The following is a 72,089-nucleotide window of genomic DNA, read 5'->3' as shown; positions in this document are numbered from 1 at the left end:
TGCAGAGGGAGCTTTACTCTGTATCTAACCCCGTGTTGTATCTGTCCTGTGTGTGTTTGATGGGGACAGTGTGCAGGGAGCTTTATTCTGTAACCCCATGCTGAACATGTCCTGTGAGTGTTTGATGGGGACAGTGTAGAGGGGGTTTTACTCTCCATCTAATCCCGTGCTGTACCTGTCCTGGGAGTGTTTGATGGGGACAGTGTGGAGGGAGCTTGACTCTGTATCTAACCCCGTGCTGTACCTGTCCTGGGAGTGTTTGATGGGGACTGTGTGGAGGGAGCTTGACTCTGTATCTAACCCCGTACTGTACCTGTCCTGGGAGTGTTTAATGGGGACAGTGTAGAGGGAGCTTTACTCTGTATCTAACCCCGTGCTGTACCTGTCCTGGGAGTGTTTGATGGGGACAGTGTGGAGGGAGCGTTAATCTATATCTAGCCCCGTGCTGTACCTGTCCTGGGAGTGTTTGATGGGGACAGTGTAGAGGGAGCTTTACTCTGCATCAAACCCCGTGCTCTATCTGTCCTGGGACTATTTGATGGGGACAGTGTAGAGGGAACTTTACTTTGTATCTAAACCCGTGCTGTGTCTGTCCTGGTTGTGTTTTAGGGGGACCGTGTAGAGGGAGTTTTACTCTCTATCTAACCCCGTGCTCCACATGTCCTGGGAGTGTTTGATGGGGACAGTGTAGAGGGAGCTTTACTCTGTATCTAACCCCGTGCTGTATCCATCCTGGGTGTGTTTGATGGGGACAGTGTAGAGGAAGCTTTACTCTGTATCTAACCCCGTGCTGTACCTGCCCTGGGAGTGTTTGATGGGGACAGTGTGCAGGGAGCTTTATTCTGTATCTAACCCCATGCTGTATCTGTCCTATGTGTGTTTGATGAGGACAGTGTGAAGGGAGCTTTACTCTGTAACCCCATGCTGAACATGTCCTGTGAGTGTTTGATGGGGACAGTGTAGAGGGAGTTTTACTCTCTATCTCACCCCGTGCTCCACCTGTCCTGGGAGTGTTTGATGGGGACAGTGTAGTGGGAGCTTTACTCTGTATCTAACCCCATGCTGTACCTGTCCTGGGAGTGTTTGATGGGGACAGTGTAGTGGGAGTTTTACTCTCTATCTGACCCCGTGCTCCACCTGTCCTGGGAGTGTTTGATGGGGACAGTGTAGAGGGAACTTTACTTTGCATCTAACCCCGTACTGTACCTGTCCAGGGAGTGTGTGATGCGGACAGTGCAGAGGGAGCTTTACTCTGTATCTCACCCTGTGCTGTACCTGTCCTGGGAGTGTTTGATGGGGGACAGTGTAGAGGGAGCTTTACTCTGTATCTAACCCCGTGATGTACCTGTCCTGGGAGTGTTTGATGGGGGACAGTGTAGAGGGAGCTTTACTCTGTATCTAACCCCGTGCTGTACCTGTCCTGGGAGTGTTTGATGCGGACAGTGTAGAGGGAACTTTACTTTGCATGTAACCCCGTACTGTACCTGTCCTGGGAGTGTTTGATGCGGACAGTGCAGAGGGAGCATTACTCTGTATCTCACCCTGTGCTGTACCTGTCCTGAGAGTGTTTGATGGGGACAATGTAGAGGGTGCTTTACCCTGCATCAAACCGCGTGCTCTATCCGTCCTGGGACTATTTGATGGGGACAGTCTCGAGGGGGCTTTACTGGGTATGTAACCACGTGCTGTTCCTGTCCTGGATGTGTTTGATGGGGACAGTGTAGAGGGAACTTTACCCTGTACCTAGCCCATGCTGTGGTTGTCCTGGGAGTGATTGATGGGGACAGTAGAGAGGGAGCTTTACTTTGTTTCTAACCCCGTGCTCTATCTTTCCTGGGAGTGTTTGATGTGGACAGTGCACAGGGAGCTTTACTCTGTATCTAGCTCCGAGTAGTACCTGTCCAGGGAGTGTTTGATGGGGGACGATGTAGAGGGAGCTTTACTCTCTATCGAGACCCGTCCTGTCCCTGTCCTGGGTGATTTGGTGTGGACAGTGGGGAAGCAGCTTTTCCCTGCATCCATCCCTATGCTGTATCTATCATTGGATCGTTTGATAGTGACAGTGTGGAGGGAGCTTGACTCTGTATCTAACCCCGTGCTGTACCTGTCCTGGGAGTGTTTGATGGGGACAGTGTAGAGGGAGCTTCACTCTGTATCTAACCCCGTGCTGTACCTGTCCTGGGAGTGTTTGATGGGGACAGTGTAGAGGGAGCTTTATTCTGCATCTAACCCCGTGCTGTATCTATCCTGGGTGTGTTTGATGAGGACAGTGTCGAGGAAGCTTTGCTCTGTATCTCACCCTGTGCTGTACCTGTCCTGGGTGTGTTTGATGGGGACAGTGCAGAGGGAGCTTTACTCTGGATCTAATCCCATGCTCTATCTGCCCTGTGTGTGTTTGATGGGGAAAGTGTGCAGGGAGCTTTATTCTGTAACCCCATGCTGAACATGTCCTGGGGGTTTTTGATGGGGACAGTGCAGAGGGAGCTTTATTCTGTAACCCCATGCTGAACATGTCCTGTGTGTGTTTGATGGGGACAGTGTGCAGGGAGCTTTATTCTGTAACCCCATGCTGAACATGTCCTGGGGGTTTTTGATGGGGACAGTGTCGAGGGAGCTTTTCTCTGTATCTAACCCCGTGCTGTACCTGTCCTGGGAGTGTTTGATGGGGAGAGTGCAGAGGGAGCTTTACTCTGTATCTAACCCCGTGCTGTACCTGTCCTGGGAGTGTTTGATGGGAACAGTGCAGAGGGAGCTTTACTCTGTATCTAACCCCGTGCTGTACCTGTCCTGGGAGTGTTTGATGGGGACAGTGCAGAGGGAGCTTTACTCTGTATCTAACCCCGTGCTGTACCTGTCCTGGGAGTGTTTGATGGGGACAGTGTAGAGGGAGCTTTGCTCTGTATCTCACCCTGTGCTGTACCTGTCCTGAGAGTGTTTGATGGGGACAGTGTAGAGGGAACTTTACTCTGTATCTAACCCCGTACTGTACCTGTCCAGGGAGTTTGTGATGCGGACAGTGCGGAGGGAGCTTTACTGTGTATCTAACCCCGTACTGTACCTGTCCAGGGAGTTTGTGATGCGGACAGTGCAGAGGGAGCTTTGCTCTGTATCTCACCCTGTGCTGTATCTGTCCTGAGATTGTTTGATGGGGACAGTGTAGAGGGAACTTTACTCTGTATCTAACCCTGTGCTGTACCTGTCCTGGGAGTGTTTGATGGGGACAGTGTAGAGGGAACTTTACCCTGTACCTAGCCCATGCTGTCCTTGTCCTGGGAGTGATTGATGGGGACAGTGTAGATGGAACTTTACTTTGTATCTAACCCCGTGCTGTACCTGTGGAGGGAGTGTTTGATGGGGACAGTGTAGAGGGAGCTATACTCTGTATCTAACCCCGTGCTGTACCTGTCCTGGGAGTGTTTGATGGGGACAGTGTAGAGGGAACTTTACTTTGCATCTAACCCCGTACTGTACCTGTCCAGGGAGTGTGTGATGCGGACAGTGCAGAGGGAGCTTTAATCTGTATCTCACCCTGTGCTGTACCTGTCCTGGGAGTGTTTGATGGGGGACAGTGTAGAGGGAGCTTTACTCTGTATCTAATCCCGTGATGTACCTGTCCTGGGAGTGTTTGATGGGGACAGTGTAGAGGGAGCTTTACTCTGTATCTAACCCCGTGCTGTACCTGTCCTGGGAGTGTTTGATGGGGACAGTGTGGAGGGAGCGTTAATCTGTATCTAGCCCCGTGCTGTACCTGTCCTGGCAGTGTTTGATGGGGACAGTGTGGAGGGAGCTTTACTCTGTATCTAACCCCGTGCTGTACCTGTCCTGGGAGTGTTTGATGGGGACAGTGTAGAGGGAGCTTTACTCTGCATCAAACCCCGTGCTCTATCTGTCCTGGGACTATTTGATGGGGACAGTGTAGAGGGAACTTTACTTTGTATCTAAACCCGTGCTGTGTCTGTCCTGGTTGTGTTTTAGGGGGACCGTGTAGAGGGAGTTTTACTCTCCATCTAACCCCGTGCTCCACATGTCCTGGGAGTGTTTGATGGGGACAGTGTAGAGGGAGCTTTACTCTGTATCTAACCCCGTGCTGTATCCATCCTGGGTGTGTTTGATGGGGACAGTGTAGAGGAAGCTTTACTCTGTATCTAACCCCGTGCTGTACCTGCCCTGGGAGTGTTTGATGGGGACAGTGTGCAGGGAGCTTTATTCTGTATCTAACCCCATGCTGTATCTGTCCTGTGTGTGTTTGATGAGGACAGTGTGAAGGGAGCTTTATTCTGTAACCCCATGCTGAACATGTCCTGTGAGTGTTTGATGGGGACAGTGTAGAGGGAGTTTTACTCTCTATCTAACCCCGTGCTCCACCTGTCCTGGGAGTGTTTGATGGGGACAGTGTAGTGGGAGCTTTACTCTGTATCTAACCCCATGCTGTACCTGTCCTGGGAGTGTTGGATGGGGGGCAATGCAGAGGGAGCTTTATTCTGTCTCTAAACGCGTGCTGTACCTATCCTGGGAGTGTTTGATGGGGACAGTGTAGGGGGAACTTTACTCTGTATCTAGCCCCGGACTGTACCTGTCCAGGGAGTGTGTGATGCGGACAGTGCAGAGGGAGCTTTACTCTGTATCTCACCCTGTGCTGTACCTGTCCTGGGAGTGTTTGATGGGGGACAGTGTAGAGGGAGCTTTACTCTGTATCTAACCCCGTGATGTACCTGTCCTGGGAGTGTTTGATGGGGGACAGTGTAGAGGGAGCTTTACTCTGTATCTAACCCCGTGCTGTACCTGTCCTGGGAGTGTTTGATGCGGACAGTGTAGAGGGAACTTTACTTTGCATGTAACCCCGTACTGTACCTGTCCTGGGAGTGTTTGATGGGGACAGTGCAGAGGGAGCTTTACTCTGTATCTAACCCCGTGCTGTACCTGTCCTGGGAGTGTTTGATGGGGACAGTGTAGAGGGAGCTTTACTCTGTATCTCACCCTGTGCTGTACCTGTCCTGAGAGTGTTTGATGGGGACAGTGTAGAGGGAACTTTACTCTGTATCTAACCCTGTGCTGTACCTGTCCTGGGAGTGTTTGATGGGGACAGTGTAGAGGGAACTTTACTTTGCATCTAACCCCGTGCTGTACCTGTCCTGGGAGTGTGTGATGCGGACAGTGTAGAGGGAACTTTACCCTGTACCTAGCCCATGCTGTCCTTGTCCTGGGAGTGATTGATGGGGACAGTGTAGATGGAACTTTACTTTGTATCTAACCCCGTGCTGTACCTGTGGAGGGAGTGTTTGATGGGGACAGTGTAGAGGGAGCTGTACTCTCTATCTAACCCCATGCTCTATCTGTCCTGTGTGTGTTTGATGGGGACAGTGTCGAGGGAGCTTTACTCTGTATCTAACCCCGTACTGTACCTGTCCTGGGAGTGTTTGATGGGGACAGTGTAGAGGGAGCTTTACTCTGTATCTAACCGTGTGCTGTACCTGTCCTGGGAGTGTTTGATGGGGACAGTGTAGAGGGAACTTTACTTTGCATCTAACCCCGTACTGTACCTGTCCAGGGAGTGTGTGATGCGGACAGTGCAGAGGGAGCTTTAATCTGTATCTCACCCTGTGCTGTACCTGTCCTGGGAGTGTTTGATGGGGGACAGTGTAGAGGGAGCTTTACTCTGTATCTAATCCCGTGATGTACCTGTCCTGGGAGTGTTTGATGGGGGACAGTGTAGAGGGAGCTTTACTCTGTATCTAACCCCGTGCTGTACCTGTCCTGGGAGTGTTTGATGCGGACAGTGTAGAGGGAACTTTACCTTGCATGTAACCCCGTACTGTACCTGTCCTGGGAGTGTTTGATGCGGACAGTGCAGAGGGAGCATTACTCTGTATCTCACCCTGTGCTGTACCTGTCCTGTGAGTGTTTGATGGGGACAGTGTAGAGGGAACTTTACTCTGTATCTAACACTGTGCTGTACCTGTCCTGGGAGTGTTTGATGGGGACAGTGTAGAGGGAACTTTACTTTGCATCTAAACCCGTGCTGTACCTGTCCTGGGAGTGTGTGATGCGGACAGTGTAGAGGGAACTTTACCCTGTACCTAGCCCATGCTGTCCGTGTCCTGGGAGTGATTGATGGGGACAGTGTAGATGGAACTTTACTTTGTATCTAACCCCGTGCTGTACCTGTGGAGGGAGTGTTTGATGAGGACAGTGTAGAGGGAGCTTTACTCTGTATCTAATCCCATGCTCTATCTGTCCTGTGTGTGTTTGTTGGGGACAGTGTCGAGGGAGCTTTACTCTGTATCTAACCCCGTGCTGTACCTGTCCTGGGAGTGTTTGATGGGGACAGTGTAGAGGGAGCTTTACTCTGTATCTAACCCCGTGCTGTACCTGTCCTGGGAGTGTTTGATGGGGACAGTGCAGAGGGAGCTTTACTCTGTATCTAACCCCGTGCTGTACCTGTCCTGGGAGTGTTTGATGGGGACAGTGTAGAGGGAGCTTTACTCTGTATCTAACCCCGTGCTGTACCTGTCTTGGGAGTGTTTGATGGAGACAGTGCAGCGGGAGCTTTACTCTGTATCTAACCCTGTGCTGTACCTGTCCTGGGAGTGTTTGATGGGGACAGTGTAGAGGGAGCTTTACTCTGTATCTCACCGTGTGCTGTACCTGTCCTGAGAGTGTTTGATGGGGACAGTGTAGAGGGAACTTTACTCTGTATCTAACACTGTGCTGTACCTGTCCTGGGAGTGTTTGATGGGGACAGTGTAGAGGGAACTTTACTTTGCATCTAAACCCGTGCTGTACCTGTCCTGGGAGTGTGTGATGCGGACAGTGTAGAGGGAACTTTACCCTGTACCTAGCCCATGCTGTCCGTGTCCTGGGAGTGATTGATGGGGACAGTGTAGATGGAACTTTACTTTGTATCTAACCCCGTGCTGTACCTGTGGACAGTGCTGAGTCTGAGGGTATCTGACTACAGTAAGGTGAGTGATACAGGAGGGTCTCACTGTCTGAGGGAGGTGAGTCTTAGCCGGGGGGGCGTGAGTGACCCAGGTTAATCTGACACTCCAGGGACAGTTGGAATGGAGCTTTCCCCCGGGCTGTCCCCTCCCCGTGTCTGCGTGGGTTTCCTCCGGGCGCTCCGGTTTCCTCCCACAGTCTGAAAGATGTGCTGGTTAGGGTGCATTGGCCGTGCTAAATTCTCCCTCAGTGTCACCCGAACAGGCGCCGGAGTGTGGGCGAATAGGGGATTCTCACAGTAACTTCATTGCAGTGTTAATGTAAGCCTACTTCTGAGACTAATAAATAAAGTGAAACTGAAGGTGAAGGTGCTGCTGTGACAATGCACTCTTGTTTAAACACTCTGCAATGCTGAGACTGGGAGAAGTGACCAACAGGGGGCAGCATTGCAGCTTCTGTCCCCCTATTGAAACTGGGATTGTTGCTCCATCTGCTGCACAATCCCAACCCCATCCACTGGGGGCAACCTGGACAATGGCTGCAGACAGACCTCACTGCGCACGCGCCGCAATGACACCCCCCCCCGCCGGCGGCCATTTTGCGTTGCCAAGGGAGACGGCCAGCGGCCATATTCCCTTGCCAAGGGAGGCGGCGGCGGCGACCATCTTGCGGTTGCCAGGGGAGACGGCATCAATGCGGCGGCGTCCCGCGCGCTGACCTCTGGGAGCATTCCCGCCCCGCACATGCGCACAGGCAGCCCCCGGGAGCGTTACAGAGACGCCTGGTGGCCGGGAAGGGCAATAGCAGCAGCACAGTCTCTGCCCAAAGGCTTCCCCAGTTCAGCTGCTCAGAGACACTGGGAATGTCTTCAAGTGGAAACTTCAGCTTCTCACATTCACCCCCTGTGTTCAGTCATTGTTTCCTAGGCAACCTCTGTAGTGACATCACTAACAACCTGTTCACATTGAAGGCCATGGCAATCTGGACCATTCGGCTTCAAAGACATTGAGCTTTGAAATTTCAATTGAAATGTTGGAGATGAGAGTTTATCGCTGCAAGTCATGTTGCATGTGGAACGCTCATGATGCCACAATTAGAGCGGTGCAGACATCTCACAGGGTTGTGTGACTGGAGGAGATGTCAGAGACGGGCTGGTTAAATATAGAGGGACACGGTCTGAAGCTAAGTTTTGGGTAAAAGATGGCAGTAATGTTGTGACATTAATTTAGCTTAAATTAAATAACCGCTGGAATTTAAATTAGAGCCTGATTTAATCAAACATTTAAAATAAAGAGGTAAAGGATAATAAAGAACAAGTTTTTCTGCTGGTTGGGACTCCAGGACTTGGGGACATTTGGATGTTAGCCTCAGTTTAGGATTTTAGAAATGTAGCAATGAAATCATTGCCAGATGTGGTGTGGAGTTAGTTTGAAACAATCTTCTGCAAATGGCTATTGATGCTCAGTCATTTGTTATCATTTTAAATCTGGGGTTGATAGATTTCCCTTAGTCCAAGGGGTAAAGATTTAGAGAGTTCGATCACAGATCAGCCATCATGTTATTGAATACTGGAACAGGATTTCAGGAAGATTGTTCCAGATTCCAAACAGCCTCTCGGTGAAGTGCTTTTTCTCACTTCACTTCTGATCCATTTCCCCATCAATTAGAATCGGTGCCCTCTAGTTCCTGACCATCTCTTGAGAGGGAAGAGTTTCTCACTCTTTAACCAGTCCATAATTCTTAGGATCTTGAATCTCTCTATCAAGTCTCCTCTCAGCCTTATTTTCTCTGGGGTGCGTGGAGAAAACATTCATTTCCACATCCTTCCCATTATCAAACTCTGACCATTTGGAATACTGCGTCCATTTCTGGTCGCCGCACTACCAGAGCCCTGAGGGTGCTGGGGGCCTGGAATGCGCTGCCAGGCAAGGTGGTGGAGGCGGACACACTGGGAACGTTTAAGACTTATCTAGATAGCCACATGAACGGAGTGGGAATGGAGGGCTACAAAAGAATGGTCGAGTTTGGACTAGGGAGCGGCACGGGCTTGGAGGGCCAAAGGGCCTGTTCCTGTGCTGTACTGTTCTTTGTCCTTTGTTCAAAGGGGAACAGATTTCAAAATGAAATGAAAGTGCAAATGCCTCGTGACTGTCCCAGTATTAAATTAATGAAACACATCAAAGCATTTTTGGTGGGGGGAGTGGGTGGGGACGGGTTTACTCCAGAGGCTGGGCTGTAAAGAAACAGGGGAGGCTCCCCACTCCCCCATCCATTCCCTGATCTGTGTCTCTCCCTCTGCGTTTAACCCCACCTCCAGCTGTGCTTCTGACTCATTTTACAAACCGCACCAACACTGAGAATCTCCCTCATTCGATATCAATACATTCAATCTCAGCAATGAAGCTTCTATCACCCCCGCCCCCCTCTCTGTCTCTTTCACTCTCCCCCCAGATCTAGACCTATCCAATACACAATCTCTGCACCCCTCCCTCTTCTGCTCTGGATAATCTGTCCTGATCTCTGCTGTTTCTCTATCTCAGTGTGAATCTGGACTGAAGTGCTCTCTCTGATAAGTTGCTGTCTGACCGTTTAAAATAATGATGTACGCTGTGCATCATGTTTTAAAGCTCAGAATGAGAAGAGAACAGTGGGAGGGGGAGCATGGAAAACCCACAATCCCACCCTGAAGTGGCTGCTGCACATTTTATTGAACCATTGAATTCAGCCACTTAAACCCTGTTCAGGAATTAAGGAAATGCAAAGGTGCCCCTGAGATTAGGCCTTGAATTGAGGCCGAGCCACACAGGCCTTGAATTGAGGCCTACTCACACAGGCCTTGAATTGAGGCCGAGTCACACAGGCCTTGAATTGAGGCCTAGTCACACAGGCCTTGAATTGAGGCCGAGTCACACAGGCCTTGAATTGAGGCCTAGTCACACAGGCCTTGAATTGAGGTCTAGTCACACAAGCCTTGAATTGAGGCCAGGTCACACAGGCCTTGAATTGAGGCCAAGTCACCCGGGCCTTGAATTGAGGCCTAGTCACACAGGCCTTGAATTGAGGCCCAGTGAAACAGAACAATCCTTTAAATCCACAAATCCCAGCGCCCTGTCTAAAAACACAAGTAGGACTCTGGGATTGAGAACAAGCTTTTCCCCCAGGCTCAGGAATGTGAATTTCAGCTCCCTCTCCCTCCCGAGTGCTTCGCAGTGAGAGGGAGACTGAGAATGTTACAAAGAGAAACTCAGTAAAAGTAGATTGAAGCGCTGCCCTGGGCTCTCACACAGCACCGTGACATTACTGAGAGTAAAACACAGGCACTGTCCATTTGGCCAATTAAACCGGGTCCCAATCGCAGCCTTTTTCATTCCAAGCCCCTGTGAGAGCTCGATCGAAACGCCCTCTCTGCAGCTCTGCCTTACCCTGTTCCTCTCCATATCCCACCCTCCTTTCACTCAATCTTTTATGTTTAAAATGTGGACACTGATACAGTGTGAGGAATATGGGGCAGGGAGGAGGCACAGAGCATGAGTGGACAGCAAGATCCCACACAGTCTGAACGTGGCCAGATACAATGTGATATTTAAGTGAGGATTGAGGTGAAGTCAGTGGGAATGAGGGACCACACCTCTCCCTCTCTCTGCCCCTCTTCCTTCCACCCCTCCCCAGTTAAAATAAGGGGACATCACTCCAGGTTTGGTGCTGTTTGTACATTTGACATGAACAGGGAACCTTCCACTTCCAGCACAGTCACTCCTCTCTGTTTCTCTCTCTCTAATTCCCCCTCTCTCTTACCTCCATCATCTCTGTCCCTATCCACCCCCCTCTTCTCTCTCTCCTGCACTTGATGATCTATCTCTGTTCTCTCTCCCTCTCTCTGCCTGTTTATCTCCCCCTATCTCTGTACGTACCCATCGCCCTCCTCTCTCTCTCGCCCGCTCTGGATAATCTCTCTCTCTCTCTCTGACGATGAATCTGGATTGAAATGCTCTCTGAAAGGTGTCTGTCTGACCATTTTAAATCATGTCACCCTGTGACCACTGTTTGTGTTGATCACTGATTCACATTGAGAAATGAGGCTGGGGGCAGTGGTGGGAGATGGAAGCAATCACAGTCAGTTGTCAGTGCACTGAATTTGGGGAGCGGAACCACGGTCTCCCAGCAGGATAGGCTGCAGGGAAAATACTCACAGCAAGATCCCACAAGCAAACTGCTCTGTTACCCTCCCGTTCCCCCTCTCTCACTGTTACCCTCCAGTTCCCATTTCTCTCTCTGATAACTCACAATCAAAGGAGAACGATGGGAGACAGAGAGAGCGAGAGCAGGAAAACCCACAATCTCATCCTGAATAAAATGAATTATTTTGCTTTTAACCATGGAGTTCTCCCACTTCAGCACAGACACTGTTCGGGAATGAAGCAAATACAAAAGGACACTCTGAGGGCCCTCTGAGATTAGGCCTTGAATTGAGGCCTAGTCACAGAGGCTGCATTAAACCTCGGGGACAGAGAACAGTTTTCTCCCCTTGCTCCCCCAGTGAATGAGGACAATCCTCTCCAGCCCCGAAACTGCCCCAGACACGACTGGAAGGAGTGAGAGGGAAAAGGGACCCAGTGATTCCCAAAGACACAACTTTGCAGCTTTCTCTCATGCCTTCCAAAGAGAAATAGGTTGAAACACTGTAATTGAACCTTAGACAAACGGTACAGTCACTGTCAAGCTGCTTTTCTCATTACTTACTGCAGACGAATTGAAGACATCCAGGAGGAGGAAGTTGAGCAGAGCCCAGAGTTCGTGCAGGTTGTTCTGAAGTGGTGAATCCGTGAGCAATAATCCATTTGTTATTTTGAATTCTCTCACTATTTCAGAGAGCTGTAAATTTAGCAGATTTAAAAACATGACTGTACAAACTGGGTACAAGTTTGAATCATACTCCTGGCACAACTGTAGATTCAGACTGCAGTTAAAAGTTCGCTGATCTTTTAGGTGTTTATTCGTGTCTGTCATTTCTCCAATGAATTCAGATATAGTGGCACCAAATGCTTTGCATTAGGAAGCAAAAAGCAAGTGTAGTAATAGTACATCAAGATTACAAACGGTTATCTATAACTTGCAAGACGGGAATATGGAAACTTCCAGAGCTGTCCACAATTGAATGGCATTTCTTTCAAATCGAAGCAATGGTTGTGGAAGGAGCAGCTGGTTAAAAAGCAATGGTTGTGGAAGGGACAGCTGGTTAAAAAGCAATGGTTGTGGAAGGAGCAGCTGGTTAAAAAGCAATCTAGTTCCATTTTCAAAATAATTAATATATAATGTGAGCAGTTGGGGTCCGTGCACAGATTCCTGCAGAACCCCACTAGACACTGACTGCTAATCAGAAAAAGGCCCATTTATCGCCAACTCTTTGCTTTCTATCAGTGAACCAGCTTTCTATCCGTCTCAAAACATTGCCTGTAATCCCATGTGCTTTCACTTTACATGGCAGTCTGCGATGTGAGACCTTGTCGAAAGCCTTCTGAAAGTCTCAATAAACACATCTGCTCACGTCACTTTCAGAACAGTAATGTCTGGGGGACACCTACCCGCCCTGGACCTGGCCGTAAGGGACCGGGCAGTAAGGGACACAAGACACAGCAATACCTCTCCACCCACTTCCCTAAACTCCCACACTTAGCCCAGCTCTCAGTGCTTCACTCTCTGCAGCTTGCACTCTGTGGAGCTCCCTGAGTGGGCACATTTCACAGGCCTCAGTTTGGTAGTTTATATTTGCCCGTGTCCAACACATGAACCTGATTGAAGTCACTGCACCCCCTCCCCCTCTAGGTCTGAGTAACCGCCGAGGGCTGACCACCTTGGAAGCCTTTTTTGGAGTTTCAATGCTGGGTCCGGTTCCTGCTGCTCAGCCTCGGAAGTGAGTGGGGTTCAGCAGACCGGAGCTCGCCTCTTCCACCATGAGCGTGTGGCCTGAGTTCCCTTTATCGGGTGACAATGTGATCGAGAGGCTAAACCCACTGTGTCCATTTCAGACTCCGAGGTTCCCACTGGCGGAGATGGGGAACAGGAGCCGGAGAGCCTGGAATTCTTTCCAAAGTTCCCGCTGTGCTGGGAATTGCTTTTTCCTGCACGGCTTGGGGCTTCATGGCTTGTAGATGATTGAAGCATTCCCATAGGATGGTATCTCCCAAGCGGACTTGATAGGAAACTGGCCCTGTTCCAGACTCGACCGTGCCTCATAACCACGTGGATCCATTGCCATGATTCTTTACCAATAACCTATCACCTGCCTTTAGGTGCCTCTCCCGGCTGGTGGGAACGGCACTGGGTGTTAGCTCCCACCTTCAGAAGGTCAGACTTAACATTGGGCGGAGTGAACTTCCCATGACCAACTCTGCTGGGGCTATTCCAGTTGTTGAAGCGGGGAGGTCGGGGGGAGGTTGGAGGGTGTCATTCTGTAATTGAAGATGAAATCTGGATGGTTTGGTGTCCAAAGAGACTGAGGGATGGTATTTTGAACCTGCTTTTACTGTTTGGGCCGCTCTTTCTGCCAGGCCATTGGATGATGGGTAATATGACACTGTAAGAAGTTTAACAACACCAGGTTAAAGTCCAACAGGTTTATTTGGGAGCAAAAGTGGCTTTTGCTACCAAATAAACCTGTTGGACTTTAACCTGGTGTTGTTAAACTTCTTACTGTGTTTACCCCAGTCCAACGCCGGCATCTCAACATCATAATATGACACTGCCCAAACGTGTCAAATTCTGTCCAACTTCATCGAATGCACAAATTCCTGGCTGATGAAGAGTGGTTTATTTTCAGGAACTAACATTTCCGGGATCCCGGGTGTCATGAAAGAGGTGTGAAGTTTCTCCACTCTTGTCCTTGTGTTTGAGTAACTCACCCTGTGTACGGCCATCCATTTTGAATCAGCATCTACCATTACCAGGAACATAGACCCCATGATCTCCGTGTGCAGCCACGTCTCCGGATGTCCTGGCCATTCCCAAGTGTGAAGAGTAGTAATTGGTGGTACTTCTGCCCTTGTTGATATTGTCAACACTGACCCACGGGCAAATATTCGTATCCATACCTGGCCACCAGACATGGCAACTGTTTGTTATTTATATTTGAAAGTCCAATAGAAAGAGTCAGGGGTCTTGTAGTTGTAGTTTCCTCTCAGGGTCTAATGAGTTGAAGAATTGAAGTAAGGGGAGCTTTCAGCAGATTGATGAGCTGCTGCCTGAAGTGAGTCTGTGTCACAGCATAAATGGCAGTGTTTGTACAACAACTTGTGAGTTGCAACATGAAACCAAATTCCATAACATAGAAATCTAACCATACCGACTCATAGCCCAAATAATACATCCGACTCCATATTGAATAAACCATGAATGTCGACCATAAGAGGATGAAATTGGCTGAGATAACAAACAGTAAAATGATGGATTTCCTGCGACTCTCCATCTCTGGGTCTCTGGGATTCTCCCCACTGCTGTGAGTCCGGAGTCTCCTGCGGGCTCTGCTGCTCATTAAAATGTGTCTGACGGTGAAAACGTTGAGCAGCAGAATCAGGACGAACGGGACAGCCGGGGTTAGAATGTTGTGGAGGAACTCGATTGTTGTCCAGACCGGAGATTCCATCACATCCACTGTGACATCACAAAACCAGGGTTCGTTCCCCAGCCGATATCCATTTAATAACATAAAATACCAGAAGATGTTCTTTAAACAGCTCAGCACCGTCACTGTTCCCAGAACCACAGCCGCCGATTTCTCACTGCAATATTTACTCTTCAGCTTGGGGCAGCAAATGGCCACAAATCGATCAAAGGTGAAAGTGACGGTGAACCAGACAGAACAGTCAGTGGCTGCATAAAGCAGGACGGCGTGGATGTTACACACGGGGAGCGACAGCAGGAAATCAAACTGTTCCCGATAAAGAATGGGAATGTGTCTGAATATCAGGTCGAGGATAACGACCAGCAGATCCCCCGCTGACATGGCCACCAGGTAACGAGTCACACATTTGGACAGACCACAGTTTCTGCTCGTCAGAGTCACAATTGTGATTATGTTCACTGTCAGGAAGGGAAATAAAGAATAAAATTAGACAGGATTCAGGGAAAGAAGTTACCATTTGGACTGAGGATGGGTTAAAATAAAAAAGAATGTATACACATAAAATGACTTAAATCTTTTTTTTAAACCAGCACGTCTTTTGCAGTGTGAGAGGAAAGTGGAGCATCCGGAGGAAACCCACACAGACACGGGGAGAAGGTCCAAACTCCACACAGACAGTGACCCAAGCCTGGAATTGAACCCAGCTCCCTGACGCTGTGAATCAGCAGTGCTAACTACTGTGTCACCGTGCAGTCCATGGTAGCAACACACTGGTATACATTTGGGAGAGAGCTTTCCGGAGAGTCCACAACATTGACCCTCACTCAGCTCCAAGGGTGAGGGAGTAAACCCTGACAGAAAATCCAGACTGGAATCCTGTAGATGGTAATCTGTCGTCTCTCAGACAGTTTACTGACAACCCCTGCAACAGAGCTGGTACCAAAGAGGGCTGGTTTGACCCTTGCCTCTGGACAATACTAACAATTGGCAGAGGGAGATCCTGATGCCTTGACAGCACAGAATCTCTATTATATTTACACAGAACTGTACCCTGGAGAGGAGATCACAGCATTGTGGCCACTGTTAGCACAACACAGGAAAAAATAGTAATCTCACACTCGATTGGCACAGAACACAACTTCCAGTGTTTCTTTCAAGAGTGGGAGAAAGTTTCAGGGTTCAGCGAATCGCTATCGTCCATAATGCTCAGTGCGATTACTGCTGTCCCACGTTGGTCTACTGGACCAGTGCAGCTGCAGTCGTCTCTCGGCAGGAAGGTTGCCAATCTATGCACCAGGTAAAACTCAAACAAAGGCCAGTACCAAAGGAAAAGCCAAGCAGGCTGCCTTAATGCCTATCGTCCGGTGACTCTGATGTCCAATATTATGAAATGCATCAAAAGGTTAGTCATGGCATGAATCAGTTCCGGCTTCCCAGATTGCCTGGATCCACGACAGTTCACCGACATCCACAACAGGTCCACAATGCCATCTCCCGGGCCCGACAGTGAACCCTGGAACACAGACTCGTGTTTATCAACTACAGCTCAGCCTGCAACACCATTAGTCCTACGAAACTCATGTCCAAAGTTCGTGGCGCTGGGCTTGGCTCCTGCCTCTGCAATTGGATCCTCAACTTCCTAATCCATAGAGAGCAAAATTAAGGACAATCAACAACATCTCCTTCACAATCATCCTGAACAGCGGTGCCCCGTAAGGCTGCGTCCTCAGCCCCTTACTATACTCCTTATACACTGGTGACTGTGTGGCCAAATTCCCCTGCAACTCGGTTCCCAAGTTTGCTGATGACACCTGCAGTGGGTCGGAGGAAGAGACAGAGAATCTGGTGAACTGGGGCGACAACAATAATCTCTTCCTCAATGTCAACAAAGCAAATCGACTTCTGGAAGCCTAGTGGAGTACATGCCCCGATCTACATCAATGCGATGAAGTTGAAATAGTCGAGAGCTTCACGTTTTAGGGTCCACATCACGAAAAACCTTTCCTGGTTCCTCCATGACGTCCCTATAATTAAAAAAGTCTCCGAACGCCTCTATTTTCTCAGAGGTTTAGGGACATTTGGCATGTCAGCTGCGACTCTCATCAACTTTTACAGATGCACCATAAATAACATTCTAGCTTGGTATGGCTCCTGCTCTGTCCAAGACTGCGAGAAACTTCAAAGCTTGGTGAATGCAGACCAGTCCATCACTCAAACCAACCTCCCACTCATTAACTCTGTCTCAACCTCCCGTTACCTCACAAAAGCAACCAGCCTAATTCAGGAATAGCGCACCACGGACATCAACTTTTCCCACTTGTTCCATCAGAGAAAAAGATAAAAAATGTGTGAGGACATGGACCAACCGACTCATAGAATCATAGAATCACTACAGTGCAGAAGGGGGCCATTTGACCCATCGAGTCTACACCGACAACAATCCCACCCAGGTCCTATCCCCGAAATCCCACATATGCACCCTGCTAATCCCCCAAACATACATATCCCAGGACGCTAATGGGCAGTTAACATGGCCAATCAACCTAACCTGCACATTTTGGACTGTGGGGGAAAACTGGAGCATCCGGAGCAAACCCATGCGCATACGGGTGGAATGTGCAAATTCCACACAGACAGTGATCCAAGCCGGGAATCGAACTCAGGTTCCTGTGAGACAGCAGCGCTAACCATTGTGCCACCATGCTGCCGACTCAGGAACAGCTTCTCTGCTGCCATCAGACGTTTGAATGGACCCACATTGCATTAAGATGATCTTTTACTACATCCTAGCTATGACTGCAACATTACATTCTGCCCTCTCTCCTTCTCTATGTACAGTATGCTTTGTCTGTATGGCACTCAAGCAACAACACTTTTCACTTTATATCCAATGTTATGAAATGCATCAAAAGGTTAGTCATGGCATGAATCAATTCCGGCCTCCCAGATTGCCTGGATACACTACAGTTCACCAACCTCCCCAACAGGTCCACAGACACCATCTCCCTGGCCCAACACTGAACTCTGTAACACTGTAACCCTGAACATAGAGAAGGAGAGAGTGCAGAATGTAATGTTGGACTCAGAGCGAGGGTGTAGAATAAGATCATCTGAATGCGATGTGGGCCCATTAAAACGTCAGATGGCAGCAGAGAAGAAGCTGTTCCTGAGTCGGCAGCATGGTGGCACAATGGTTAGCACTGCTGTCTCACAGGGACCTGAGTTCGATTCCCGGCTTGGATCACATATTTATTATATGTGAAAATAATAAACCAAATCAATTCAAATCAAATCAGTCTTTTGCATCTCAAGCTGAAACATCAGCACGATGTGCCCTGACCTTACCAATGAACTTATGCAGGTTGATGATGTACACGGGACGGCTGTGACCGAGACTGAATTTACAAGGCTGAATGTGGACATTGGGGAGCTGCGAGAAACTGGACTTGCTCACAGTGGATTCTTTCCAGAGGAACACCACACGTTCTTGTAATAGGAGAAATCCCAACAGGCGAGATGTGAGAATGGAACAAAGTTTTAAAAAGAAGCTTCACTGGTGCTGATGGAATCCCAGGAATTGAAATGGGATCCCTGATGCTGTGAGGCAGCAGTGCTAACCACTGTGCCATACTGCCATCCTGCAAGGTGCCCTGGAGATATCCAAGATCACGGCCAGGACACCACCATCACCATATCCGTGTTCGGGAAATGATTGGAAAACAACCTGAGGGACAGAATTAATCTCCACTTCGAGAGGTAAGGATTTATGAACAATAGTCAGCGTGCCTTTGACAGGGGGAGATCATGTCTGACAATTCGCTGGAATATATTGAGGAGGTGACTGGATGAGGAGATGAGGGAAGTGCAGTCGATGTAGTCTACGTGTTCTTCAGAAAAGCTTTTGACAAATATGGAAGACTGAACAAGGAAGTGATTCCGATTGGAACCAGGTCAATTTGGTAAATTATATTCAAAATGGCTGAGTGGCAGAGGGTGATGGTGGAAGGTTGTTTTTGTGACTGCAAGCCTGTGTTCAGTGGGGTTCCACAGGGATCGATGCTGGGTCCCTTGCTGTTTGTAGTGTACATTGATGGTCTGGACATGAATGTGTGAGGTGTGATCAGTAAGTTTGCAGATGATACAAAAATTGGTGGTGTGGTAAATATTGAGGAGGAAAGCCTTAGATGACAGGAATCATAGAATCCTACAGTGCAGAAGGAGGCCATTCAGCCCATCGAGTCTGGACTGAGCACAATCCCACCCAGGCGATATCCCCTGAACCCCATGCATTTACCCAAGCAATTCTCCCTGACAGTAAGTCCAGTATATCCTGGCCAATCCACCTAACCCACAAGTCTTCCGACTGTGGGCGGAAACTGGAGCACCCGGAGGAAACCCATGAAGACACGTGGAGAATGTGCAAACTCCACACAGATGTGGTCCAAGCCAGAAATGGAACACACGTCCCTGGCGCTGTGGGGCAGCAGTGCTAACCACTGTGCCACCGTGCTGAGGAAACTGAAAGGCTGGGCAAATGGGCAAATGTAATTTACACCTGACGAATGTGAGGCCATGCATTTGGGACGACTATCCGGGCAAGGAAATGTACCATGTCCGGTCGAGTCTGAGGAAGTGCAGAGGACCAGAATGAATTTGGGCTGCAGATATGTGGATCTCCAAAAGCAGCAAGACAGGTAGATGAGGTGGTTAAGACGACATGTAGGATACTTGCCTTTAGCAGCCGCAGCATAGACTATAAGAGCTGGGAGGTGATGATGGAAGTGTATAAAATGCTGGTTGGACCAGAGCAAGAGAACTGTGCACAGCTCTGGTCATCACACTACAGGAAGGATGTGATTACACTGGAAACGGTGGAGAGGAGATTCACCAGGATGCTGCCTGGGCTGGAGAGTTTCAGCTATGAGGAGAGGCTGGTTAGGCTGGGTTTTTTACCTTAGAGCAGAGACGGCTGGAGGTGGAGTGGGTGTAGTGGGTGGTGGTGGGGAATGCTTTCAGGTGGGGGCGGGGGGTGGGGGGGGGAGCTGAGTGATATGAACACAATTATGTGGCACACGGATAGGAAGAAACCTTTTCCCTTTAGTAGAGGTGTCAATAACCAGAGGGGCGTGGAGTTAAGGTAAAGGGCAGGTGTTTGTGTGGATTTGAGGGAAAATGTTTTCATCCACAGGGTGATGGGATCTGCAGCTCACGGCCTGAAAGGATGGTAGAAGCGGGAAAAACCACAAGAGGCATTTAGATCAGCAACTCAAACGCCAGAGCATATAATTATTAAACTAGAAAGAGTGCAGAAAAGATTTCCGAGGATGCGACTGGGACTTGATGGATTGAGTTATAAGGATAGGCTGAATAGACTGGGACTTTTTTCTCTGGAGCGTAGGAGGCTGAGGGGTGATCTTCTAGAGGTCTATAAAATAATGAGGGGCACAGATCAGCTCAATAGTCAATATCTTTTCCTAAAGGTAGGGGAGTCTAAAACTAGATGGCACAGGTTTAAGGAGAGAGGGGAAAGATACAAAAGTGTCCAGAGGGGCAATTTTATCACACAGAGGGTGGTGAGTGTCTGGAACGAGCTGCCAGAGGCAGTAGTAGAGGCGGGTACAATTTTATTTTTTAAAAGCGTTTAGATAGTTAAATGGGCACGATGGGTATAGAGGGATATGGGGCAAATGTGGGCAATTGGGATTAGTTTAGGGGTTTAAAAAGAAAGGGCAGCATGGATAAGATGGGCCGAAGGGCCTGTTTCCATTCTGTAAACTCTATGACAAGGCTATGGATCGAGTGCTGGAAAATGGGATTGGATTGGATAGGTGTTTGATGACCTATTCAGACATAATGGTCGAAGGGCCTCATTTTGTGCTGTTAAAACTCGATGGCTGTTGGACCACCCACAGCAGTGGCCCCATCACTTGCAGCTCTCACAGCGCTGGCTGGGATACCCACTACCTCCCAAACCTATCTGGTTGCAAATGCGCAATTGCAGCCAGCAGTGAGCTGCCTGGTCTGAGAGAGACATCTGTCAGCTCTCTGCTGCTGCAGCGAGCCTCAACACAGCAGCTGCCCCCAGGTAGTCCGGGGGTCCTCAGCTCTTTCTGAGCAGCCCCCGACCAGATATAGACCCAGCCCCCTCCCCACCACCTGGACCAATCACCGCCCCTTCCCCCACACCAATTGCATGCAGAGTGTCAGCAGGACACGCCTCCTTAACCCACTGTGCAGGCAGAGAGGCAGCAAGATCCCCCTCCCTACCCCACTGTGCAGGCAGAGAGGCAGCAAGACCCCCTCCCTACCCCACTGTGCATGCAGAGAGGCAGCGAGACCCCTCCCTACCCCACTGTGCATGCAGAGAGGCAGTGATGCCCCCCTCCCTACCCCACTGTGCATGCAGAGAGGCAACCAGACCCCCTCCCCACCCCACTGTGTATGTAGAGAGGCAGCGAGACCCCCTCCCTACCCCACTGTGCATGCAGTGAGGCAGTGAGACCCCCTCCCTACCCCACTGTGCATGCAGAGAGGCAGCGAGACCCCCACACTACCCCCACTGTGCATGCAGAGAGGCAGCGAGACCCCCTCCCTACCCCACTGTGCATGCAGAGAGGCAGCGAAACCCCCTCCCTACCCCACTGTGCATGCAAAGAGGCAGTGATGCCCCCCTCCCTGCCTCCACCAATCACGTTCGGTGTGGCAGCGAGACCCCCTTCCTACCCCAATGTGCATGCAGAGAGGCAGTGATGCCCCCCTCCTTACCAACACCAATCACGTGCAGAGTGGCAGCGGGGACCACCCCACCCCACAGACAGCGGGCAGTGTGGTAACGGCACCCTCTCCCACCCAGCAACTACGTTCAGAGTCGGCCCCGCTACCTTCAGGCTCCGCCCCTGTAGACCCCACCACCTCATGCCCCACTCCCTGGTACTGCCCGGTGGGCATTGCCCAAGGGGCACCTACCTTTGCCCTCGACCTTGCCCGGTGTCCTCAATGGCCTTCAGTTCTCCCGGCGAGGTCATCATGACTCGTCCTCATACATGTGGCCAGCTGTTTTCCTCACCGGACCCAACCTCTCCCGGTGAGGCTGCAAAGGCAAGTGTGGCGCACAATTCCATCCCAGGCTCACTAATTTCATTTAAATTTGTTTTAAAATAGATTGAAATAATTTATTCAGCCTCTTGCCGGAAATGGGCAGGAGACTGAATCCGCTGTTTATCCATTGCCGGTGAAGGTTGCAAGAGGTGAGAAATGGGACGTGGACCTGAGTTCCAGGCTGTCACGCGGTTTTACTTGATCACCCCACCATCAATGGACAGGGAGTAGCTGTTATCCTGCCCCCCTATCGTGTGTGTGTTGCGTGTGTCTATATTGTCTGTACCAGTATGCATGTGTGTGTGTGCGTGTTTGTGTGTGAGCAACAGAGTACCTGACGAGTGTTCCTAAGTGTGCGTTATTCTGGAGTGTTGCAGCAATTTTGGTTCTTGAATTTGTGTGTGAGTGGGAGTATCTAAATCTGATTGCTTCTATCAACAAATGTGTGTTTTAATGTATGTGTGTTTGGGTGTGTCTGTGTGTTTGTATTCCTGTTGCTCTCGGAGAGCTTGTGGTGGCACAGGGGATAGCATTGCTGCCTCACAGCAGCAGAGGTCCTGGTTCAATTGCAGGCTTGGCCACTGTCTGTGCAGATTCTGCATGTTCTCCCCATGTCTGCGTGAGTTTCCTCCGAGTGCTCCAGTTTCCTCCCACTATCTGAAAGTTGTGCTGGTTGGGTGCATTGGCCGTGCTAAATTTTCCCTCAGTGTACCTGAACAGGCGCTGGAGTGTGGTGACTCGGGGATTTTTATAGTAACTTCATTGCAATGTTAATGTTCGCATACTTGTGACACTGATGAATAAATTTCAAATTTAATGAAATATGTTTTCTCTCTGTGAGATCCTGCTGTGCAGATATGACCAATAAAATTAATTCTGTGGCCTGGTGATTGGGTGGGTGAACTGGTGTTATATGCAGAGGGTGAAAAGGATTCTGTCTCAATATTTTACGCATGAAGGAATAGTGTTTGAGGTCACATGTCTATGGAAAGTCACAGCACTCAGAAGACATCCCAGCCCATAGACCCTGAGACAATTGTCAGTGGCTGAAAGAATTAATAACCGGATACAGAGATTCAACAAGAGCAGCAAACCCAGTACAGGAAATGACAAGAAAATCAATACAGTTAAACAGCCTTTCTAGAATTAGGAACTGGACACAGGGGACGGGAGTTTCCAGCCTCACTCTTCCCCAAGCTGCAAAATCCCACCCGTGTTCAACAGACCTTCCCATTCTCCGCCCCTCGCCTGCTCCGATTCCCGTGGCGGTCGGGCCGGTCCAATTCCAGCCAGAGACTTACCCGGAACACCAACAATCGCCAGGAGGGGATAGTAAAAACATTGAATCATGTTCAGTAGATATCGAATCCGATCAGCTGATGTCATAATCCAATAATAATCAGTAAACACAGAAATCCAATAGAATAAACTCCTGTCCTTGGTTGGAACATTCCGGTTCATTGTTCCCAGATTCCGATCCATTGTTGCAAGATTCCAATCCATTGCTCCCAGATTCTGATCCATTGTCGTAACATTCCAATCCATTGTTCCCAGATTCTGATCCATTGTTGGAAGACTCCAATCCATTGCTCCCAGATTCTGATCTCTCCTCTCCCTCCCTCTCTCTCCACAGCCGCTGATCTCTGTTGCTGTCGGAGTTGCCGCTCCCGCTGACCCAATGGGACAACACATTGAACGGAATCCCTTATTAATAGAAGAGGGGAATCCCTCCAGGCACACTAATCAGATCCATGGAGACTCACATCAATTCCAGTCACTAAACAAACAGCTTCACTTAACCCCCTTCAATCCAACACTTTTTATACCCAACGTAGAACAGTTACAGTCTCGATGGGGTGTTGAGGGTCAGGGAGGGATGGAAAGTTGGAAATAATGTAGGGTCAATATTAATTCGATACAGCAGAGATCACTCTGCTAGTGTTAATTTCGAGACGACGAGAATACAAAAGCAGGGGTGTACTGCTGAGGGTTTATAAGACACTGGTCTGACCGCATTCACAATATTGTCAGCAATTATGGTCCCCGTATCTAAGGAAGGATGTGCTGGCCTTGGAGAGGGTCCAGAGCAGGTTCACAAGAATGATCCGGGGAATGAAAGACTTGACGCATGAGGAGCGTCTGATGTCTGGGGGTCCACACTCGATGCAGTTTGGAAGTATGAGGAAGGGGATAACATTGAAACTTACAGAATAATGAAAGGCCTGGATAGAGTGCGCTTGGGGAAGATGTTTCCATTAGTTGGGGAGCCTTGGACCCGAGGGCACAGACTCAGAGGAAAGGGACGGCCCTTTAGAAATGTGATGTGGAGATGGCGGTGTTGGACTGGGGTGTGCGCAGTAAGAAGTCTCACAACACCAGTTTCCCACTCACCTGATGAAGGAGCAGCGTTCCGAAAGCTCGTGATTCGAAATAAACCTGTGGGACTTTAACCTGCTGTTGTGAGACTTCTTAGTTCAGAACGGAGACGAGGAGGAATTTCTTCAGCCAGAGGGTGGTGAATCCGGCACGGTAGCACAGTGGTTAGCACTGCTGCTTCACAGCTCCAGGGACCTGGGTTTGATTCCCGGCTCGGGTCACTGTCTGTGTGGAGTCTGCACGTTCTCCCCGTGTCTGCATGAGTTTTCTCCGGGCGCTCCGGTTTCCTTCCAAAGTCCCATAGAAGTGCTGGTTAGGTACATTGGCCATGCTAAATACTCCCTCAGTGTTATCCAAACAGGCGCCAGAGTGTAGCAACTGTGGGATTTTCACAGTAACTTCATTGCAGTGTTGATGTAAGCCTACTTGTGACACGAATAAATAACCTTTATACTTATTCACTGATGCTTGAGTGTTAAACCTCCCGATACAATCAGCACTTGTTTACACAGCAAAATCAATCCCATTCCAAGAGATACATGGGAGAGTGAACATCGAAGGGTCTGTTCCTCTGCAGCACTTTTCTTTGTTCTTAAGGCATCTTTAAGCATGTTGATTTGGAAATAATTTTATCCAAGATTTAACATAAATCTTCTTCACATCAGGTTATGGATCTCACTTTTATGGTCAGAAAAACATCCTTCAGTTCAGTTCCTGTTGTTCAACTCCTCCAAAACAGTCATGGGGGCGATGGGTTATTCACTCAGACATTTCCCTCAGATGCTTTTAATGTGATAATCCTTGGAAATTTAAACAGATAGTGAAAAAATCATGACAGTTCAATGAATCCGATCACATTGCAGAATGCCAAGACTAAAATAACCTGCTGCCTGGCTAATTGGATTAGCTATGTTGCCTCACAGCACCAGGGACACAGGTTCGATTCCCGGCTTGGGTCACTGTCTGTGCGGAGTCTGCATGTTCTCCCCATGTCTGCATGGGTTTCCTCCGGCTGCTCCGGTTTCCTCCCACAGTCTGAAAAACGTGCTGTTAGGTGGATTGGCAATGCTAAAGTGTCCTTAGTGTCCACAGATGTACTGGATAGGTGGATTGGCCATTCTACATTGCCCCTTAGTGTCCACAGATGTACTGGATAGGTGGATTGGCCATTCTACATTGCCCCCTAGTGTCCACAGATGTACTGGATAGGTGGATTGGCCATTCTACCTTGCCCCTTAGTGTCCACAGATGTACTGGTTCAGTGGATTGGCCATTCTACATTGCCTCTTAGTGTCCACAGATGTACTGGTTCGGTGGATTGGCCATTCTACATTGCCCCTCAGTGTCCACAGATGTGCGGGTTAGGTGTATTGGCCATGCTAATTGCCCCTTACTATCCAAAGATTTGCAGGTTAGGTGAATTGGTCATGCTAAATTTAGCACTCATGCCACGCTGAATCGTATAATTCTAGTGCAGAAGGAGGCCATTCAGCCCATCGAGTCTGCACCGGCCACAATCCCACCCAGGCCCTGTCCCTGTAACCCCATGCATTTACTCTAGCAAGTCTCCCTGACACTAAGGGGCAATTTAGCATGGCCAATCCACCGAACCTGCATATCTTTGGACTGTGGGAGGAAACCGGAGCACCCGGAGGAAACCCACGCAGACACGGGGAGAACGTGCAAACTCCACACAGACAGTGACCCGAGGCCAGGAATCGAACCAGGGTCCCTGGCGCTGTGCCACCCCACGAAGTATCAATCTATTTCTGAATATGAAGATTAATTAATGTTGGGGGTACAGAGTGTGAGCAGAATAAGAGGATTTTCGGGCACCTTCGTGTTGAGCTGGGCCAGAGAACGGGGCTTTAAACATTTCAATTCAGTTTGTAAAATCTGGAAATAAGTCAGTGAAAATAGCGGTGAAGTTGATGGGTTGTTTTAAAAGCCTGACCAGTTCACTGATGTACTTCAGGAGAGGTCCTTACCCAGGCTCAGCTCTACGTGACTCCAGCCCCACACCAATGTGGTTGACTCAACTGTCCTCTGAAGTGACTGAGTCTGCCCTGTGTTTGTAAGAAAGCTCCAACGATGAATTTCCAAGGATGGACACTAAAGTCAGCAATGCCCACACACTGAGAATGAACAATACTGATTTTGGCACGAAACATCGGTTATGTTACACCACACTAAGGGCCTCATGGTCTGATTTGCCAGCGGGATAAAGCCTCAGACCAGCAGGTTGTGTAGTGTCCAAAGATGTGCAGGTTGGGTGGATTGGCCATGCTAAATTGCCCCTTCGTGTCCAAAGATGAGAAGGACAGGTGGATTAACCATGCTAACTTGCCCCTTCGTGTCCAAAGATATGGAGGATCGGTTGATTGGCCATGTTAAATTGCCTTAACGGGCGCGAAAACTTGGTAAAGTCAGGTGTGAGGCGATTAGTACAATCCGTGCAGATGTCCACTTTACCAAGGCCCGAAAATGGCCGCGATCCGAACCGCGCCCGAAATGGGTGATGCATTTAAATTGACTTAATGAGCTGGATGCCCAATCTTACCTGCATTTCCGCCCTTACCATCGCGTTCGCCCGTCCAGATTCGGCGCGGAACAGATGTGCTCGGCAAAGGTCTGTTTCGGGCCGTCCAGCTCTGAGGAGGTAAGATCAGAGCTTCTGGCGGCTCTCTGACTCAGATCAGTGGTGGGGGGAGAGGGGGTGTGGGTGCGGGAGGCTGGAGGTGGATCAGATCATTCTCTGGTCATGGGGGGAGGGGAGGGAGGTGGATCAGATCATTCTCTGGTGAAGGGGGCAGGGGTGGGAGGGTTGCTGTTGCCATTCTGCGGGTGATTGGTGGGGGGGGGGTCGCGATCGGTCTGGGTAGTGGGGGAGGTGGGTGTAAAGGGGGATAGTTATGTTGTGGGGTGGGGCGATGTCTGTGGGGGCCATCACTCCCACCTTTCGCTCCCAGGTCACTTGATCCGCTTGTTGCTGCCCAGGAGCGCTGTGACAGGGGCGCCCATTTCAGATGTATTTCTCACTGCGCACGCGCAGTTCAGAGCTCCGATCGGAGTTGCAGCGTTTCGAGAGCGAGAAGCCCCGCCCACAGAGCGATTCACACTCACAATGTTTTTTCCAGGGTAAGTGCGTATGGGGCCCCCGGAGAACAGATTTCCAAGTCAGATCTGAATTGCGTCCAGATTCAGTGCATGAAATCAAAATGGTAAAATCGGGCCCTTAGTGTGCAAAGGTGTACAGGTTCGGGGGATTGGCCATGCTAAATTGCCCCTTAGTGTCCAAAGACATGCTGGTCAGGTGCATTGACCATGCTAAATTCTCCCTAAGTACATGCGAACAGGTGCCGGAGTGTGGCGACTCGGGGATTTTCACAGTCGATTCATAGAGATTTACAGCATGGAAACAGGACCTTTGGCCCAAACTGTCCACACATCCCAGTTTTCACCAATAAGCTAGTCTCAATTGCCCGCATTTGGCCCACATCCCTTTATACCTGTAGAAATCATAGAATCCCTAATGTGCAGAAGGAGGCCATTTGGCCCATCGTGTCTGCACCAATCACAATCCCACCCAGACCCTATCCCTGTAACCCCACCCATTTATCATGCTCGTCCACCTGACACTAAGGGGCAATTTACTATAGCCAATCAACCTAACCTGCTCACCTTTGGACTGTGGAAGGGAACTGTAGCACCCGGGGGAAACCCACGCAGACACGGGGAGAATGTGCAGACTCCACACAGACAGAGACCTGAGGCTGGAATTGAACCCGGGTCCCTGCCGCTGTGAGGCAGCAGTGCTAACCACTGTGCCACTGTGCAGCCCATCTTACCCATGTAACTGTCTAAATGCTTTTTGAAAGGCAAAATTTTACCCGCCTCCACTACTGCCTCTGGCAGCTCGTTTGCAATAAGTGACTTTTCAACAAAATTAACTTAATTGCAGAGTTAATATAAGCCTACTTGTGACCAATAAATAAACTTTAATCTGTAAACGGTGCCATCTTTGATGAAGAGTAAGATAAAAACAAAATACCGTGGATGCTGGAATCTGAAATAAAAACAGGAAATGCTGGAAAAACTCAGCAGGTCCGACAGCATCTGAGAGAATAGAGCAAATGTTTCAACTCTGGATGACCCTTCGTCAGACTCAAAGCGTTGTTTCTATTCTCTCTTCTGTCTGTGTGGAGTTTGCACATTCCCTCCGTGTCTGTGTGGGTTTCCTCCGGGTGCTCCGGTTTCCTCCCGCAGTCCAAAGATCTGCAGGTTAGGTGGATCGACCATGATAAATCGGCACTTAGTGTCAGGGGGACTAGCAGGGTAAATATGTGGGGTTACGGGGATAGGGCCTGGGTGGGATTGTTGTTGGTGTAGGCTCGATGGGCCAAATGGCCTCCTTCTGCACTATAGGGATTCTATGATTCACAGATGCTGTCAGACCTGCTGAGATTTTCCAGTATTTTCTGTTTTTGATAAAGTTATACCTCCCAAAGTAAACAGACAGTGGAAACAGAAGGTCCCTTATTTTATAACAAAATGGCGATTCTCGAACCACTGCCCAGAATCGACAGTCAGAAAAGGAACTTTGCTGTTAAATTAAAGTACTGTGTTCAGTGACACACGTTAAAATAATCTGGGTCAAATACCTTCAATTCACAATATTGATTACACAATAATGATTACACAATACTGATTACACAATACTGATTACACAAGACTGATTACACAACATTGATTACACAATACTGATTACACAACATTGATTACACAATATTGATTACACAACATTGATTACACAATTTTGATTACACAACATTGATTACACAATACTGATTACACAGTATTGACTACACAATACTGATTACACAACATTGATTACACAATATTGATTACACAATATTTATTACACAACATTGATTACACAATATTGATTACACAGTATTGATTACACAACATTGATTACACAGTAATGATTACACAACATTGATTACACAATATTACAAAGAACAAAACAGCACAGGAACAGGTCCTTCGGCCCTCCAAGTCCGCGCCACTCCCTGGTCCAAACTAGACCATTCTTTTGTATCCCTCCATTCCCACTCCGTTCATGTGGCTAACCAGATAAGTCTTAATGGTTCCCAGTGTATCCGCCTCCACCACCTTGCCCGGCAGCGCATTCCAGGCTCCCACCATCCTCTGTGTAAAATACGTCCTTCTGATATCCGTGTTAAACCTTCCCCCCCCTCACCTTGAACCTATGACCCCTCGTGAACGTCACCGCCGGCCTGGGAAAAAGCTTCCCACCGTTCACCCTAACTATGCCTTTCATAATTTTATACACCTCGATTAGGTCACCCCTCATCCTCCGTCTTTCCAGTGAGAACAACCCCAGTTTACCCAATTTCTCCTCATAACTAAGCCCTTCCATACCAGGCAACATCCTGGTCAACCTCCTCTGTACTCTCTCTAAAGCCTCCACGTCCTTCTGGTAGTGTGGCGACCAGAACTGGACGCAGTATTCCAAATGCGGCCGAACCAACGTTCGATACAATTGCAACATCAGACCCCAACTTTTATACTCTCTGCCCCATCCTATGAAGGCAAGCAAGCCATATGCCTTATTCACTGCCTTCTCCACCTGTGACGTCACCTTCAAGGATCTGTGGACTTGCACACCCAGGTCCCTCTGCGTATCTACACCCTTTATTGTTCTGCCATTTATCGTATAGCTCCTCCCTACGTGAGTTCTACCAAAATGCATCACTTCGCATTCATCTGGATTGAACTCCATCTGCCATTTCTTTGCCCAAATTTCCAGCCCATCTATATCCTTCTGTAGCCTCTGACAATGTTCCTCACTATCTGCAAGTCCAGCCATTTTCGTGTTGTCCGCAAAGTTACTGATCACTCCAGTTACAGCTTCTTCCAGATCGTTTATGCTATCACAAATAGCAGAGGTCCCAATACAGAGCCCTGCGGAACATCACTAGTCACAGGCATCCAGCCGGAAAAGGACCCTTCCACTACCACCCTCTGTCTTCTGTGACCAAGCCAGTTCTCCACCCATCTAGCCACCTTCCCCTTTATCCCATGAGATCCAACCTTTTGCACCAACCTACTATGAGGGACTTTGTCAAACGATTTACTAAAGTCCATATAGACGACATCCACGGCCCTTCCCTCGTCAACCATTCTAGTCACTTCTTCAAAAAACTCCACCAGGTTAGTGAGGCATGACCTCCCTCTCACAAAACCATGCTGACTATCGTTAAGGAGTTTATTCCTTTCTAAATGCGCATACATCCTAGCTCTAAGAATCCTCTCCAACAACTTCCCTACCACAGACGTCAAGCTCACCGACCTATAATTTCCCGGGTTATCCTTCCTACCCTTCTTAAATAACGGGACCACATCAGCTATCCTCCAATCATCTGGGACCTCACCTGTGTCCAGTGACGAGACAAAGATTTGCGTCAGAGGCCCAGCGATTTCATCTTTCGTCTCCATGAGCAGCCTTGGATAGATTCCATCAGGCCCTGGGGATTGGTCAGTCTTTATATTCCTCCTTTGTAATGGAGATTTTCTCTAATGGGTCAACACTCCCCTCCGAGACACTCCCAGTCAACACATCCCTCTCCTTTGCGAATGCCGATGCAAAGTATTCATTTAGTATCTCCCCTACTTCTTTGGGCTCTGAAGCATAATTCCCCACTTTTGTCCCTGAGAGGTCCGATTTTTTCCCTGACAACCCTTTTGTTCCTAACGGATGAATAAAATGCCTTGGGATTCTCCTTAATCCTGTCTGCCATGACATTTCGTGACCCGTTTTTGCCCTTCTAATTCCTCGTTTGAGTTCTTTCCGACTTTGTATTACTCCGGAGCTCCCTCTGTTTTTAGCTGCCTGGACCTAACGTACGCCTCTCTTTTCTTTTTCACCAATCCCTCAATTTCCCTGGTTATCCATGGTTCTCGATTCCTACCTTTCCTATCCTTCTTTTTTACAGGCACATGCCTATCCTGCAGCCCTATCAAATGTTCCTTAAAAGACTCCCACATGCCAGATGTGGATTTACCCTCAAACAGCCTCTCCCAATCAACAGCTGCCAATTTCTGCCTAATCCCACTTAAGTTAGCCTTCCCCCAATCCAACACCTTACCCTTGGGACACCACTCATCCTTTTCCATCACTATCCTAAAGCTAACAGAATTGTGGTTATTTTTGCCACATGTTCCCCTACCGTAACTTTGAAAACCTGACCGGGCTCATTCCCCGGTACTAGGTCCAGTATAGCCCCCTCTCTAGTCGGGCTATCTACATATTGTTCCAAAGAACCTTCCTGTACACATTTTACAAATTCCTCCCCATTCAGACTCCCAGCCCTACGCGATTTCCAGTCTATGCCAGGGACATTGAAGTCTCCCACTACAACAACCCTATTTTTCCTGCACCTATCCATTATCTCCTGACATATCCGTTCTTCCACTTCCCTTGGGCTGTTGGGGGGCCTGTAGCATACCCCCAACATCGTGACTGTGCCCTTCCTGTTTCTAAGCTCCACCCACAGTGACTCGTTACACGACCCCTCTGAATTGTCCCCCCTCTGCACCGCTGTACTATATTCTCTAACTAATACTGCTACTCCCCCACCTCTTTTGGTCCCTCCTCTGTCTCGCCTAAAACACTTGTACCCCGGAATATTCAGAATATTGATTCCACAACATTGATTACACAATATTGATTAAACAATATTGATTAAACAACTTTGATTACACAGTATTGATTACAGCACTTTGATTACAGAATTTTGATTACACAACTTTGATTACACAATATTGATTACACAACATTGATTACACAACATTGATTACACAATGTTGATTACACAATACTGATTGTACAATATTTGTTGCACAATATTGATTTGACAACATTGATTACACAATACTGATGACACAATATTGATTATACAACATTCAGACAGACAGTGAAGAAATATAAACGGCATCATAATCTCTGTAAACTACTCAGTTTCCTTTAATTGACTGGTACTGGAGTGTGAAAAGACTACAATGTGACCAGCAAATATTCACTTAGCAAAAGCGAGTCACAATCTAAGAGATGTATCATAAAGAGTGCATTATACATGCTGAATTCCAAGATCACAGCATTCCCGTGAACCATCGAACCCACGGCAGTGCAGAAGGAGGCCCTACGGCCCATCGAGTCTGCACTGACTCTCTGACAGAGCATCTTACCTGCATTGGAATGATCCGGGTACATGTTTTCTTTTAAGACCAAAGTTAATATTTAAATGTGAAGACCTGAACGCCTCTCAATGCACAAATATTGTTCGTTTCAACATCATTTCCTGCAAACTTTAACATAAATCTGTTTGTTCTGTATCAGGATATGTCCCTAAATATTACAGTGAGGATAACAAACTTCATTGAACTTTTTGCCATTCATCTCCTCCAATAAATTCGTGAGGTGATTGATTAAGCGCTAAAATAATTCACTAAATTTGTTTCAAGCTTGAGAATACTTGAAACATAGAGTGCAAAATCACTGGGGACTTCATTGGGGCAGCACAGTGGTCAGCACTGCTACCTCACAGCGCCAGGGACCCAGGTTCGATTCCCGGCTTGGGTCACTGTGTGGAGTTTGCATGTTCTCCCCCATATCAGCGTGTGTTTTGTCCGGGTGCTCCGGTTTCCTCCCACAGTATGAAAGACGTGCCGATTGCAGTGCAGAAGGTGTCTATTCGGCCCTTCACGCCTGCACTGACCACAAACCCACCCAGCCCCCATGCCGGTAATCCCTCTTTACCCTTGCTAGTGCCCCCTGGCACTGAGGGGGAATTTAGGCATGGCCAATCCACCTAACCCGCACATCTTTGGAGTGTGGGAGGAAGCTGGGGCACCCGGAGGAAACCCACGCAGACACGGGGAGAACGTGCAGACATCACACAGACAGTGATCCAAGTTGGGAATTGAACCCGGGTTCCTGTGCTGTGAGGCAGTAGTGCTAACCATTGTGTCACGGTATGGTCCAGTCATTCACTGGCGCTTGAGACCTTGCAATGTAATCAGAACCTGTCTGATACAGTAAACAATAAATCACATTCTAAAAGATTTATCACAAACTGTGCATCAAATGCTGCTATCCCAGAGTGGTTAGCACTGCTGCATCACAGCGCCAGGGACCTGGGTTTGATTCTTGGCTTGGGTCAGTGTCTGTGCTGAATCTGCATGTTGATATAGAATAGTCATAGAATCCCTACACAGCAGAAGGAGGCCATGCAGCCCATCACATCTGCACCGACCACAATCCCACACAGACTCTGTCCCCGCAACCCCACATATCTATTCTGCTAGTCCTCCTGACACTCAGGGGTAATGTAGCGTGACCAATCCACGTAACCCAGACATCTTTGGCGTGTGGGAGGAAAGCGGAACACCCGGAGGAAACCCATACAGACAGGGGGAGAACATGCAGACTCCGCACAGAGAGCGACCCAAGGCTGGAATTGAACACGGGTCCCTGGCGCTGTGAGACGGCACTGCTAACCACTGTGCCACCGTGCCGCGTTCTCCCCATGTCTGTGTCTCCATGGGTTTCCTCCGGGTGCTCTGGTTTCCTCCCACAGTCCGACCGACGTGCTGGTTAGATGTATTGGCCATGCAAAAATGTCCCTCAGTGGAAGAACAAATGTAGGGGGGACGTATACAATAAATGGCAGAGCCATCAAGAGTATAGAAACACAGAGGGACCTCGGTGTGCAAGTCCACAAATCCTTGAAGGCGGCAGTAGAGGTGGAGAAGGTGGTGAAGAAGGAATATGGCATGCTTTCCTTGATAGGACGGGGTATAGAGTATAAAAGCTGGAGTCTGATGTGGCAGTTGTACAGAACGCTGGTTAGTCCACATTTGGAATATTGCATCCATTTCTGGTCGCCACACTACTGGGGCGGCACGGTAGCACAGTGGTTAGCACTGCTGCTTCACAGCTCCAGGGTCCTGGGTTCGATTCCCGGCTCGGGTCACTGTCTGTGTGGAGTTTGCACATTCTCCTCGTGTCTGCGTGGGTTTCCTCCGGGTGCTCTGGTTTCCTCCCACAGTCCAAAGATGTGCGGGTTAGGTTGATTGGCCAGGTTAAAGAAATTGCCCCTTAGAGTCCTGGGATGCGTAGGTTAGAGGGATTAGCAGGTAAAATATGTGAGGGTAGGGCCTGGGTGGGATTGTGGTCGGTGCAGACTCGATGGGCCGAATGGCCTCCTTCTGCACTGTAGGGTTTCTATGATTTCTATGATTTCTACCAGGAGGACGTGGAGGCTTTAAAGAGAGTGCAGAAAAGGTTTGCCAGGATGTTGCCTGGTAGGGAGGGTCTTAGATATGAGGGGAGATTTGGTGAGCTGGGCTTGTTCTCCCTGGAAAGACGGAGAATGAGGGGAGACCTAATAGAGGTGTACAAAATTATGAAGGGTATAGATAGAGTGAACAGTGGGAAGCTTTTTCCCAGGTCGGAGGTGACGATCACGAGGGGTCACGGGCTCAAGGTGAGAGCGGCGAGGTATAACTCAGACATCAGAGGGACGTTTTTTACACAGAGGGTGGTGGGGCCTGGAATGCGCTGCCAAGTAGGGTGGTGGAGGCAGACACGCTGGCATCATTTAAGACTTACCTGGATAGTCACATGAGCAGTCTGGGAATGGAGGGATACAAACGAATGGTCTAGTTGGACCAAGGAGCGGCACAGGCTTGGAGGGCCGAAGGGCCTGTTTCCTGTGCTGTACTGATCTTTGTTCTTTGTACTCGAACAGGTGCCGGAGTGTGGCGACTATGGGATTTTCACAACGTCATTGCTGTGCTAATGTAAGCCGACATGTGACACGAATAAATAAACTTATCTCAAACAATGACGAGACAGAGTACAGGAATGAGATAGGGAATCTGGTGAACTGGTGCAGCCACAGTAATCCCTCCCTCAATGTCAGCAAAATGAAGGAGATTGTCATCGACTTCAGGAAGCGTAAAGGAGAACATGCCCCTGTCTACATCAATGGGGACGAAGAAGAAAGGGTCAAGAAATTCAAGTTTTTAGTGTCCAGAACACCAACAACCTGTCCTGATCCCCACATGCCGACACTATAGTTCAGAAAGCCCACCAACGCCTCTTACTTTCTCAGAAGACTGAGGAAATTTGGCATGTCAGCTCCGAATCTCAGTAACTTCTACAGATGCATTCTTTCTGGTTGGGTCACAGCTTGGTGTGTCTCCTGCTCTGCCCAAGACTGTAAGGAAGTACAAAAGGTTTTGAATGTAGCCCAATCCATCACGCAAACCAGCCTCGCATCCATTGACTCTGTCTATACTTCCCGCTGTCTCGGCTACGCATCCAGCATTATTCAGGACCCCACGTACCCGGGACATTCTCTCTTCCACCTTCTTTCTTCGGGAAAAAGATACAAAAATCTGAGGTCACGTATCAATCGACTGAAGAACAGCTTCTTCTCTGCTGCTGTCAGACTTTTGAATTGACTTACCTCGCATTTAGTTGATCTTTCTCTGCACCCTCGCTATGACTGTGACACTACATTCTGCACTCTCTCCTTTCCTTCTCTATGTTTTGTCTGTATCGCGCGCAAGAAACAATACTTTTCATTATATATTAATAAATGTGACAATAATAAATCAAATCAAATCCAGATAAGCTGAAAATTAAGCTCACATCAATTTTGTGAAGCCCTTTCAGTCCCAGCAAGTCATTTGCAGTTGTCTTATTTACCAAACGGTCGCTACTTATCCGTTTGAGACATTAATATTCAAAAGAAAACAAGAATAAATGACCTTCTTGTTGCCAGGATCTGAGATTTAGTGTTGATCTAAAAGGTAACTCAGTAAAAAGAAAGGTAATTCGACAAGAAAACCAGATGAATGGGAAATCGAATAGCTTTTTCCATAATTCACACAGACCCATAATTTGCAAAATCGTGGTTACATGATGCAGTCATATAACAAAGTGAATTTTAAATTGTATCTCTGCAAATCATCTTAATTTGGATTGCTCATCCACACAGACCACGATTCCAGCTGTGGAAACTCTTTTAATTCATATCATTCATTCTCTCTCTCTATATTTGTTTACCCAACAATAATAAGATCAGATAGTCTGAGACTAGGTGACACAGTGGTTAGTGCTGCTCCCTCACAGCGTCAGAGACCAGGGTTCGCTTCCCGGCTTGGGTTACTGTCTGTGCGGAGTCTGACTGTTGTCCCCCATGTCATAGAGTCAGAGAGGTTTACAGCATGGAAACAGGCCCTTCAGCCCAACTGGTCCATGCCACCTTTTTTTAACTACTCAGCTACTCCCAATTGCCTGTATTTGGCCCATATCCCTCTATACCCATCTTACCCATGTAACTGTCTAAATGCTTCTTAAAAGACAAAATTGTATCCGCCTCTGCTACTGCCTCTGGCAGCTTCTTCCAGACATTCACCGCCCTCTGTGTGAAACAATTGTCCCTCTGGGCCTTTTTGCATCTCTCCCCTCTCACCTTAAAGCTATGTCCTCTACGTTTGGAGTCCCCTACCTTCGGGAAAAGATGTGGACTATCTGGGGCGGCACAGTGGCACAGTGGTTAGCACTGCTGCTTCACAGCACCAGGGACCCGGGTTCAATTCTGGTCTCACGTCACTGACTGTGTAGAGTTGGCACATTCTCCCTGTGTCTGCGTGGGTTTCCTCCGGGTGCTCCGATTTCCTCCCACATTCCAAAGATGTGTGGGTTAGGTTGATTGGCCATGCTAAATTGACCCTAGTGTCAGGAGAATTAGCAGGGATATGTGGGGTTATGGGAATAGGGCCTGGGTGGGATTGTGGTCGGTGCAGACTTGATGGGCCGAATAGCCTCCTTCTGCACACCAGGGATTCTGTGATTTGATGTTTAACACAGAAGTGAATTTGAAACATTATTTCTGTTTTCCTCCCCAGACAAACACGTTCTTTCCTGGCTGGTCTTTCGGGGCGTGGTTGTTGTTTGCGCTTAGAATCTGCTTCTGCACTTGATGTAACATCAACCCAGTCGTTGCATAAGCAGTAACACCGAATATATCATTGTAGAGGACATCAACTCACTTCCTGCGAGCTTCATTGCAGCTGAATATCACATGAAGCAACTAGAGCAGCATCACCTTCTGAGAAATGAAGACCAGAGTGCGATTGTAAACTGTCAACATTTTTAAAATCTTAAGGAGACATTCGACCTTCGGCATTTGTTGAAACTTCTTTTTGTAAAAGTCTTTGAAGAACAATGAGCCAAACTGTCGTGGAAACTGCATTTTATTTCAGGATTTGAATATTTCAAGCAGCCTCATTGTAAGGTTTACTAGTTCCTCAACAGAAAACAGAAGATTCATTCCTGAAACATTACACTGTGCATCACATCATTGAGCTGACAGCAAATCAGCATCATGACATTGCTGTTTTAACGGGGGAATTTGGCCGAAAAATCTCTTATTTATAATGTCGTGCGGAATAAAAAAAGACGTTCCTTCTCATTTTAAACATCGCCATCTGTGAAACATGGGAGCTAAAAAAAACATTGCACGGGAGTTATTCATGACGATGCTTTGTCCGTCAGGCTCCCTTCTCATTTCTCATTCTGAAACCATCCAGTAAATCCCGGTGGCCACATGATGCTTTTGCCTTGTTAAATGTTGCATTATTTTGGGTTGAATGGAATCCAGTGGTTCAGTTCTGTTTTTGCATTGGCTTCAAGCGGATCGAGTTTATACAGCTTTATATTCCATGGCATGACTTGAGCTGAGCTCAAAGCAGGTTGGACGGTTGAGTTCAGTTGAACGGTAAGATGTCACAGCAATTTCATTGCAATGTTAATGTAAGCCGACTTGTGACACTAATAAATAAACTTTTAAACTAACATTTTTATTAAAGACAACCTTTCTTGATTAGTGCCCTGCACCCTAACAGCCTCTCCACCTACAGGGAAACATCTACACTCGAGATACAGAATTTCAGTGACTCCCTATTCACAGGATAATATATCGACATATCGATTGTGGTCCTTCAGTACTTTTCCATTCACAGAGATATACGTTCTAAATATGTCTCTTTGCGCATCTCTATCCACACCTCCCATCCATTGACTCTGTCTACACTTCCCGCTGCCTCGGAAAAGCAGCCGGCATAATCAAGGACCCCACACACGCCGGGCATTCTCCCTCCCACCTTCTTCCATCATGTGACCTCCGTCTGAGGTCACGTACCAACCAACTCAAGAACAGCCTCTTCCTTGCTGCCATCAGACTTTTGAATGGACCTACCCCGCATTAAGTTGACCTTTCTCTCCACCCTAGATATGACTGTAACATTCAGCACCCTCTCCTTTCCCTGGAATCATAGAAACCCGACAGTGAAGAAAGAGGCCATTCGGCCCATCGAGTCTGCATTGACAACAATCCCACCCGGGTCCTATCCCCATCGTCCCAAATATTTACCCTGCTAATCCCTCTAACCTACATATCCCAGGACACTAAGGGGCAATTTATCATTGCCAATGCACCTAACCCGCACACCTTTGGACTTTGGGAGGAAACCAGATCCGGAGGAAACCCACGCAGACACAGGGAGAATGTGAAAACTCCACACAGACAGTGGCCCAAGCCGGGAATCAACCCCAGTTCTCTGGAGCTGTGATGCAGCAGTGCTAACCACCATGCCATTGTGCTGCTCACCACTGTGCAATATGCATTGTCTGTATAGCGTGCACGAAACAATACCTTTCACTGTATACTAATACATGTGACAAGAATCAAATCAAATCAAAACAAATCATCACAAAATGATATAATTTAATTTATTCCTCCATCTGCCAACTTGTTCCCCATTCTGTTATTTTGTCTCTATCTCTGTGCAGCCCCTTTGAATCCTCCTCATAGCTTTAATTCACAATCAGTTCAGAATCATATTGGAAATCTGGTAGCTTACTCCCAGCATCTTCAGTTATTTTGTTGACATATATTGGCCGAGTGGTATTATCGCCAGACTATTAATCCAGAAACTCAGCTAATGTTCCAGGGACCCGGGTTCGAATCCCGCCACGACAGACGATGGAATTTGAATGCAATAAAAAATATCTGGAAGTAAGAATCTACTGATGACCATGAAACCATTGTCGACTGTCGGAAAAGCCCATCTGGTTCACGAATGTCCTTCAGGGAAGGAAATCTGCCGTGCGGACCCGGTCTGGCTCACATGTGACTCCAGAGCCGCAGCAATGTGGTGGACTCTCAACTGCCCTCGAGCAAGTAGGGATGGGCAATAAATGTTGGCCCAGCCAGCGACGCCCATGTCCCACGAACAAATAATAAAAAAAACATAAACAGCTACATCCCCAATACAAATTTTTGCAATATTTCATAAGTTACAGCCAACCAGCCTGAATGTGCTTCAGTTTCCCGACTCACTGTTCCGTGCCTGCTGACGAATTATCTATCCAATCCAGGCTGACAACCTGAGCCACAATCGGACACCTCGACTCTTTGTGCTGCATGCTATGGGATTGTTGTAATCCAAATCTATGACATCAACTGGCCCCATCGTGTAGGGCGGTGAACTCACTTGCCAACATGACAAGGGTGTGATTCAGTATACTACCAATGATGTGAGTTCAATCTCCCTACAGGCTGCAGTGATTTGTAAATATTGTCTCCACACCTTGTCCAAGAGTGGCATAGACAGAGTGGATAGTCAGAGGCTCTTTCCTAGGGTAGAAAACTCAAGTACTAGGGGCCATAGGTTAAAGGTGCGTGGGGAAAAGATCAGAGGAGATCTGTGAGGCAAGTTGTTTACACAGAGGGTGGTGAATGGCTGGAACGCGCTGCCCGAGGAGGTGGTGGGAGCAGGTACGATAGCGGCATTTAAGGGGCATCTCGATGAATACATGAATAGAATGGGAATGGAAGGATACGGATTCTGTAAGTGCATACGGTTTTAGTTTAGGCAGGCATTATGATTTGCGCAGGCTTGGAGGGCTGAAGGGCCTGTTCCTGTGCTGCACTGTTCTTTGTTCTTTGAGTGGTGAACTGAAATGGGCAGCACGGTGGTACAGTTGTTGGCACTGCTGCCTCACAGTGCCAGGGACTCGGGTTCGATTCCTGGCTTGGATCACTGTCTGTGCGGAGTCTGCATGTTCTCTTCGTGTCTGCATGGGTTTCCCCCGGCTGCCCCCGTTTTCTCCCACAGTCTGAAAGACGTGCTGGTTAGGTGCGTTGGCCATGTTACATTCTCCCTCTGTGTACCCAAACAGGCACTGGAGTGTGGGGACTAGGGGATTTTCACAGTAACTACATTGCAGTGTTAATGTAAGCCTACTTGTGACACTAATAAAAACAGCACATTTACTATATCAGCAGTTATCTATTTCAGAGCACTAAAGTCGGCTTTAAGTTTTGGCGATGTTATATGGTTTAAATCCCTCGACTTATACTTATACTTCCACCTCCAGATACTGAGAGCTCTTTGCTCTTATGAGTAAGTCCATTGGTTATCCTCTATTCCTGCTATGGAAATTATGTGTTCCACTGTGAAAACAGATGCAGAATACAGAATCCTCAAAATAAAGATTCAGAAGGGTCCAGAGGGGGCATTCTTTCACATAGAGTGTGGTGAGTGTCTGGAACAAGCTGCCAGAGGCAGTAGGCGAGGGGGGTACAATTTTCTATATTAAAAAGCGTTTAGTCAGTTACATGGGTACGATGGGTATAGAGAGACATGGGCCAAATGTGGGCAATTGGGACGAGCTTAAAGGTAAAAACTGGGCGGCACGGACATGTTGGGCCGAATGGCCTGTTTGCATGCTGTAAACCTCAATGACTCGATAACATAGGAACAGGAATTAAGAGCAGAAGTCGGCAAATTCAGCCCTTCGAGCCTGATCCGTCATTGAATCAGATCATGGCTGATCTCTCCCTGGTCTCAAATCCACCTCCCCACCTGTTCCCCATATCCCCCTAATCCCTTTTTTATTAGAAATATATCCATCTCCTTCCTGAAACCATTCAATGATTCAGACTCCACCGCGCGATGGGGCAGCGAGTTCCACAAACTCACCACCCTCTGCGAGAAGTAGTTCCTCCTCATCTCAGTTTTAAATCTATCGCCTCTCAACCTATACACTGTGACCTCTCGTTCGAGATTGCCCCATAAGAGGAAACATTTGGTCTTCAGTTACTTTATCAATCACTTTTAAAATTTTATATACCTCCATCAGATCCCCTCTCATCCCTCTGAACTCCAGGGAGTACAAGCCCAAAGTGATTAATCTCTCCTCATACGTCAATCCTCTCACCCCCAGAATCAATCTGGTGAACCTCCTCTGAACTGCCTCCAATGCAGCAACATCCTTCCTCAAATAAAGAGACCAAAACTGGACACAATACTCCAGATACTCTGCGGGATTTTCATAGAATCATAGATAAAAAGGTTCTTATCACTTGGAAAGGTTTCATCAGTAATGAGGGGACCTTAGTACATTTTGTTTTACCCGAAGTGGGAGGCAGCCATTCCTGATCGAAACTGGACGATGTTAATATCTTGGAACAGTGGAGTTCAAAGAGGTGCGAGAGACAATGAAATGGGGGATGGGAGGGAAGGAGGATATGTAAAGAAAGTCACTGAGCTGAGTTATATGATTATATATAGAGGTGAGAGGGGAAAGATTTCAAACGGACCTGAGGGGCAACTTCTTCACGCAGAGGGTGGTGTGTGTATGGAATGAGCTGCCGGAGAAAGTGGTTGAGGCAAGTTCAATACCAACATTTAAAAAAGCATTTGGATAGAGGGAAAGGATTAGAGGGATATGGACCGAACGCGGGCAATTGGGACCAACTGGGAGGGCACCATGGTCAGCATGGACTGTTTGGGCCGAAGGACCTGTTTCCATGCTGTATTGCTCTGTGACTCGATATAGGCTGCGTGAGGAGATATTCTGTGACTAGCACTCTGCTGAGTGAAGTTGTAAAACTTGAAGTGTCCTTCCAGTAAACAAGAAAGATTTATGTTTCAAAATACACCCCTGTTTCTGAATATTTTGGATTTCCACAGTGCAGTGGAAGAGTGTCAGAATTCATGTGGTTTGCCTTGAATATTGTGATAGCAGTTTTGCCTTGAGTATTATTTCTGGAATTTGATCGATCAACATCTGGAAGAGATTTTTGACAAGAAATTAGCAGGGGGGTAGCAGGGTAAATATGTGGGGTTATGGGGATAGGGCCTGGGTGGGAATGTGGTCAGTGCGGACTCGATGGGCCAAATAACCTCCTTCTGCACTGCAGGGATTCTATGATTCTATGATCTTGGTTTCAGATAAAGTTCGGCACAACATCGTGGGCCGAAGGGCCTGTTCTGTGCTGTACTGTTCTATGTTCTATCTATGAAGTGCTTATAAGACTATTCTCACCAACTGGAATTTTAATAAGACTGTCCATAATATACCACCTAAATCCCCCACACCTCATTTTTAAATTTTGCCTCCTCGTAACTGACCCTTCAGCTCAGGGGAACAGCTGCTGCCTCGTCACCCTGTCCATGTCCTTCATAATCTTGTACACCTCGATCAGGTCACCCCTCAGTCTTCTCTGCTCCAGAGAAAACAAACCAAACCTATCCAACCTCTCTTCATAACTTAAATGTTCCGTCCCAGGAGAAAGTGCTAGAGAAACTAAAAGGTCTGAAAATTGATAAATCTCCGGGCCCAGATGGGCTACATCCTAGAGTTCTAAAGGAGATAGCTGAAGAAATAGTGGAGGCGTTAGTTATGATCTTTCAAAGGTCACTGGAGTCAGGGAAAGTCCCAGAGGATTGGAAAATCGCTGTTGTAACCCCACTGTTCAAGAAGGGAACAAGAAAAAAGATGGAAAATTATAGGCCAATTAGCCTAACCTCAGTTGTTGGCAAAATTCTAGAATCCATCGTTAAGGATGAGATTTCTAAATTCTTGGAAGTGCAGGGTCGGATTAAGACAAGTCAGCATGGATTTAGTAAGGGGAGGTCGTGCCTGACAAACCTGTTAGAGTTCTTTGAAGAGATAACAAATAGGTTAGACCAAGGAGAGCCAATGGATGTTATCTATCTTGACTTCCAAAAGGCCTTTGACAAGGTGCCTCACGGGAGACTGCTGAGTAAAATAAGGGCCCATGGTATTCGAGGCAAGGTACTAACATGGATTGACGATTGGCTGTCAGACAGAAGGCAGAGAGTTGGGATAAAAGGTTCTTTCTCAGAATGGCAACCGGTGACAAGTGGTGTCCCGCAGGGTTCAGTGTTGGGGCCACAGCTGTTCTCTTTATATATTAACGATCTAGATGACGGGACTGGGAGCATTCTGGCCAAGTTTGCCGATGATACAAAGATAGGTGGAGGGGCAGATAGTATTGAGGAGGTGGGGAGGCTGCAGAAAGATTTAGACAGTTTAGGAGAGTGGTCCAAGAAGTGGCTGATGAAATTCAACGTGGGCAAGTGCGAGGTCGTACACTTTGGAAAAAAGAATAGGGGCATGGACTATTTTCTAAACGGTGACAAAATTCATAATGCTAAAGTGCAAAGGGACTTGGGAGTCCTAGTCCAGGATTCTCTAAAGGTAAACTTGCAGGTTGAGTCCGTAATTAAGAAAGCAAATGTAATGTTGTCATTTATCTCAAGAGGCTTGGAATACAAAAGCAGGGATGTACTTCTGAGGCTTTATAAAGCACTGGTTAGGCCCCATTTGGAGTACTGTGAGCAATTTTGGGCCCCACACCTCAGGAAGGACATACTGGCACTGGAGCGGGTCCAGCGGAGATTCACACGGATGATCCCAGGAATGGTAGGCCTGACATACGATGAACGTCTGAGGATCGTGGGATTATATTCATTGGAGTTTAGGAGGTTGAGGGGAGATCTGATAGAAACTTACAAGATAATGAACGGCTTAGATAGGATGGACGTAGGGAAGTTGTTTCCATTAACAGGGGAGACTAGGACGCGGGGGCACAGCCTTAGAATAAAAGGGAGTCACTTTAGAACAGAGATGAGGAGAAATTTCTTCAGCCAGAGAGTGGTGGGTCTGTGGAATTCATTGCCACAGAGGGCTGTGGAGGCCGAGACGTTGAGCGTCTTCAAGACAGAAATTGATAAATTCTTGATTTCTCGAGGAATTAAGGGCTATGGGGAGAGAGCGGGTAAATGGAGTTGAAATCAACCATGATTGAATGGTGGAGTGGACTCGATGGGCCGAATGGCCTTACTTCCGCTCCTATGTCTTATGGTCTTATGGTCTTATCCTGGTGAATCTCCTCTGGACCACCTCCAGTGCAATCACATCCTTCCTATAATGTGTCGACCAGAACTGCACACAGTGCTCCAGCTGTGGCCAAACCAACGCTCTATACAACTCCATCATGACCTCTACGTTTCTGTAATTTATACCCCGATTGACAAAGTTGAACAATAATATTCCAGCAACGAGGAATCGCTGGCAACCCCTCATCACACCTCAGCAGCTATAGACGCTGGTCGGGTCTGTGGTCCCGTGAGCCATCCCTCTGGTCAGGAGGGAACCACTGCCGTTCCACCAGCCCAGGTATTCTGCTGCGGGGAAGCAACTTCACTCTCTCCAAAGTTCGGAGGTGGTGGGAGGAAGCTTCCTCATAGCAGACGTTATGTCCAATCTATTTAGGGTGTAGCGGTGACGGAGTGGTTAGCACTGCTGCCTCACAGAGCGAGGGACCCGGGTTCGGTTCCCGGCTTGTGTCACTGCCTGTGTGGATTCTGCATGTTCTCCCCATGTCTGCGTGGGTTTCCTCTGGTTTCCTCCCACAGGCTGAAAGACGTGCTGGTGAGGTGCATTGGCCATGCTAAATTTTCCCTCAGTGTACACGAACAGGAACCGGAGTGTGGTGACTACGGGATTTTCACAGTAACTTCATTGTAGTGTTAATGTAAGCCCGCTTGTGACACGAATAAATATATTTTAATCGGTTACAATCACCTACCAGGAACTCCAATGGCAGCGAGAATAGGATAGTAACTGGCTCCAGCTTGACCGATAGTGGATCAGTGTGTTTTCTGAGAGAAGCGATGGTGTCTGCCTATGGCAGAAACCATGGCCATTTACTGAGGTCTCACACTGAAGGTCTTCTCTTTAATAAACAGCAGAAACACTCCTGAGACTCGGCAGAGCAACCTATTAGAGTAATCAATTACAGGTGAGAAAACAAACAACACACTGCAATGCTGGCGCTGAGAAGGAGCAATGATTGGATTTGATTTGAATTATTATTGTCACATGTGTTAGTATACAGTGAAAAACATTGTTTCTTGCGCGCTACACGGACAAAGCATACCATTCATAGAGAAGGAAAGGAGAGAGTGCAGAATGTAGTGTTACAGTCATGGCTAGCGTGTAGAGAAGGATCAACTTAACATAATAATAAAGTATTATATAATATATTTATTATGTGTTGTATGCGGCTACCTGAATATAAGATAGGTTCATTCAAAAGTCTGACGGCAGCAGGGAAGAAGCTGTTCTTGAGTCGGTCGGTACGTGACCCCAGACTTTTGTATCTTTTTCCCGACAGAAGAAGGTGGAAGAGAGAATGTCCGGGGTGTGTGGGGTCCATGATTATGCCGGCTGCTTTTCCCGAGGCAGCGGGAAGTGTAGACAGAGTCAATGGATGGGAGGCTGGTTTGAGTGATGGACTAGGCTTCGTTCACAACCCTTTATAGTTTCTTGCAGCCTTGGACAGAGCAGAAGCCAGACCAAGCTGTGATACAACCAGAAAGAATGCTTTCTATGGTGCATCTGTAAATGTTGGTGAGAGTCGGAGCTGACATGCCAAATTTCCTTAGCCTCCTGAGAAAGTAGAGGCACCGGTGGGTTTTCTGAACTTTTGCATCGGTGTGGGGGGATCAGGGTAGGTTGTTGGTGATCTGGACACCTAGAAACCTGAAGCTCTCGATCATTTCCACTTCATCCCCAATTTTCAATGAAAATAGTGTTTCATTGTGATGAGAAATTCATTTTAAGAAATAAGTTTCATGTTTTTCATTCCGGTCTGTTTCATTACATTAAAGATACAATATAATTGCAATTTATTCAGGCTGTCAGTGGGGTGAATTATAGGCTAAATTTCCCCTTCGTGTTCCGGAATGTGTCGGTTCGAGGTGTTGGTGGGGTAATTATGTGGGGTTATGGGGATAGGGCCTGGGTGGGATTGTTGTTGGTGCAGACTCGATGGGCCGAATGGACTCTTTTGCACTGTTGGGTTTCTATGATACAATTTATGATGAGTCTGTACTGACCACAACCCCACCCAGGCCCTATTTCCGTAACCCCACGCATCCACCCTGATAGTCTCCCTGACAATAACGGGCAATTTGTAGCACGGCCAATTCACCTAACCTGCACATCTTTGGACTGTGGGAGGAAAGTGGAGCACCTGGAGGAAACCCATGCAGACACTGGGAGAACGTGCGGACTCCACACATGGAGTGACCCAAGATCGGATTCGAACCAGGATCCCTGGCGCTGTGAGGGAGCACTAACCCCATGGTGCAAAGCTCAATCCAGGTGCCTTTCTGACAAAAAATGCAGTTGTGTTCTGTCCTTTCGGCTTCCATGAATTATCGAGTCAGATGTTACTTGTTCCATGCCCTCTGATGAAAGCAATAACAGCAACATCAGCACGAGGGGTGCTGAGGGAAGCCCTGTTGCCAATCTGTGCAGCAGAGTATGATGCCCCAGCTTAGTCACTGGACTGTTTCGTTTTGTGTAAAAGATGTACAATTTTTAGTAAAGCTCATATTTCATTTCATTATAAATGTAGTCCTGGTACGAGATGGTGACTGTGCCAAGGCTGCATTTCCTGCCCAGAAGTTACTGTTTAGCATGAGGTGCTTGGATTTCTTTTTGAATGTGTGCCCCCTTTGAGAATGTGACTGATACAATGGTGTAAGACAGGCATTCTCTGCTTTTCACACAGCGCTGGTCAAGTTTCTAAAGTTTATTTAATCATGTAACAAGTCGGCTCACATTAACAGTGCAATGAAGTTACTGTGAAAATCCCCTAGTTGCCACACTCCGGCGCCTGTTCGGGTACACTGAGGGAGGATTTAGCATGATCAATGCAACTAAACAGCACGTCTTCTGATCTGTGCGAGGAAACCGGAGCACCCGGAGGAAACCCATGCAGACACGGGGAGAACGTGCAGACTGCGCTCAGGCAGTGACCCAAACCGGGGATCAAACCCGAGTCTCTGGAGCTGTGAGGCAGCAGTGCTAACGATTGTGCCACCATGCCACCCATACATACAAAGAACAAAGGAATGTACAGCACCGGATCGGCCCTCCAAACCTCTGCCGATCATGAAGCCCTAACTAAACTACAAAAAACAACTTCTGCCCTTACTCAAGACGGTCGGGGTTGAGGACCTTAAAACGATCACTATTACTAAAGAGGTAGTGCTGGGTAGGCTAATGGAACTAAAGGTAGACAAGTCCCCTGGTCCGGATGGAATGCATCCCAGGGCACTAAAAGAAACGGCAGAAGTAATAGCAAATTCATTAGTTGTAATTTTTCAAAATTCACTTGACTCTGGGGAGGTGCCTGCTGATTGGAAACCAGCTAATGTAACGCCACTGTTTAAAAAAGGAGGTAGACAAAAGGCAGGTAACTACAGGCCGGTTAGCTTAACATCCGTAGTTGGGAAAATGCTGGAATCTATCATTAAGGAAGAAATAACAGGACACCTGGAAAAGAATGGTTCAATCAAGCAGACGCAGCATGGATTCTTGAAGGGAAAGCCATGTTTGACTAATTTACTGGAATACTTTGAGGATACGACGAGTGCAGTTGACAGAGGGGAACCGGTGGATGTTGTGTAAATAGATTTCCTGAAGGCTTTCGATAAGGTGCCTCACAAAAGGTTGCTGCATAAGATAAAGGTACACGGAGTTGGGGGTAAAGTGTTAGCGTGGATTGAGGATTGGCTATCGAACAGAATAAGAAGTTTCACAACACCAGGTTAAAGTCCAACAGGTTTATTTGGTAGCAATAAACCTGTTGGACTTTAACCTGGTGTTGTTAAACTTCTTACTGTGTTTACCCCAGTCCAACGCCGGCATCTCCACATCATATCGAACAGAAAGCAGAGAGTCGGAATAAATGGGTGCTTTTCCGGTTGGCAATCAGTGACTAGTAGCGTGCCGCAGGGATCGGTGCTGGGGTCTCAACGATTTACCATATACATCGACGATCTGGAGGAGGGGACGAGTGTCGGGTAACAAAGTTTGCGGATGATACAAAGGTGAGTGGGGAAGCAAATTGCGTGGAGGACACAGAGAGACTGCAGAGAGATTTGGATCAGCTAAGTCAGTGGGCAAGGATCTGGCAGATGGAGGATAACGTTGGTAAGTGTGAGGTTATCCACTTTGGAAGGAATAATAGTAAAATGGACTCTTATTTAAACGGTGAAAAATTACAACATGCTGCTGTGCAGAGGGACCTGGGGGTCCTTGTGCATGAATCACAAAAACTCAGTTTGCAGGTGCAGCAGGTAATCAAGAAGGCAAATGGAATGTTGGCCTTTATCGTGAGAGGGATGGAGTAAAAAAGCAGGGAGGTCTTGCTGCAACTGTACAGGGTACTGGAGAGGCCGCACTTAGAGTACTGTGTACAGTTTTGGTCCCCTTATTTAAGAAAGGATATATTCGTTTTGGAGGCGGGACAGAGAAGGTTCACCAGGTCGATTCCGGAGATGAGGGGGTCAGCTTATGAGGAGAGATTGAGTAGACTGGGCCTGTACTCATTGGAGTTGAGAAGGTTTCGGGGAGATCTTATAGATACATAAAAGATAATGAAGGGGCTAGACAGGGTAGAAGAAGCGAAGTTATTTCCACTTACAATGTAAACAAGAACTAGGGGGCATAGCCTCAAAATATGGGGGAGTCAATTTAGAACAGAGTTGAGGAGGAACTTCTTCTCCCAGAGCGGAGTGAATCTTTGGAATTCTTTGCCCAATGAAGCAGTCGTGGCTACCTCCTTAAATGTGTTTAAGTCACAGATAGATAGATTATTAACCATTAAGGGAATTAAGCGTTATGGGGAGCGGGCGGGTAAGTGGCACTGAACCCACTATCAGATCAGCTATGATCTTATTGAATGGTGGAGCAGGCTTGAGGGGCTGGATGGCCTACTCCTGCTCCTATTTCTTATGTTCTTATTTTCTAACATTACAGTCTATTGTTGTCAGATTCTGATCCAGTATTGTAACATCCCGTTCTATTCTTCCCAGATCCTGATCCAGTATTGGAACATTCCAGTCTATTGTTCTCTGATTCTGATCCTGTATTGGAACATAACAGTGTATTGTTGTCAGATTCTGCTGCAGTATTGGACCATCCCGGTCCATTGTTCCCTGACTCTGATCCAGCATTGTAACATTACAACCTTTAGTTCTCAGAATCTGATCCATTATTGGAACATCCCGGTCTATTGTTCTCAGTTTCTGATCCAGTACTGGAACATTGAAGTCTAATGTTCTCAGATTCTGATGCAGTTTTGGAACATTACATTCTATTGTTCTCAGATTCTGATCCATGATTGTAACATCCCAGTCATTTGTTCCCAGATTCTAATCCGTATTGGAACATTACAGCTTATAGTTCTCAGATTCTGATCAATTAATGGAACATTGCAGTCTATTGTTCTCAGGTTCTGAACCAGTATTGGAACATTGCAGTGTATGGATCTTGGAATCTTATCCATTATTGGAACATCCCGGTCCAATGTTTCCAACTTCTGATCCATTATTGGAACATTCCAGTCTACTTGTCTCAGATTCTGAACCAGTATTGGAAAATTTCAGTCTATTGTTCCCAGATTCTGATTCATAATGGAACAGTACAGTGTATTGTTCTCAGATTCTGATTCATTAATGGAACATCCATTGATATTATTCCCAGACTCTGATCCAGTATTGGAACTTTACAGTCTATTGTTCTCAGATTCTGATCCAGTATTGGAACATTGCAGTCTATTGCTCTCAGTTTCTGATCCAGTATTGGAACATTGCAGTCTTTTGAACTCAAATTCTAATCCAGAATTAGAACATTACAGTCGACTGTTCTCAGATTCTGATCCATTATAGGAAAATTGCAGTCTATTGTTCCCAGATTCCGAACCAGGATTGGAACATTACAACCTATTGTTCTCAGAGTCCGATCCATTATTCGAACATTGCAGTGTATCTTACTCTGATTATGTCCTTTAGTGCAACTTTACAGTCCATTGTTCTCAGATTCTGATCCAGTATTTGGCAGAGGGAGGTCGTGCCTTACAAAATTGGTGGAGTTTTTTGAGGAAGTGACAAAAACAGTTGACGAAGGAAGGGCTGTGGATGTCGTCTATACGGATTTCAGTAAGGCATTTGACAAAGTCCCTCATGGCAGGTTGGTTAAGAAGGTTAAGGCTCATGGGATACAAGGAGAGGTGGCTAGATGGGTAGAGAATTTGGCTTGGCCACAGGAAGAAGTTTAATAACACCAGGTTAAAGTCCAACAGTTTATTTGGCAGGAAAAGCCACACAAGCTTTCGGAGCTCCAAGCCCCTTCCTCGGGTGAGGGCTCCGAAAGCGTTTGTGGCTTTTGCTACCAAATAAACCTGTTGGACTTTAACCTGGTGTTGTTAAACTTCTTACTGTTTTTACCCCAGTCCAACGCCAGCATCTCCACATCTTGGCCACAGGAGACAGAGGGTAGCAGTCGAAGAGTCTTTTTCCGGCTGGAGGTCTGTGACTTTACAGTCTATTGCCCTCAGAATCTGATCCAGTATTGAAACATTGCAGTCGATTGTTCTCAGATTCTGATCCTTTATTAGAACATCTCGGTCCATTTTTCCGACATTGCCATCCATTATTGGAACATGATAGTCTATTGTTCTCGGATTCTGATCCATTATTGGAAAATTGCAGTCGATGTTTCCCTGATTCTGATCCATTATTCGAACATTGCAGTCTATTGTTCTCATAATCTGATCCATTATTAGAGCATCCCGGTCCATTGTTCCCACATTGTCATCCATTATTGGAACACTAGTGTATTGTTCTCAGTTTCTCATTCATTATTGGAAAATCCCTTTCCATTGTTCCCAGACACTGAACCAGTATTGGAACATTACAGTCTAATATTCTCCGATTCTGGCCCAGTATTGGAACATTGCAGTCTATTGTTCTCAGATTCTGATCCAGTATTGGAACATTACAGTCTGATCCATCATTGCAATATCCAGGTGCACTGTTCTCAGATTCTGATCCAGTATTGGAACATTACAGTCTATTGTTCAGATTCTGATCAACGGTTGGAACATTGGAGTCTATTGTTCTCAAATTCTGCTCCAGTATTGGAACATGACTGTCTATTGAGCTCAGATTCTGATCCATCATTGTAATATCCCGGTCCACTGTTCTCAGATTCTGATCCAGTATTGGAACATTGAAGTCTACTATTCCCAGATTCTGATCAATGATTGGAACATTACAGCCTATTGTTCTCTGAGTCCGATCCAGTATTCGAACTTTGCAGTGTATTGTTCTCAGATTCTGATGGAGCATTGGAACATTACAAACTATTGTTCACAGATACTGATCCATTATTGGAAATTTGCAGTCTGTTTTTTTCTCAGAGTCTGAACCAGTATTGGAACATTACAGCATATTGTTCCCAGAGTCCGATCCAGTATTCGAACATTGCAAAATATTGTTCTCAGACTCTGATCCAGTATTGGAACATTCCAGCCTGTTGATCTCAGATTCTGATCCATCATTGTAATATCCCAGTCCATTGTTCTCAGATTCTGATGCAGTACTGGAACATTACGGCCTATTTTTTTGAGTTTTTTGAGAAAGTGACCAAGGAGGTGGATGGGGGCAAGGCAGTGGACGTGGTATATATGGATTTTAGTAAGGCGTTTGATAAGGTTCACCATGGTAGGCTTCTGCAGAAAATGCAGATGTATGGGATTGGGGGTGATCTAGGAAATTGGATCAGGAATTGGCTAGCGGATAGGAAACAGAGGGTGGTGGTTGATAGTAAATATTCATCATGGAGTGCGGTTACAAGTGGTGTACCTCAGGGATCTGTTTTGGGGCCACTGCTGTTTGTAATATTTATTAATGATCTGGATGAGGGTATAGTTGGGTGGATTAGCAAATTTGCTGATGACACCAAAGTCGGTGGTGTGGTAGACAGTGAGGAAGGGTGTCGTAGTTTGCAGGAAGACTTAGACAGGTTGCAAAGTTGGGCCGAGAGGTGGCGGATGGAGTTTAATGCGGAGAAGTGTGAGGTAATTCACTTTGGTAGGAATAACAGATGTGTTGAGTATAGGGCTAACGGGAGGACTTTGAATAGTGTGGAGGAGCAGAGGGATCTAGGTGTATGTGTGCATAGATCCCTGAAAGTTGGGAATCAAGTAGATAAGGTTGTTAAGAAGGCATATGGTGTCTTGGCGTTTATTGGTAGGGGGATTGAATTTAGGAGTCGTAGCGTTATGTTGCAACTGTACACAACTCTGGTCCGGCCGCACTTGGAGTACTGTGTGCAGTTCTGGTCCCCACATTACAGGAAGGATGTGGAGGCTTTGGAGAGGGTGCAGAGGAGGTTTACCAGGATGTTGCCTGGTATGGAGGGGAGATCCTATGAGGAGAGGCTGAGGGATTTGGGATTGTTTTAACATAGAACATAGAACATAGAAAGCCACAGCACAAACAGGCCCTTCGGCCCACAAGTTGCGCCGATCACATCCCCACCTCTAGGCCTATCTATAGCCCTCAATCCCATTAAATCCCATGTACTCATCCAGAAGTCTCTTAAAAGACCCCAACGAGTTTGCCTCCACCACCACCGACGTCAGCCTATTCCACTCACCCACCACCCTCTGAGTGAAAAACTTACCCCTGACATCCCCCCTGTACCTACCCCCCAGCACCTTAAACCTGTGTCCTCTCGTAGCAACCATTTCAGCCCTTGGAAATAGCCTCTGAGAGTCCACCCTATCCAGACCCCTCAACATCTTGTAAACCTCTATCAGGTCACCTCTCATCCTTCGTCTCTCCAGGGAGAAGAGACCAAGCTCCCTCAACCTATCCTCATAAGGCATGCCCCCCAATCCAGGCAACATCCTTGTAAATCTCCTCTGCACCCTTTCAATGGCTTCAACATCTTTCCTGTAATGAGGTGACCAGAACTGCGCGCAGTACTCCAAGTGGGGTCTAACCAGGGTCCTATAAAGCTGCAGCATTATCTCCCGACTCCTAAACTCAATCCCTCGATTAATGAAGGCTAGTACGCCATACGCCTTCTTGACCGCATCCTCCACCTGCGAGGCCGATTTAAGAGTCCTATGGACCCGGACCCCAAGGTCCCTCTGATCCTCTACACTGCTAAGAATGGTACCCTTCATTTTATACTGCTGCTCCATCCCATTGGATCTGCCAAAATGGATCACCACACACTTATCCGGGTTGAAGTCCATCTGCCACTTCTCCGCCCAGTCCTGCATTCTATCTATGTCTCGCTGCAACTTCTGACATCCCTCCAAACTATCCACAACACCACCTACCTTGGGGTCGTCAGCAAACTTACCAACCCATCCCTCCACTTCCTCATCCAGGTCATTTATGAAAATGACAAACAGCAAGGGTCCCAGAACAGATCCCTGGGGCACTCCACTGGTCACTGACCTCCATGCAGAGAAAGACCCCTCCACAGCCACTCTCTGCCTTCTGCAGGCAAGCCAGTTCTGGATCCACAAGGCAACAGCCCCTTGGATCCCATGCCCTCTCACTTTCTCAAGAAGTCTTGCATGGGGGACCTTATCGAACGCTTTGCTGAAGTCCATATAGACCACATCCACCGCTCTTCCTTCGTCAATGTGCTTGGTCACATTTTCAAAGAACTCAACCAGGCTCGTAAGGCACGACCTGCCCCTGACAAAGCCGTGCTGACTACTTTTGATCATACTAAACTTCTCTAGATGATCATAAATCCTGTCTCTCAGGATCCTCTCCATCAACTTACCAACCACTGAGGTTAGACTCACCGGTCGGTAATTTCCCGGGCTGTCCCTGTTCCCTTTCTTGAATATAGGGACCACATCCGCAATCCTCCAATCCTCCGGAACCTCTCCCGTCTCCATCGACGATGCAAAGATCATCGCCAAAGGCTCCGCAATCTCCTCCCTCGCCTCCCACAGTAACCTGGGGTACATCCCATCCGGTCCCGGCGACTTACCAACCTTGATGCCATTCAATAGTTCCAACACATCCTCTTTCTTTATGTCCACATGCTCGATCCTTTCTGTCCTCCGCAATCCAGCAGTACAACCACCCAGATCCCTTTCCACCGTGAATACCGAGGTAAAGTATTAATTAAGCACCTCCGCCATTTCTAACGGTTCCGCACAAACTTTTCCCCCTTCACCTTTTAAGGGTCCTATGCCTTCACATCTCATCCTTTTACTCTTGACATATTTGTAGAAAGCCTTGGGATTCTCCTTAATCTTACCCGCCAAGGTCTTCTCATGACCCCTTCTCGCTCTCCTAATTTCCTTCTTAAGCTCCTTCCTACATCGCGTATACTCCTCTAAATCCTTGGAAAGGATTTTCGCTGGAAAGGCGGCGGCTAAGAGGGGATCTTATTGAAACATATAAGATGATTAGAGGTTTAGATAGGGTGGATAGTGATAGCCTTTTTCCTCTGATGGAGAAATCCAGCACGAGGGGGCATGGCTTTAAATTGAGGGGGGGTAGTTATAGAACCGATGTCAGGGGTAGGTTCTTTACCCAGAGGGTGGTGAGGGATTGGAATGCCCTGCCAGCATCAGTAGTAAATGCGCCTAGTTTGGGGGCGTTTAAGAGATCCGTAGATAGGTTCATGGACGAAAAGAAATTGGTTTAGGTTGGAGGGTCACAGTTTTTTTTTTAACTGGTCGGTGCAACATCGTGGGCCGAAGGGCCTGTTCTGCGCTGTAATGTTCTATGTTCTATTGTTCAGATTCTGATCAACGATGGGAACATCAGAGTCTGCTGTTCTCAAATTCTGAACCTTTATTGGAACATTACCGTTTATTGTTCTTAGAATCTTATCCATTATTGGAACATCCCGGGCCATTGTTTCCAGCTTCTGATCCATTATTGGAACATGACAGTCTATTTATCTCAGATTCTGAACCAGTATTGGAAAATTACAGTCTATTGTTCTCAGATGCCGATCCAGTATTGGACCATTGTAATCTATTGTTCCCAGATTCTGATCCATAATGGAACATTGCAGTGTATTGTTCTCATATTCTGATCCAGTATTGGAACATTGCAGTCTATTTTTCTCAGATTCGGATCCATTATAGGAACAGCCCGGACCATTGTTCCCTCATTCTGGTCCATTATTGGAACAATGCAGTCTACTATTCTCAGATTCTTTTCAATTATTCTGACATTGCGGTCTATTGTTCTCAGATTCTGATCCAGTATTGGAACATTACAGTCTATTCATCTCAGATTCTGACCCATCATTGTAATATCCCGGTCCATTGTTCTCAGATTCTGATCCAGTACTGGAACAATAGAGTCTATTGTTCTCAGATTCTGATCCAGTGTTGGAATATTACATTCTATTGTTCTCAGATTCAGATCCATTATTGTAACATCCCGGTCAATTGTTCCCAGATTCTAATCCGTATTGGGACATTACAGACTATAGTTCTCAGTTTCTGATCCATTATTGGAACATTGCAGTCTATTGTTCTCAGACTCTGATCCAGTAATTCAACACTACAGTGTATTGTTCTCCAAATATGATACACTATTGGAAAATCCTGGTCCATTGTTCCCAGATTCTGATCTAGTATTGGAACATTACAGTCTATTGTTCTCAGATTCTGAACGATTATTGGAACATGAGAGTGTGTTTTTCTCAGAATCTTATTCATTGTTGGAACATTACAGTCTATTGTTTTCAGATTCTAATCCAGTGTTGGAACATTACAGCCTATAGGTCTCATATTCTGAACAATTATTGGAACATTGCAGTCTATTGTTCTCAGGTTCTGGTCCAGTATTAGAACATTACAGTCTATTGTTCATAGAATCTTATCCATTATTGGAACATCCCGGGCCATTGTTTCCAGCTTCTGATCCATTATTGGAACATGACAGTCTTTTTATCTCAGATTCTGAACCAGTATTGGAAAATTACAGTCTATTGTTTTCAGATTCTGGTCCAGTGTTGTAACATTGCAATCTATTGTTCCCAGATTCTGATCCATAATGGAACATTACAGTGTATTGTTCTCAGATTCTGTTCCAGCATTGGAACATTACAGTCTATTCTTATCAGATTCTCATCAAGTATTGGAACATTGCAGTCTATTTTTCTCAGATGCTGATCCATTATAGGAACAGCCCTCATTCTGGTCCATTATTTGAACATTGCAGTCTATTGTTCTCAGTTTCTGATCAATGATTGGAACATTACAATCTGTTGTTCTCAAATTCTGATCCAGTATTGGAACATTGCATTCCATTGTTCTCAGATTATAATCCTTTATTGGAACATTACAGTCTCTTTTTCTCAGATTCTGATCCATTATTGGAACATTGCAGTCTATTCTTCTCAGATTCTGATCCAGTATTGGAATATTACAGTCTATTGATCACAGATTCTATTTTTCTCAGATTCTAATCCATTATAGGAACAACCCGGACCATGGTTCCCACATTCTGATCCAGTATTGGAGCTTTGCAGTCTATTTTTCTCAGATTCTGAACCAGTATTGGAACATTTCAGTCTATTGTTTAGATTCTGATCAATCATTGGAACATTACAGTGTTGTTCTCAAATTATTTTCCATTATTGGAACATTACGGTCTGTTGTTCTCAAATTCTGATCCAGTATTGGAACGTGACAGTCTTTTGTTCTCAGATTCTGATCCATTATTTGAAAATTGCAGTCTATTTCTCTCAAGTTCTGAAGCAGGATTGGAACATTACAGCCTCTTGTTCTCAGAGTCCAATCGATTATTTGAACGTTGCAGTGTATTGTTCTCAGATTATGAACCAGTGTTGGAACATTACAGTCTATTGTTCATAGAGTCTGGTCCATTATTGGAAAATTGCAGTCTATTTTTCTCAGATTCTGAACCAGTATTTGAACATTGCAGCCTATTGTTCTCAGAGTCCGATCCATTATTCGAACATTGCAGTGTATTGTTCTCAGATTCTGATCCACTATTGGAACATGACAGTCTATTTTTCTCAGATTCTGATCCAGTATTGTAAAATCCCGGTCTCTTGTTCCCAGATTCTAATCCAGTATTGGAATATTACAGCCTATATTTTTCAGATTCTGATCCATTATTGGAACATTGCAGCCGACTGTTCTCAGATTCTGATCCAGTATTGGAACATTGCAGTCTATTTTTCTCAGATTCTGATCCAGTATTGTAAAACCCTGGTCTATTGTTCCCAAATTCTAATCCAGTATTGGAAAATTACAGCCTATAGTTTTGAGATTCTGATCAATTATTGGAACATCCCGGTCTATTGTTCCCAGATTCTGATCCAGGATTGCAACTTTGCAGTCTATTGATCTCAGATTCCGATAAAGTAAATATGAGAGTGTATTTTTCACAGCTTCTGATTCATTATTGGAACATTGCAGTCTATTGATTTCAGATTCTGATCCAGTATTGAAACATTACAGTCTAATGTTCTCAGATTCTGATTCATTATTGGAACATTATAGTCTAGTGTTCCCAGATTCTAATCTGTATTGGAACATTAAAACCTCTCGTTCTCAGATTCTGATAAATTATTGGAACATTGCGGTCTATTGTTCTCAGTTTCATATTCAGTATTGGAACATTACAGTGTATTGTTCTTAGAATCCTATCCATTATTGGAACATCCCTGTCCATTGTTTCCAGATTCTGATCCATTATTGGAACATAACAGCCTATTGTTCCCAGATTGTGATCCATTATTGGAACATTACGGTCTGTTATTCTCAGATTCTGTTCCATTATTGAAAAATTGCAGTCCATTTGTCTCAGATTCTGAACCAGTATTGGAAAATTATAGTCTATTGTTTTCAGATTCTGATCCAGTATAGGAACATTGCAGTCTATTGTTCTCAGATTATGATCCTTTATTGGAACATTACAGTCGATTGTTCTCACATTCTGATCCATTACTGGAAAATTGTAGTCTATTGTTCTCAGATTCTGATCGATTATTGGAACATCCCTTTCCATTGTTCCCAGACTCTGAACCAGAATTGGAACATTACAGTCTAATATTCTCCGATTCTGTTCCAGGATTTGAACATTGAAATCGAATACTCTCAGATTCTGATCCAGTATTGGAACATTACAGTTTACTGTTCTCAGAATCTGAGCCAGTATTAGAACATTGCACTCATTTGTTCTCAGATTCAGATCAATTATTGGAACATTACAGTCTGTTGTTCTCAAATTCTGCAAAGTTTCAATTCTGAATCACAATGTGTGAACAACGGTCCGGGGTTGTTCCTATAATGGGTCAGAATCTGAGAGAAATAGACTGCAATGTTCCAATACTGGATTGAATACTGGATTCCAAGACTGGATCAGAATCTGAGAACAACAGACTGTAATGTTCCAATAATGTATCAGAATCTGCGAACAATTGAAATGGATGTTCCATTAATGGATCAGAATCTGAGAACAATACACTGCAATGGTCCAATCCTGGATCAGAATCTGAGAACAATAGACTGCAATGGTCCAATCCTGGATCAGAATCTGAGAACAAGACACTGCAAAGTTCCAATATTGGATCAGAATCTGGGAACAATAGACCGGGATGTTCCAATAATGGATCAGAATCTGAGATAAATAGGCTACAATGTTTCAATACTGGATCAGAATCTGAAAACAATAGACTGCAATGTTCCAATAATGGATCACCATCGGAGAACCAAAAGTTGTAATCTTCAAATAATGGATTAGAAAGTGGGAACAATAGACAGGGCTCAATACTGGATCCGAACCTGTGAACAATAGAATGTAATATTCCAACACTGGATCAGAATCTGAGAGCAATAGATTGTCATGTTCCAATACTGGATCAGAATCTGAGAACAATAAACTGCAATGTCCGAATACTGGATCAGAATCTGTGAACAATACACTGCAATGTTCCAATAATGGATCAGAATCTGAGATCAATAGACAGCAAAGTTTCAATACTGGATGAGAATCTGAGAATAATAGATTGTAATGTTTCAATAAAGCATCATAATCTGAGAACAACACACTGTAATGTTCCAATAATTCATCTGAATCTGGGAACACGGGACCAGGATGTGGCAATGACGGATCCGAATCTGAAATCAGTCGACTATTCTGATCCAATACTGGATCAGAATCTGAGAACAATCGACTGCAATGTTCGAATACTGGATCGAACTCTGAGAACAATCGGCTGTAATACAAAGAACAAAGAACAGTACAGCACAGGAAACAGGCCCTTCGGCCCTCCAAGCCTGTGCCGCTCCTTGGTCCAACTAGACCAATCGTTTGTATCCCTCCATTCCCAGGCTGCTCATGTGACTATCCAGGTAAGTCTTAAATGATGTCAGCATGCCTGCCTCCACCACCCTACTTGGCAGCGCATTCCAGGCCCCCACCACACTCTGTGTAAAAAACATCTCTCTAATATCTGAGTTGTACTTCGCCCCTCTCACCTTGAGCCCGTGACCCCTCGTGAACGCCACTTCTGATCTGGGAAAAAGCTTCCCACCGTTCACCCTATCTATCCCCTTCATAATCTTCTACACCTCTATTAGATTTCCCCTCATTCTCCGTCTTTCCAGGGAGAACAACCCCAGTTTACACAATCTCTCCTCATAGCTAAGACCCTCCATACCAGGCAACATCCTGGTAAACCTTCTGTGCACTCTCTCTAACGCCTCCACGTCGTTCTGGTAGTGCGGCGACCAGAACTGGACACAGTACTCCAAATGTGGCCTAACCAGCGTTCTATACAGCTGCATCATCACACTCCAGCTTTTATATTCTATACACCGTCCTATAAAGGCAAGCATACCATATACCTTCTTCACCACTTTTTCCAACTGTGTTGCCACCTTCAAGGAACTGTGGACTTGCACACCTAGGTCCCTCTGTGTTTCTATACTCCTGTTGACTCTGTCATTTATTGTATAACTCCTCCCTACATTATTTCTTCCAAAATGCATCACTTCGCATTTATCCAGATTAAACTCCATCTGCCACCTCTCCGCCCAATTTTCCAGCCTATCTATATCCTGCTGTATTGCCCGACAATGCTCTTCGCTATCCGCAAGTCCAGCCACCTTCGTGTCATCCGCAAACTTGCAGATTACACCAGTTACACCTTCTTCCAAATCATTTATATATATCACAAATAGCAGAGGTCCCAGTACAGAGCCCTGCGGAACACCAGTGATCACAGACCTCCAGCCGGAAAAGGACCCTTCGACCACTACCCTCTGTCTCCTATGGCCAATGTTCCAATCCTGGTTCACACTGTGAGAAAATAGTGTGCAATTTCCCAATAATGGATCAGAATCCGAGAACAATACATTGCGCTGTTCCAATACTGGATCAGAGTCTGAGAACAATAGGCTGCAATGTTCCAATAATGGATCAGAATCTGAGAACAATAGACTGGGATGTTCCAATACTGGATCAGAATTTCAGAACAACAGACTGTAATATTACATTAAGTGATCTGAATCTGAGAACAACAGAATGCAATGTTCCAATCACTGAGCAGAATCTGAGAACAATAGATTGTAATGTTCCCATACTGGTTCAGATTCTGAGAACAAGAGACTGCAATGTTCCAATACTGGATCGAACTCTGAGAACAATCGGCTGTAATACAAAGAACAAAGAACAGTACAGCACAGGAAACAGGCCCTTCGGCCCTCCAAGCCTGTGCCGCTCCTTGGTCCAACTAGACCAATCGTTTGTATCCCTCCATTCCCAGGCTGCTCATGTGACTATCCAGGTAAGTCTTAAATGATGTCAGCATGCCTGCCTCCACCACCCTACTTGGCAGCGCATTCCAGGCCCCCACCACACTCTGTGTAAAAAACATCTCTCTAATATCTGAGTTGTACTTCGCCCCTCTCACCTTGAGCCCGTGACCCCTCGTGAACGCCACTTCTGATCTGGGAAAAAGCTTCCCACCGTTCACCCTATCTATCCCCTTCATAATCTTCTACACCTCTATTAGATTTCCCCTCATTCTCCGTCTTTCCAGGGAGAACAACCCCAGTTTACACAATCTCTCCTCATAGCTAAGACCCTCCATACCAGGCAACATCCTGGTAAACCTTCTGTGCACTCTCTCTAACGCCTCCACGTCGTTCTGGTAGTGCGGCGACCAGAACTGGACACAGTACTCCAAATGTGGCCTAACCAGCGTTCTATACAGCTGCATCATCACACTCCAGCTTTTATATTCTATACACCGTCCTATAAAGGCAAGCATACCATATACCTTCTTCACCACTTTTTCCAACTGTGTTGCCACCTTCAAGGAATTGTGGACTTGCACACCTAGGTCCCTCTGTGTTTCTATACTCCTGTTGACTCTGTCATTTATTGTATAACTCCTCCCTACATTATTTCTTCCAAAATGCATCACTTCGCATTTATCCAGATTAAACTCCATCTGCCACCTCTCCGCCCAATTTTCCAGCCTATCTATATCCTGCTGTATTGCCCGACAATGCTCTTCGCTATCCGCAAGTCCAGCCACCTTCGTGTCATCCGCAAACTTGCAGATTACACCAGTTACACCTTCTTCCAAATCATTTATATATATCACAAATAGCAGAGGTCCCAGTACAGAGCCCTGCGGAACACCAGTGATCACAGACCTCCAGCCGGAAAAGGACCCTTCGACCACTACCCTCTGTCTCCTATGGCCAATGTTCCAATCCTGGTTCACACTGTGAGAAAATAGTGTGCAATTTCCCAATAATGGATCAGAATCCGAGAACAATACATTGCGCTGTTCCAATACTGGATCAGAGTCTGAGAACAATAGGCTGCAATGTTCCAATAATGGATCAGAATCTGAGAACAATAGACTGGGATGTTCCAATACTGGATCAGAATTTCAGAACAACAGACTGTAATATTACATTAAGTGATCTGAATCTGAGAACAACAGAATGCAATGTTCCAATCACTGAGCAGAATCTGAGAACAATAGATTGTAATGTTCCCATACTGGTTCAGATTCTGAGAACAAGAGACTGCAATGTTCCAATACTGGATCAGAAACGGAGAATATTAGACTGTAATGTTCCAATTCTGGTTCAGAGTTTGGGAACAATGGAAAGGGATGTTCCAATAATGGATCCGAATCTGAGACCAATATACTGTAATGTTGCAATGCTGGATCAGAATCTGAGAACAATCGACTGTAATGTTCCAATAAAGGATCACCATCTGAGAACAATAGACTGCAATGTTCCAATAATGGATCAGAATCTGAGAACAATAGACTGTAATGTTCCAATACTGGATTGGAATCTGAGAACAATAGACTTTAAATTTCCAATACCGAATCAGAGTCTGGGAACAATAGAAACGGATGTTCCATTAATGCAGCAGAATCTGAGAAAAAGAAACTGCGTGTTCCAATACTGGATCAGAATGTGGGAAAAATGGTCCTGTTTGTTCCAATACTGGAGCAGAATCTGAGAACAATAGACCGCAATGTTAGAATAATTGAACAGAATCTGAGAATAGTAGACTGCAATGTTCCAATAATGGACCAGAATGTGGGAACAATGGTCCGGGCTGCTCCTATAATGGATCAGAATCTGAGAAAAATAGACTGCAATGTTCCAATACTGGATCAGAATCTGAGAACAATACACTGTTATGGTCCATTATGAATCAGAATCTGGGAACAATAGATTGCAATGGTCCAATACTGGATCAGAATCTGAAAACAATAGACTGTAATTTTCCAATACTGGATCAGAATCTGAGAACAATAGACTGTAATGTTCCAATAAAGGATCAGAATTTGAAAACAACACTGTAATCTTTCAATCATTGATCAGAATCTAAACAATAGACTGAAATGTTCCAATACTGGATCAGAATCTGAGAACAATGAACCGGGATATTACAATGATGGATCAGAATCTGAGATCATTAGACTGTAATGTTCCAATGCAAGATCAGAATCTGAGAACAATACACTGCAATGTTCGAATAATGGATCGGACTCTGAGAATAATAGACTGCAATTTTCCAATAATGGATCAGAATCTATGAACAATAAACCGTAATGTTCCAATCCTGGATCAGAACCTGAGAACAGTAGACTGTAATGTTCCAATAAAGGATCAGAATCTGAGAACAACAAAGACTGTAATGTTCCACTCATTGATCAGATTCTGAACAATAGACTGTATTGTTCCAATACTGGATCAGAACCTGAGAAAAAGAGATTACAATGTTCCAATAAAGGATCAGAATTTGAGAACAACAGAATGTAATGTTCCAATCATTGATCAGAATCTGAACAATAGACTGGAATTTTCGAACACTGGATCAGAATCTTAGAACAATTGACCAGGATTTTACAATGATGGATCAGAATCTGAGATCAATCGGCCGTAACGTTCCAATACTGGAGGAGAACCTGAGAACAATAGACGGCAATGTTAGAATAATTGAACAGAATCTGAAAACAATAGACTGCAATGTTTCAATAATTGATCAGGACTTGAGTACTATAGGCTGTAATGTTCCAATACGGATTAGAATCTGAGAAAAATACACTGTCATGTTCTATTACTGGATCAGAATCTGAGAACAATAGACTGCAATGTTCAAATAATGGATCAGAATCTTAGAACAATAGTCTCTAACATTCCAATCATGAATCGGAATCTCAGATCAATAAACGGCAATGTTTCAAAACTGGATCAGAATCTGAGAACAAGAGACTGCAATGTTCCAATACTGGATCAGAATGTGGGAACAATGGACCGGAATGTTCCAATACTGGATCAGAATCTGAGAACAATAGGCTGTAATGTTCTTATTATGGACCAGAATCTGAGAACAATAGACTGAAATGTTCCAACACTGGATCAGAATCTGAGAACAATGCTCTGTAATATTCCAATACTGGATCAGAATCTGAGAACAGTAGGCTGTAATGTTCTAATTATGGATCAGAATCTGAGAGCAATAGACTGAAATGTTCCAACACTGGATCAGAATCTGAGAACAATGGACTGCAATGTTCCAAAATGGATCATAATCTGAGAACAATACTCTGTAATATTCCAATACTGGATCAGAATTTGAGAACAACAGACTGCAATGTTCCAATAACGGATCAGAATCTGAGAACAATGGACTGTAATGTTCCAATAAAGGATCATAATCCGAGAACAATACTCTGTAAAGTTCCAATACGGGATCAGAATCTGAGAACAATAGGTTGTAATGTTCCAATAATTGATCAGAATCTACGAACAATAGACTGCAATGTTCCAATACTGGATCAGAATCTGAGACAAATAGACTTTAATGTTCCAATACAGGATTAGAATTTGAAATCAACAGACTGCAATGTTCCAATACTGGACCAGAATCTGAGAACAATAGACTGTAATGTTCCAATAATCATAGAAACCCTACAGTACAGAAAGAGGCCATTCGGCCCATCGAGTCTGCACCGACCACAATCCCACCCAGGCCCTACCCCCATATCTACCCACTAATCCCTCCAACCTACGCATCTCAGGACACTAAGGGCAATTTTTAGCATGGCCAATCAACCTAACCCGAGCATCTTTGGACTGGGGGAGGAAAGCGGAGCACCCGGAGGAAACCCACGCAGACACGAGGAGAATGTGCAAACTCCATACAGACAGTGAGCCAAGCCGGGATTCGAACTCAGGTCCCTGGAGCTGTGAAGCAGCAGTGCTAACCACTGTGCTACCATGCCGCCGGCAGAACATGGATCAGAAGTTGGAAACAATGGACCGGGATGTTCCAATAATGGATTGGAATCTAAGAACCATACACTGTAATGTTCCAATACTGGTTCAGAACCTAAGAACAGTAGACTGCAATGTTCCAATAATGGATCAGAGTCTGAGAACTATAGGCTGTAATGTTCCAATACGGATTAGAATCTGGGAACAAATGACCGGGATGTTACAATACTGGATCAGAATCTGAGAACAATAGAATATAATATTCCTAAACTGGATCAGAAGCTGAGAGCAAGAGACTGCAATGTTCCAGTACTGGATCAGTATCTGGGAACAATAGACCGGGATGTTCCAATAATGGATCACATTCTGAGAACAATAGACTGCAATGTTCCAATAATGGATCAGAATCTGAGATCAATAGACTGCAAAGTTTCAATCCTGCATCAGAATCTGAGGAAAAGAGACTGCAATGTTCCAATACTGGATCAGAATCTGAGGACAATAGACTGCAATGTTTGAATACTGGATCGGACTCTGGGAACAAGCGGTTGTAATGTTCCAATACTGGTTCAGACTCTGAGAAAAAAACAGACTGCAAATTTCCAATAATGGATCAGTTTCTGTGAAAAAGAGATTGTAATGTTCCAGTACTGGATCAGAATCTGAGAACAATACACTGCAAAGTTCGAATACTGGATCGGACTCTGAGAACAATAGGCTGTAATGTTCCAATCATTGATCAGAATCTGAGAACAATAGACTTCAATGTTCGAATACTGGCTCAAATTCTGAGAACAATAGACTGCAATGTTCCAATCCTGGTTCAGAGTCTGGGAACAATGGAAAGGGATGTTACAATAATGGATCAGAATCTGAGAACAATACACTGTATTGTTCCAATACTGGATCAAAATCTGAGAACAATAGACTGCAATGGTCCAATAATGGATATGAATCTGAGAACAATAGACAGTAATGTTCCAATCCTGGTTCAGAGTCTGGGAACAATGGAAAGGGATGTTACAATAATGGATCAGAATCTGAGAACAATACACTGTATTGTTCCAATACTGGATCAAAATCTGAGAACAATAGACTGCAATGGTCCAATAATGGATATGAATCTGAGAACAATAGACAGTAATGTTCCAATACTGGTTCAGAACCTGAGAAGAATAGACTGCAATGTTCCAATACTGGATCGGAATCTGAGAACAATACGCTGTAATGATCCAATACTGGATTAGAATCTGAGAACAATAGACTGCAATGTTCCATTATGGATCAGAATCTGTGAACAGTAGACTGGGATGTTCCAATAATGGATGAGAAGCTGGAAACAATGGACCGGGATGTTCCAATAATGGATAGCATTCGAAGAACAATACACTGTAATGTTCCAATACTGGATCAGAACCTGAGAACAGTAGACTGCAATGTTCCAATAATTGATCAGAATCTGAGAACTATAGGCTGTAATGTTACAATACAGAATAGAATCCGAGAAAAATACACTGTCATGTTCTAATACTGGATCAGCATCTGAGAACAATCGACTGCAATGTACAAATAATGGATCAGAATCTTAGAACAATAGTCTCTAACATTCCATAAGACCAGAAGACCATAAGGCATAGGAGCGGAAGTAAGGCCATTCGGCCCATCGAGTCCACTCCACCATTCAATCATGGTTGATTTCAACTCCATTTACCCGCTCCCTCCCCATAGCCCTTAATTCCTCGAGAAATCAAGAATTTATCAATTTCTGTCTTGAAGATGCTCAAGGTCTCGGCCTCCACCGCCCTCTGTGGTAATGAATTCCACAGACCCACCACTCTCTGGCTGAAGAAATTTCTCCTCATCTCTGTTCTAAAGTGACTCCCTTTTATTCTAAGGCTGTGCCCCCGGGTCCTAGTCTCCCCTGTTAATGGAAACAACTTCCCTACGTCCCTATCTAAGCCGTTCATTATCTTGTAAGTTTCTATCAGATCTCCCCTCAACCTCCTCAACTCCAATGAATATAATCCCACGATCCTCAGACGTTCATCGTATGTCAGGCCTACCATTCCTGGGATCATCCGTGTGAATCTCCGCTGGACCCGCTCCAGTGCCAGTATGTCCTTCCTGAGGTGTGGGGCCCAAGATTGCTCACAGTACTCCACATGGGGCCTAACCAGTGCTTTATAAAGCCTCAGAAGTCCATCCCTGCTTTTGTATTCCAAGCCTCTTGAGATAAATGACAACATTACATTTGCTTTCTTAATTACGGACTCAACCTGCAAGTTTACCTTTAGAGAATCCTGGACTAGTTCTCCGAAGTCCCTTTGCACTTTAGCATGATGAATTTTGTCACCGTTTAGAAAATAGTCCATGCCTCTATTCTTTTTTCCAAAGTGTACGACCTCGCACTTGCCCACGTTGAATTTCATCAGCCACTTCTTGGACCACTCTCCTAAACTGTCTAAATCTTTCTGCAGCCTCCCCACCTCCTCAATACTACCTGCCCCTCGACCTATCTTTGTATCATCGGCAAACCTGGCCAGAATGCTCCCAGTTCCGTCATCTAGATCGTTAATATATAAAGAGAACAGCTGTGGCCCCAACACTGAACCCTGCGGGACACCACTTGTCACCGGTTGCCATTCTGAGAAAGAACCTTTTATCCCAACTCTCTGCCTTCTGTCTGACAGCCAATCGTCAATCCATGTTAGTACCTTGCCTCGAATACCATGGGCCCTTATTTTACTCAGCAGTCTCCCGTGAGGCACCTTGTCAAAGGCCTTTTGGAAGTCAAGATAGATAACATCCATTGGCTCTCCTTGGTCTCACCTATTTGTTATCTCTTCAAAGAACTCTAACAGGTTTGTCAGGCACGACCTCCCCTTACTAAATCCAAGCTGACTTGTCTTAATCCGACCCTGCACTTCCAAGAATTTAGAAATCTCATCCTTAACGATGGATTCTAGAATTTTGCCAACAACTGAGGTTAGGCTAATTGGCCTATAATTTTCCATCTTTTTTCTTGTTCCCTTCTTGAACAGTGGGGTTACAACAGCGATTTTCCAATCCTCTGGGACTTTCCCTGACTCCAGTGACTTTTGAAAGATCATAACTAACGCCTCCACTATTTCTTCAGCTATCTCCTTTAGAACTCGAGGATGTAGCCCATCTGGGCCCGGAGATTTATCAATTTCCAGACCTTTGAGTTTCTCTAGCACTTTCTCCTTCGTGATGGCAACCATATTCAACTCTGCCCCCTGACTTTCCTGAATTGTTGGGATATTACTCATGTCTTCTACTGTGAAGACTGACGCAAAGTACTTATTAAGTTCCTCAGCTATTTCCTTGTCTCCCATCACTAGATTACCAGCGTCATTTTGGAGCGGCCCAATGTCTACTTTTGCCTCCCGTTTGTTTTTAATGTATTTAAAGAAACTTTTACTATCATTCCTAATGTTACTGGCTAGCCTACCTTCATATTTGATCCTCTCCTTCCTTATTTCTCTCTTTGTAATCCTCTGTTATCCTCATTGCGTCTTGGAAGTGCAGCAGAGAGGGAGAGATTCGCGAGAGGAGTGCTGCGGGTAAGCGCTGTTATTTTTTAACTTACTTTTTCGCGGGTTTTTTCTTTAAAAATATCTAAACCCGGAAGTGGTCGCGCAGGGAGGTCTGGGAGAGAGAGATTTTTTTTTCCCCAATAAATTGGAACAGAGAGGAATCCCGATACTCTACACTTGTAGAGTATCCCACCCTCCCTCCTCCTCTAACCTAAGAAAAAAGACCCAGTGAGAGCAGGGCTTTGGAGAAAACAGGAGGAGGAAAGGTAAGTTTAAAATTTTCATTCACTTTTTTTTTCCCTGTGTGTTTAAAGGGGCAATTATGAGTGTGAGGCCAGTATGTTGTTCCCAATGTAGGATGTGGGAGGTCCTGGAGGCGCCTAGCCTTCCGGACGACCATATCTGTGCTGGGTGTGTTGAGCTGCGGTTCCTAAGGGACCATGTTAGGGAACTGGAATTGCAGCTCGAGGACCTTCGCCGGGTTAGGGATAGTGAGGAGGTCATTGACAGGAGCTATCAGCAGGTGGTCACACCGGGACCGCGGGAGGAGGGTAACTGGGTAACAGTGAGGAAGGAGAAAGCTCGGTTGATGGTGAGCACCCCGGTGGATGTGCCCCTTAATAATATGTACTCCTGTCTGAGTACTACTGGGGTGGACAGCCCACCTGGGGGAAGCAGCGGTGGCAGTGTCTCTGGAGCTGAGCCTGGCCCAGTAGTGCAAAAGGGAAAGGAAAGGAGGGTAGTGCTAATTGGGGACTCTACGGTGAGGGGGTCAGATAGGCGTTATTGCGGACACAGACGGGACTCTCGGATGGTGGTTTGCCTCCCTGGTGCAGGGGTACGGGATGTCTCTGGTCGAGTCCCAGAAATCCTGAAAGGGGAGGGAGAGGAGCCGAAGGTCGTGATGCATATAGGTACTGCTGACATAGGTAGGAAGAGGGAAGGGGGTCATGAAAAGAGAATATAGGGAGTTAGGTAGACAGCTGAGAAAGAGGAATGCAAAGGTAGTAATCTCGGGATTGCTGCCTGTGCCGCGGGAGAGTGAGAACAGGAATCGGTGGAGAATGAATGCGTGGCTGAGGGACTGGAGCAAGGGACAAGGATTTGGGTACTTGGATCATTGGGACCTCTTTAGGGGCAGGTGTGACCTGTTTAAAAAAGACGGGTGGCACTTGAATCCCAGGGGGACCAATATCCTGGCGGGAAGGTTGGCTAAGGCTACTGGAGAGACTTTAAACTAGAAAGTTTGGGGGGAGGGAATCGAAATGAGGGGACTGAGAGCGAGGAGGTTAGCTCGCAAATAGATAAGGAATGTAAACAGGGTAAGAGGGAGGTTAGACGAGTGATGGAGAAGGGAAGTGCTCAGGCTGAAGGTCTAAGATGTGTCTATTTTAATGCCAGGAGTGTAGTGAATAAAGTGGATGAGCTTAGAGCGTGGATTGCTGCTTCGAATTGTGATGTGGTGGCCATTACGGAGACTTGGATGTCTCAGGGACAGGACTGGGTGCTTCAGGTGCCGGGTTTTAGATGTTTCAGGAAGGACAGGGAGGGAGGCAAGAGAGGGGGGGGAGTGGCACTGTTGATCAGGGATAGTGTCACGGCTGGAGAGAAGGTGGACGCCGTGGAGGGATTGACTACGGAGTCTCTGTGGGTGGAGGTTAGGAACAGGAAGGGGTCGGTAACGTTGCTGGGTGTTTTCTACAGGCCGCCCAATAGTAACAGAGATGTTGAGGAGCAGATGGGGAAACAGATCCTGGAGAGATGTAGGAATAACAGAGTTGTCGTGATGGGAGATTTTAATTTCCCAAACATAGATTGGAATATCCCTAGGGCTAGGGGTTTGGATGGAGAGGAGTTTGTTAGGTGTGTCCAGGAGAGTTTCCTGACACAGTATGTGGATAAGCCTACTGAGAGGCTGTACTTGATCTGGTGCTGGCTAATGAACCTGGACAGGTGGAGGATCTCTCGGTGGGTGAGTATCTTGGGGATAGCGATCATAATTCTATCTCCTTCACGATAGCATTGGAAAGAGATAGGATCAGGCAGGCTAGGAAAGTGTTTCTCTGGAGTAAAGGGAAATACAGTGTCATCAGGGAGGAAATTAGATGGGTAAATTGGAAGGAGGCATTCTTGGGGAAAAGTACCGAAGGAAAGTGGAGGATTTTCAAGGAATGTTTGTCTGGAGCTCTGCATGACAACGTTCCGATGAGACAGGGGGGTGTTGGTAGGGTATGGGAACCGTGGTGCACGAAGGTTGTGATGAACCTGGTGAATAAGAAAAGAGAGGCGTACAGAAGGTTCAGAGAGCTAGGAGGTGTTAAGGATTTAGAGCAGTATAAGGGATGTAGGAAGGAGCTTAAGAAGGAAATTAGGAGAGCGAGAAGGGGTCATGAGAAGGCCTTGGCGGGTAAGATTAAGGAGAATCCCAAGGCTTTCTACAAATATGTCAAGAGTAAAAGGATGAGATGTGAAGGCATAGGACCCTTAAAAGGTGAAGGGGGAAAAGTTTGTGCGGAACCGTTAGAATGGCGGAGCTGCTTAATGAATACTTTACCTCGGTATTCACGGTGGAAAGGGATCTGGGTGGTTGTACTGTGGTTTGCGGTGGACAGAAAGGATCGAGCATGTGGACATAAAGAAAGAGGATATGTTGGAACTATTGAATGGCATCAAGGTTGGTAAGTCGCCGGGACCGGATGGGATGTACCCCAGGTTACTGTGGGAGGCGAGGGAGGAGATTGCGGAGGCTTTGGCGATGATCTTTGCATCGTCGATGGAGACGGGAGAGGTTCCGGAGGATTGGAGGATTGCAGATGTGGTCCCTATATTCAAGAAAGGGAAGAGGGACAGCCCGGGAAATTACCGACCGGTGAGTCTAACCTCAGTGGTTGGTAAGTTGATGGAGAGGATCCTGAGAGACAGGATTTATGATCATCTAGAGAAGTTTAGTATGATCAAAAGTAGTCAGCACGGCTTTGTCAAGGGCAGGTCGTGCCTTACGAGCCTGGTTGAGTTCTTTGAAAATGTGACCAAACACATTGACGAAGGAAGAGCGGTGGATGTGGTCTATATGGACTTCAGCAAGGCGTTCGATAAGGTCCCCCATGCAAGACTTCTTGAGAAAGTGAGAGGGCATGGGATCCAAGGGGCTGTTGCCCTGTGGATCCAGAACTGGCTTGCCTGCAGAAGGCAGAGAGTGGCTGTGGAGGGGTCTTTCACTGCATGGAGGTCAGTGACCAGTGGAGTGCCCCAGGGATCTGTTCTGGGACCCTTGCTGTTTGTCATTTTCATAAATGACCTGGATGAGGAAGTGGAGGGATGGGTTGGTAAGTTTGCTGACGACACCAAGGTAGGTGGTGTTGT

Source organism: Mustelus asterias, unplaced genomic scaffold (genome assembly GCF_964213995.1).
Source record: "Mustelus asterias unplaced genomic scaffold, sMusAst1.hap1.1 HAP1_SCAFFOLD_286, whole genome shotgun sequence".
In the NCBI taxonomy this organism is placed as follows: Eukaryota; Metazoa; Chordata; class Chondrichthyes; order Carcharhiniformes; family Triakidae; genus Mustelus; species Mustelus asterias.
Note: the sequence above shows the minus strand (reverse complement) of the source record.